General features: G+C 40.9%; 1 protein-coding gene and 1 pseudogene across 1 annotated transcript; both read right to left on the bottom strand.

The window, feature by feature from the left end:
* Positions 1 to 1600: 1600 nt before the first annotated feature.
* LOC127673165 (zinc finger protein 120-like) lies at positions 1601 to 3951 on the bottom strand (the record flags this gene model as incomplete). Its single annotated transcript, XM_052168777.1, has 3 exons — positions 1601 to 2516; positions 3556 to 3616; positions 3831 to 3951. Coding segments are annotated over 3 exons (1098 nt in total), but the record flags the coding sequence as incomplete, so codon positions are not given.
* An 8623-nt stretch (positions 3952 to 12574) lies between these two features.
* Positions 12575 to 56898, bottom strand: LOC127673164 (zinc finger protein 431-like; annotated as a pseudogene).
* Positions 56899 to 69832: the final 12934 nt, after the last annotated feature.

Raw genomic sequence — 69832 nt, 5'->3', positions numbered from 1 at the left:
CCTAAAAAAGACTAAAAGCCAGCTGAGAAATCTCTAAACTCTGCAAGTCCAGGTCTGATGTCAAAGCATTCTTCTGCTCTATAACTCCTTTCTGCATTGTTTACTGAAGCACAATTGTTTCACTTTGAGTGGTTTTATTCACTTAAAGCAGTTTTCCTGAGCAGGTGACACACAGTTCTAAAATCTCAAAATATTGGTGTTCACATGGTAATTTCAATATCACAGATTTTTGTTTCAATGTCTGGGATCCACACATGATCATCTCTGGTCATCTAAAGAGACTGGGTCACTTTTCCAGCTCTGCCCTCTGTATCACTCTAAGCTCTGGTTGACTCCACTCTCCTGCTCCTGCTGTTCTTGCTGCTCATCCCATGGTACTTGCATCTTCAGGATGCTGGGTTCTCCTGCTGCATATATGCTTAACCCATAGCCTCCCTATGATCGCTCAATGATGCCAAGCCTCAGCTGCTCTGCATGAAAACTTCATGCATTCAAAACCAGTACCTCTTGGGTGATTCTTACACATGAACAAGTCCAGCTGCACCACTAGGTCCAACCTTGACTATCTCTGGAACATACCCTCGTTTTCAATCAGAAAACACTACCCAGAAGATGTTACCTCAGTGATGCTTATTTCTTCCCCATCACCTCTAATTCTTGAATTACAGCTATCCAGCATTAATTGCCTCATTAGTCTCTTCTATTCTTGCCTCTAAATCCAGAGCCACATAGACAACGCTGCTGAGTTCTCCCACTTGATATGGCTGAACATCGACACTTCCATTATATTATCACCCAATTTCTATTCTGCAAAAATTTCACTGCCTAAACTTGGCAGTCCTGGAACTTGCTCAGTAGAATAACCTTGAACTCAGAGATCTCCAGGGCTCTGTCTCCTGAACTCTGGGATAAAAATCATGCAATACCATGCCTGGACCTAAGCTTTTCCTTTCAGATATTAAATTGAAAACCCAGAATAGCAATCAAGTTCCCGTCTTATTTTGACACATACTTGTATCATCATATCTACACATGAAAACAATAACCAGGTAATAATAATTCCTAAAATGATATAGTTCACTTTTATACAACTGCAAATCCATATGTTTAGCTGGATAGAACCTTGCCCTAATGTAACCATTCTTTTAACACCACTGAATATCCTTGATCACACGATTTAGCTTCCTTCAGCGTCCTGATGATGCCTTGCATTTTGAACATTACGTTTTATATTTTTCATTTCTTAGTTTTCTATACTTGTTAAAAACTGTAAGGCCAAATTCTATGTGGTGATTTTCATGACTTACTTTGTCAAAGCAATCTCTTTCACATAACCTCAAGGAAACTCTTTAGACCAGGATAAAAGGCAGCAATCTTCTTTGCCAAGTCATCCAAAAGAACCATCTTCAGAGTGGAAATAATCCCAAGCACCAATGTCTATCACATTCCTAATATGATAGCCCCTTAACTCCTACTTTATTCATGATTATATTCAGTTGATTTATTTCCAGCACAGAGAATTTGCAGATTTCTCTATTATGAATATACTTTACCACATTGTTTACATCAATGAGGTTTCTGTCTGATATGTGTTCTTTGATCATAGTGGAAATGAATAGGTTATACCACATTGATTATATTCGTAAGTTTTCTCTTGAGTATGTGTTCTCTTATGGCTTTCGAGATTAGTGTGACATGAAAAGGCTTTACTACATTGTTTACATTCATAAGGTTTCTCTCCAGTATGTGTTCTTTTATGTCTTTGGAGATGACTGCTCTGTGCAAAGGCTTTACCACATTGATTACATTCATAAGGTTTCTCTCCAGTATGCGTTCTTTTATGATATTGGAGATGACTGTGTCTTGCAAATGCTTTACCACATTGGTTACATTCATAAGGTTTCTCTCCAGTATGTGTTCTTTTATGATATTGGAGATGACTGGTTCTTGCAAAGACTTTACCACATTGGTTACATTCATAAGGTTTCTCTCCAGTATGTGATCTTTTATGTCTTTGGAGACCACTGTGCTGTGCAAAGGCTTTACCACATTGATTACATTCATAAGGTTTCTCTCCAGTATGTGTCAGTTTATGTCTTTTGAGAACACTGTGCTGTGCAAAGGCTTTACCACACTGATTACATTCATAAGGTTTCTCTCCAGTATGTGTTCTTTTATGTATTTGGAGATCACTGTGCTGTGCAAAGGCTTTACCACATTGATTACATTCATAAGGTTTCTCTCCAGTATGTGTTCTTTTATGTCTTTGGAGATCACTGTGACTTGCAAAGGCTTTACCACACTGATTACATTCATAAGGTTTCTCTCCAGTATGTGTTCTTTTATGAATTTGTAGATAACTGGCTCTTGCAAAGGCTTTACCACACAGATTACATTCATACGGTTTTTCTATAGTATGTGTTCTTTTATGATATTGGAAATTACTGCACTGTGCAAAGGCTTTACCACATTGATTAAACTCATAGGGTTTGTCTCCACTATGACTTCTTACATGCCTGCAACAAAAATAGCAAATGTGAAATGTTTACTACATTCATTACTCTGATCAATCCTGTAATCAATATGAATTATGTTTACAATTTGGTCTAATGGTAAAGAAGCATCAGATCTTAATGTTTTAGCACTTTGGATGTTCACGGTGTTCTCCCTCATCAAGACACCTGTAATGGTTATTACATGGCTCATATTGATAACAAACTCTTTTTATATGGGATTTTTATATGATCTACTTTAGCTTTCTGAAGAAACTTTTAACAACTCTGATCTTTTTAATACGACTGCATTCATAATTATTATTGTAGTGTGAATTAAAACACATTTGACTGTAAACAAGGACACACAGAATTTCCAAATTTCTAGTACCAAAACAGTTTTTCTACACTATGAGTTTGGGGCTGTGCCCCAAAAAACATAGAAAACCATTTAATTGCAAATGTCTATCATATTCCTAATGTCTATCAAATGCAGAATACTACATATCTTCTCATTGTTTTAGAACAAAAATTTTATGTTGCTTCTTTCAATATCCCTATGCTCACATGGTTTTTATCCATTAGGACACATGATATGCCTAATTAGAAAAAGAATTATAAATGAAAGGTTTACACATTGCATTTACACTGCTTGAATTTTTGTTCCTCATAACATGTACAATATAGATTAATGTTTCTCCACAACAAAATTCTTGATTCTCATAAAATGCCCTATCACAAAATTTAATCATATTACTACAAGAATATGAGTATCACCAATTTTACTATTGACTATTTGGTTACTAGAATGTTTAGGAAATAAATTTATCAATATTCAATGTGCAATATCTAAGTACTATGGGACTATATAAATTGGCAGGTCCATATCATAGCTCTACTGTAGCTACTTATCAAAGGGATACACAAATTAGATATTGGGTCTTATAATCATGGCTACACCTAAAGGACTGCTGTTTCACACTCTTGCTTTTCGTTGGAGATTCCAAAAGATATGAAAAATAACTCAGAAGCAAATTTGTATCGTCTTCCACATGAAAATTACCTTTCATGTCTTGTACTACTTTGAAAATGTTCTTCAAGGTGATGGTCTTCCCAATTATAGCCTAAAATACAATATAAGAAATTAAATGATATTCTATTGGAAATTAGGAAAAATTCAAGGTACTGTGAATTTTCACTGAACCATGAATAATATTACAGTGAAAATTTAGTGAAACTGGATTATTCAGCTCCATCTTCATTATTCACAATTAAAATAGTAAAAGACCATCAGGAAACAATAAACATTTGTTTCCTTTAGAAAAGTATAAGTTTTACCGATAGCTTTGAGGTTCAGGTACGTTTCCAACATCACTTCTTTGTAGAGATTCTTCTGGGAAGGATCCAGCAAATTCCACTCTTCCTCAGTGAAGTTCACATGCACATCATCAAAAGTCACTGCATCCTAAATGTCCCATACATGTGTACAACACAAAGCATGATACTAACATCAATGTAAAGGAAATACATGCTTTTTCAAAAACATATTCATATAATTTTGGCACTTGCTCCAGTTATATTCTGACTCAGAATTTACAATCACTGTGTCATTTTAGATGGAGCTTGAATTATAAAATTCATGTGTTTTGCTATTTAACCATTTTTTATAGGACCCAGCCTCACCAGAGAAATGCCAATTGATAGAGAAGTGCATTGGAAACATCCACAATACTGAGTACACATCTAAAAAATTGTAAGAACAATTACTAACTACAAAAGTGATTGGCAAGGTGGGTGTTTTTGCCCGTGTCTGTAATCATAGAGGTACAGGCAGGTTTTGTCATAAAGCTGGATGCCGGCATAGCCTATGTAATGTGTTCTAGGTGAACAAAAGTTGTATATTAATACCCCAAATCCCTACAAAAATCAACCAAGGAAACAAAAATGATAGAGAACTCACAGTTCTTTACTAAAAGTTCCCACCAAGAACTATACATTCACTTCAGATCCATATTCATCTTGTAGAAACATGACGTGCAACAGTTTAAACCATAATATTAATAAAATTTTACTATAAGGGAATGCATGCTTAAACAGTTGCAAATGAACTGATGAAAATATAGTAATATAAATGATCATAAATAAGCAATGTAGGGCAGGAGAGAGAGCTCAGCAGTGGAAAGCTCTAGCTGGGCTTCCATATTGTGTTCATCAATTTCTTACAGACAAATGGTGACCAACATCTAATCATTACTTCAAGATCAAGAATTCTAAGACCATCTTATGACAACAATAAAGAAGAGGCACATGATATTCATATTCATACACATTGGCAAAATATAATTTTTCAAACATTTCAGAACAATCACAAGTGTGAGGAAATACATTATACACATTGAATCCAAGGACTCTGAAGCTTCAGGTAGTATTGACATAATGAATGTTTATCAACTTGAGAAATAGAATATATCCTATATATTTGGACAAATTTCAAAGTGAAACATGAGGATTAACAGTTGCAAAAAGCATATCCCTATTGTAGAAAAACATGTCAGGTGGCTTATGTGGTTCCTATATTGACTATAAGCACAAGAAGGGTTTCACAGAGAGACTTTGTCTTGAAAAACAAAAACAAAGAAATAAAATTAAAAAAAACCAAAACAACAACAACAACAACAACAAAAACACCAGGCCTGCAAAATAGCTTAGCATTAAAAGAAAATGGGGCTAAAGCATCTTATGTGATTTTGAGACAGAGTCCAAAATTTGACTATATGAGAGCATGAGAAGAAACCTAGAGGAAGAAACCAGTTTCAACTACAGCACAGTAGACACACAAAATAAAATTTGTCCCTTCTAAAAGAAGAAAAAGGGGCACACCTGTAGCACAGAATGAGGGAATGCCCAATGAAAATTCGCCCAACTGGAGACACACCTTATGGGCATTCTCCAATCCTTAACATTATTTTGGATATAATGTTATGCTCCCAGACAGGAGACTTTCATAAGTGATCAATGAGAGGCTTCACCCAGCAGCTGACTGAAATAGATGCAGAAAACCACAGTAAAACATGGGATGGACCTTGTAGATGCTTAAGGAAGAGTTGGGGAAGGATTAAAGGCTCTGAAGATGATAGGAACTCCACAGGTAGTCTAACAGACTCAACCTTTAACCTTGGGGACACTGAGAGACTGAGCCACCAACCAAATAGCAGACACAGGCTGGACTAAGGCCCCTGGCACATAAGTAGCAGAAGTTCAGGGTTAGTCTTCATGATGGTCCTCCAACAACTGGAACAGGCGGTGTCCCTAAAGCTGCTGCCTATCTTTGGTATCTGTTCTTTTAACTGTACTCCAATGTCTGGCCTCATTGGGAGAGGATGCACTTAACCCAGCAGACAATTGAAGCTCCACGTTTTGGGGATATTCAGGGGACCCAATCAACTCCATTCTGACCCTGGATGCTATAGGCTTATGTTTATACTATGATGAAAATGCATTCAGTCTACAGTGATCCTAATAGTCTGCTGGAGCTCCTACACGGTTCAAATGTCTAAAGTGTCTTCTGACACTCAAGGTAATATCTAGAAAGTCGAATCTTTTAAAATCAGAAAGCACGTCCTATCTTTCCAATAGAAAAATGGTACAGAATAACCCCTTCCTCTTCCAGTAGACAGGAGTGTACACTCCTTTATCAACCACATGCCATGCCTGCCAGGAGAAAAGTTAGGCTTTCCATAAGATTCACCACACTATTTATTATCCCACATGCAATTTACACAGCTCTACCTAACACTGTACAAAATCCAGAGACAGCATAACCTCTCTCCTGACTAAGTCTCCTGGTGGATTGTTGAGATCTTAATTTCCTGCCTGAGACTTCTGCCAGCTTTCAACATGAGCAAGTATTCCCTCTTGAACATACCCACCAAACAGGACAGTAAAATGGGAAAAACGCAGTCAACATTCTCTGAAAATACAGACAGCAAACAATACCTTGGGAATAAAATTACCACCTAAACAAGACAAACCCAGAGACAAGTATCTAGACATCACCACAAACCCAGATATTTAGATATCAGCATAGGAATATAATTAGCATAAGCCAGGAAAATATGTCAACAAGAAATCCAAGGTGTCCTGTCACAGCAGGTCCTCAAAAATTAAAACGTGCAAGAGTTCTGATACAAAAGAAGTTGTTTTGTGGAAAGGAGAGGAGTGAGAACCTGGGAAGGGATAGGGGTGCACAAGAGGACCTGTGGACTGGAACAAATATAGGGAGCAGAGAGAGTGGGATGAGAGTAGAGAAAGACTATAGCGGGGGCTTGTGTAGAGAACAGAAACAGGGCACAAGTATAGAGAGCAGCTGAAGCTAGTGCTCCATGTATATAAAGCACACCTGACAACAGCAGCAGCTGATGAAGGTAGGTAATGGCTTAAGCAGGTGCTCAGTCCCTGAGAGCATGCCATTGAAATTGCCTGCACGTTGACAACTACAGAGGTATGGTTCACACACTGAACAAGAAAGTGAGCTAAATAGAATAAATGGACTTATTGGTCAAAAAATAATTTGTGTATAAAATTTTACTGGCACTAAATATCGAGGAACACTGCAATGTATCAAAAGCAAAGACTTCAATTGTCTGTAATAAAAGAATATCACCTCAAAGGTCAAGAAAATAGTTTTAATGAAATCTTACATGAATAATTTCTAAACTAAAGATAAAGATTCCTATTAAGGTACATGAAGCATCCAAAATACCACATAGAGTGAAACAAAAAACGTTCCCTTGCCACAAAATATCCAAAACACTATACATGTAAAGAAATATGAAAACTGCAATAAAAAATGAAACAAAAACAAATCATAGGTTAAAATAGACCTATTAGTTTCATACCTGCCCTCTCAATGTGTAGTGTAAAACACAAAATGTTTTGGGCATATCCTTCAGAATCAAGAAAAGCATCCATGATGCTTCTACAAGCAAACCAATGGTACAAATGATGTGGGGAGATCCGGCCTTGATAGTAATGATATTCAGAGGTCACCATCTCATTTGGTGTCAAGTCAGAAGTATCACTAGAAACCGCACAGGTAGTCACATCTAGCTGATGTTTCCCATCCAACCACTGATAGGAGCCTGCACCTCAGCACCCTCTGATCATCCACCTGTTCCTCCCCATTGTGGGAAGATATACTGTGCTTACCATGTTCAGATTTCAGGGCTTCCCCGAGGTCCCCTCACAGCACAACACAGAACTGCAGAGCTCAGATCAGGAAACAGTGAACTATCCTGGTCTGCAAAGCCACAGGGAACTTGAAGAAAGGTACCCAGAAGATCCCGCCTCTTTCTTTGAACGGCAGGTCTGGCTTGAGTTCTAGATTGGCCAGTAAGCCTTACCACTCCTTACAGTTCAATTGTGCCTCTAGTCCAGGGTGAAATTTTGTACAGATCTTAGGAGTGGATTGCACTCTCTTAGCATTTGTGCCCTGCCTTGCAAGAGGACTTTCACACCAAGCAGCCCTATGGAAGGACCCCACTATTCCACCTCAGGCTATTCAGCTGCCTGCTACTCTCCTTGATAGCAATGACCCTGCACTTGACAGGACCTAAATTCAGACCTTCCTTGAGCTTTCCTCAGAGCACTTGGCTTCCCCTTCCTGTAATCAAGGTTAATAAGTTGCATAGCCCATTCCTCAGGTGCACTGAAGATATCATTCTGACTCACAAGGGGAAGGGTGACCAGGCTATTAACTTTAAGTAGTGACTTTAGGATAGAAGAGTTTTCTTTTCTGGCTTCATGCTGGGCTCAGGGAAGTTGCAGCTCCCTTTCCCTGGAAGATAAGTCCTTGATTTTGAAGTTTCCCTTGGCCTTGGCAGACAGCCATTATTAGAAGAAGAGGACAACTGTCTCTGAGACATTATAATAAATCTTCTTTCTTCATACACAGAAAAATTCACCCTCTCTATGAGATATTTTGATCTAGAGAATCTGTGCTAACACAACTGTGGGTTTTTTCCCCACCTTGCCATTGAGAAAGATGTGCTGACTATAACTAGTGTTCCACAGTGTTTGTCATATGTTTCCTGGTTTTCTCCCAGGTTTTATTAATATGTATCATCTAGTAGAAGGGAATTGTATGAAGCCACATAGCAAGTACATGTTTTGTAAAATCCCTCATTAATGTTAAGAGCCTGGGATCTTAACTGGGCTTCTTCTTCTGATGAGCCAGCTTTATACCTCCAGTGGAAGTCAAGTAACAGGTTATCCCCGTAGATATCAGAAAGAAGAAGGGAAAATGCTGTGCGGAATTCTCAAACAAGCTATGTAGCCAGGTCACGATGAGTGCAGGATCACTGCCCACAAAGGGGAAGAGAAAGCAGCTGAACAACGCCTCACAGCCTCAGTTGCAATGGTGTGTCCTCCTACAGGGCTGGGTGGGAGTGCAGATGGATGACATTCTTGGAGGACAGGCACAAATGCGATGGAAGTGCACACCTGACCCAAGATACATGAGAGGTCTGGCCCAGGACTGGAAGCACAATGTAACTTTGATGAGGGGTAAGACTCACTGGCCAATCAAGGACACCAGGCAGTCCTGCCAGTCAGGCTGAGAGGTGGGTCTTCCTGGTGCCTTGCTGCAAGTTCATTGTGGCTGCACAGGCTTGAATGGTTCTCTGTCCTGCTTTGAGTCCTGCTGTTGGGTAGTGTGAAAGAACTTCAATTAAGTTCTGTTTTTGAGACATGTTGAGCCCAGGCTCTCTGCCCATGTTGATGAAGAGAAGGGAGATGGGAAGCAAGATCTTGTGTGTCGGGCAATCTCTCGGGATGGATGGGAAGCATTAGCCAGATGTAGCCAGATGTTTGCATCTGAGAGGTCCCTTGTGGTGCTCCTCACTTGCTAGATCAGGCTGTGACCTCTCAATAACTTCACTATCAGGGCTGAGTCTACTCAAAACATTTCGACCAGGAATTGATTGAAGAAATGTCATGGGCAGGTTGCCAAACTTGGACAGCCCTAGTTTCTGTTGAATTTTCTACAACTTCTGCCCTTGGCATTTACCACTAAGGTGTAAGATACACCGGCAATTAATTTTGTGAAGCATTTAAAAGGCATCACATGTGTTGCTTGGCACTGTAATATTAAACTGAGAAGTAGAAGAAAATATTTGATGATGTAAAGTACTTACCAAGCTTAGGAAATTGTTGTATTAGCTGATGTAAGTAGCATTTTGCTAATGGAGGATTGCGTTAAAACACCCCACAGATAGTATGCTAAGCAGGCCAGTTAGAGTAGGATGTTAGGATTCTTAAGTTTGTTCACCAGGTTTGTCTAGAAATCTGTCTCCAAACTGTAATAAAGGAGGCAACTGTGGTGAACAACCAGTTACTTTGCTCATGCTCACAGCAATAATAATAATAATAATAATAATAATAATAATAAACAGGTCAGTAGAAGCTGCTCAAAGTATCATTGCAGAGTCATAATCAACATTAAGGCCTGGTGTGCCTGTAAACCCCATTTTTTTATTTGAGAAATGCATAGTTCTGCCACATTGGAAAGACTACATTGGGTGACAGCCATTTGAGAAGAAAAAACATCTATGGACTTGTAGACATGAGCCTAGCATGGCTGTCCTCTGAGAGGCTCTACCAGCAACTAACTGAGACAGATACAGATATTCACACCCATCCACTGGAGTCAGGTCACGGATCCCTATGCAGAGTAAGAGGAAGGAATGAAGGAGCTGTGGGGAAGCCACTCCCTTAAGAAAACCAAGAGGACCAAGTAAACCAAACCCCTGGGGACTCCCAGATACTAAGCCATCACATTGAGAACACACATGGGCTGGTGCACGGTCCCACAAACACATGTGGCTGAGAATTGCATTGTGTGTACTCAGTGTGAGACTACAAACCTAACACTGCAGAGACTTGATGCCCCCGGGAAGGAGAATGGGGGAAGGGAGGAGGTGGTGGGGGGATAAGAGGAGAGGGTGGGGTGAAGTGTGCTGTAAAAGGCAAAGGAGGGGGCATAGGGTAAAGAACTCTGGGAGGGGGGACAGGATAATAATGGGGCAACGTTTCTAATGTAAGTAAACAACAAAAGAGGGAGAGAGAGAGGGATAGGGAGAGGGAGAAGGAGAAGGAGAAGAAGGAGAAGGAGAAGACGGAGAAGGAAAAGAAGGAGAAGAAGAAGAAGAAGGAGAAGAAGAAGAAGAAGAAGGAGGAGGAGGAGGAGGAGGAGGAGGAGGAGGAGGAGGAGGAAGAAGAAGAAGAAGAAGAAGAAGAAGAAGAAGAAGAAGAAGAGGAGGAGGAAGAGGAAGAGGAAGAGGAAGAGGAAGAGGAAGAGGAAGAAGAGGAAGAAGAGGAAGAAGAGGAAGAAGAGGAAGAAGAGGAAGAAGAGGAAGAAGAAGAAGAAGAAGAAGAAGAAGAAGAAGAAGAAGAAGAAGAAGAGGAGGAGGAGGAGGAGGAGGAGGAGGAGGAAGAAGAAGAAGAAGAAGAAGAAGAAGAAGAAGAAGAAGAAGAAGAAGAAGAAGAAGAAGAAGAGGAAGAGGAAGAGGAAGAGGAAGAGGAAGAGGAAGAAGAGGAAGAAGAGGAAGAAGAGGAAGAAGAGGAAGAAGAGGAAGAAGAGGAAGAAGAGGAAGAAGAGGAAGAAGAAGAAGAAGAAGAAGAAGAAGAAGAAGAAGAAGAAGAAGAAGAAGAAGAAGAAGAAGAGGAGGAGGAGGAGGAGGAGGAGGAGGAGGAGGAGGAGGAGGAGGAGGAGGAGGAGGAGGAGAAGGAGGAGGAGGAGGAAAGGAAGGGTGAAGAGAGAGACACTGTTGTGAGGTTAGCCTTATCAAGAAAGTCTTTCCACGAGGCCATCACGTCAGGTGAACGACACAGCTCCCTCCCACATCCAGGATTTTATTTGGCAGAGCCAACAACAGCCTGGGGCCTAGGCCTTGGGATCTTTTCCTTAGGACCAAATATATGGAGAATAAAATGGAGCTCCTTTTCTAAAGCCAGGAACATCCTTGGGAAAGCTGGGAATGATCCAGGGCCGGGGCTGTACGGACATTTTATATCCTCAGAACCCAGCACTTTCTACCCTGTGGGGCTGCGGTTGTCAGTGCTTAGACCTCTGTAGACTGGGTCTGTCATGTTGTTGAGATGAGGTCTGTTCTCCTAGTGCAGCATTGTTTATACGACTCCTCCCAATTTTGTCCTATTGTATGATGTTAACTTCTGGCTTCATAGAAGTCTCCCATTTATTTCCATTTTCCCTCTGTAAATAATATACAAGATACACTTCTTCAGGGCGTTGCCTGGCATAAGGCATGGCTTCTCTAAGTCCTCCGCACCACAACTTTTATGTATTTGACCTTCTACCTTTTCTCTTTTTCATACTCTGAGACCTCTGACCTACGACCCTGTCACTAAAGAATGACCCTTTGTATGCGGGCGCTGGTGTACGTAGATAATACTTTGAGGAATATCTTTGCTATGTAAATCTTCCGTCTTACTAAATGACTAGAGTTTCAGTCTCCTGTCCCTGTTTCATTGTCTAAATTGTAACAAAGGGAGTGAAACTAACAGAGCGTTAGCCGGAGCTGAATTCATGCTGTCATTGCAGATATTTTTAAGTAATCTTTAAATGTGTGTAGAGTGATTTCTCCTTGGGCAGGCATATTAATCCTAAGATAGCAGTAAATTCATCCTTTTAGAATAATGTTTGCCAAATATGTTGTGTTGACTCGGGACACCTTGCTGCCAGTGTGATGCTCCCCACGTAAGTGACCCTGCTTTCCTCTTGATTAAACTTCCTAAATTCTTTAGTTCAAGGGCTGCACCCGGAGGTCCACATGTCCTGTGCAGATGTGGATGCAGCTTTGTGTTACACACATTGGACTTCAGTTTCTTGAGGATTCGATGCTCCTCTTCCTGTCCGTTCTCCGTCTCCGAGTTCGGGTCTTTCTTTTCCTTGTCCGCCTGTCTTCTTAGGAAATTTATTAACGCCTGAGGCATCTCAACACCTCCTGGTCACAAAACGCCACGTAAGCGTCGTCCTCACAAATTCCGTGCAACGCCATGAACTCTCAGAGGCTTCGCTGAGGCTCTGACTGTGACAAAAGATGGCGGGAGTCGCGCCAAACTGACGCCATCGAGGAAGAGTCCGTGACCTTGACATTGTCATCCGTCCGTTTCCAGAACCAGCACAAGATGGACGATGCTGCCGAGGTCGGCGTCCATGTTAGCGTCCTGCAGCGAACTCGCCTTTGCAGCCACAGGAACCGAATGCGCAGTTGCAGCGTGGCTTTTGCCTGCAGAACAGGACACGGGAAGCAGGTCACTGTGCGCACTGTAGAGTGAGACAGGAGAGGCCGCAGCGATGTCACAGGTTAAAGTTCAAGGGGGGCGGCCATTGTGAGGACAAACACACCAGATGTTGGGGATGTCTACACGGCACAGGGGGGGCTTGAGCCGGTGGATACTGAGTTCACAATCCGGAGACTCTGCTGTGCAGAGATGTGGACGCTCACGGATATTGTTCAGACATTTCAGAAATTTGAGACACACAAACTGTGTGCTGTGTCTGTCCACAGTGACTTTTCCCTCTACCAGGGAATGTGTGCGCGATCTCAAGGTTAGTGCACCTGTGTGTATTTTAAAATATATTTATTATTACGTCATGAAAATCCTCCCAACCCAAACCAGCCCAGGCCGGATGGATCCAGTGTAGAATGTGACTAGGCCTTCAAAGAAGACCTGATGGCAATTTTTCTCAGCCCTCTCTATAAAATAGGAAAAGGAGAACACGACCTGAGTTGTTCTATGAAGCCACAATTACTCAGATACCTAAACCACACAAGTACACAACCAAAAACAGAGGACTTTAGACCAATCTCACTGATGAATATTGATGCAAACACACTCAATAAAATGCTTGCCAACTGAATCCAAAAACTCGCCAAAAACCTCACTCACCATGGTCAAGTAGGCTTCATATACAAAAATCCATGTTCAATAAACAAAAATCCATTAATGCAATCCAATATATACACACAAAACCAACAAAAAAAAAATCACAACATCATCTCCTTAGATCCAGGAAAAGTTGTGACAAAACACAACACCCGCTCAGGTTAAAAGTGTTAGAAACATCAGGAATTCAAGGCCCAGATATAAACATATTAATAATGATTTACTGCAAGCCAGCAGCCATTATCAAATTAAATGGACACACAATGGAGGGAATCCCGCTGAATTCGGGAAGAAGACAAGGACGCCCAATCTCCCCTTATCTATTCCATATAGTATTCAAAATGCCAGCTACAACAATAACACAAAAACAGATGACGGGGATACAAATTAGCAAGGGAGAAATAAAGGTATCACTGTTCACAGATGATAAGTTAGTGTAAACAAACAACCCCAACAATTACACTAGAGAACTTCAGTAGCTGGGAAACAACTTCAGCAAAGTAGCTGGATATAAAATTACCTCATGTAAATCAGTAACCTTCCTTTACACAAATAATAAACAAGCTGAGAAAGAAATCAGGGATGCAAACTGCTTATTTTTTTTCGAGGCAGGGTTTCTCTGTGTAGCCCTGGCAGTCCTCGAACTGATTAAGTTCAGTGCATTATTAGCTTCATTATTATTATTATTATTATTATTATTATTATTATTATTATTATGTGCATTATTATTAGTATTTACTATGTCATAATAATTACTGTTATTGTTAAGTATATTATTATTATCATTAACTATATTATTTTTTGGTTTCATAGCAGACTTTTGCAAAGTATACTTACTACTACTATTACTAAAAATGATATACTTAATAATATAGTGACAAAATTTTGCTGGATATACTTAAAAATAATAATACCAGTTAATACTAATAGAAAATAACAATAATAATAACAGCAAGAACAAAAATAATAATAACAATGGTGCAGTTAATAATAATGATCATGAGAGTGATAATAATAATGTAGTTAATAATATACTGTCAGCATTTTGCTGTATATAGTTAATAATAATAGTAATAATAGGTCAGTTAATAATAATAACATGGAGGTGGCCTGTTTCGCAGCCTCCGTTCTGTCCCGTCGAGTTGCTTCTCTTCCCTTCTCTAGGACTTTATATTTGGGCTCCCCTTCACTTAACTCTGTCCTGCTAGGTTCTTCCCTTTTCTTTTAAAATCTGCTCTGGGAATGAGCCCCAGGGTCTCATGTGTGCCAGGAAACCTCTGCACCGGCTCATACCCCAGCTTCCGATCAGCAGCCTGCATTTGCAGTGTGACTGCAACAGGGGCCAGTGGCTGCTGGCCTGAGCCTTGCAGCTTCAGCTCCTGTGGAGGCCACAGGCAGTGAGGAGAGACCACCACCAGCTCCGCGTACTTTGGCTTCTAAACCAACACAACCCAAAAAAGCCAGGCGGAACTGGGCTGGGCTGTGAGGACGGGGAGGGCACACAGGGGTGTCCTTTGGCCACGTGAGCCTCACATCCTGAGAGCTCAGTTTGTACCCCAGAGCCAGAGGAAACATTTTGCTTCTGCTGACCCATCCCTTGGTTAACACTGTGTGTGCTGTGACTTTGGCTTGCCCTTGCGTCCTGTTTCCCCTCGTGCAGTGCGGTATCTGGAAGTGACCTTCTGAGCCTTGCCACTCTCTCAGCTCTCAGAGCCAGGATTTACTACACCGGTTCGTCTTGTGGGTGAAGTGAGTGCAGAGAACAGCCAGGGGACCTTGAAGGTCAGGGAGCCCCTAGATATTTCTGGGCCACCTTGATGTGTTGGGGAGATCTGACCGTCCCTGCGGGATCTCTGACGGCGCCATGATCTCTGGGTAGTATTCTGTTTGGTTTTAGTTTGGTTAACTTAGAGCAACTTTGTGCAGATTTGCAAAAATAAAAAAAGGCACTGCCCAAGCTGGGTGTGGTGACACACACCTTTAAATGCCTTAAATGAAGGCACAGGTAGAGGGATCTCTGTGAGTTCAAGGGGACTGTGGTCTAAATAGCAAGTTCCAGGCCAGACAGGGTATAAAAGGAGACCTTGCCTCAAAAAATAAAACAGAAACTAAAACCATAGAAAGAAACATGGTAATTTCTTACATTAGAAAGAAAAACTGAAATACGCGTATGCACACACACACACACACACACACACCCTTCTCATATTATGGAGTACACACAATATATTCCCCTCTTAATGATGGGAGTATTATTGTTGGTTCGAGGTCAGAGTCCCCGGAGGAGTGGTGCATGGGGAGTGACCTTGGTCAGAGGTTAGCCCAGAGTTCACTTGTAACAGGGTCTGATGATGCACATGTGTGTGAGTGTGTTTGTGCATGCCTCACTGTGCCCATGCGAGTCTGCACAGACAGGAACGTGGTGGTGCTGGTGTTCTGGGACTCCACTGGGAAGCCCAGCTGTGGCCTCTCAGCGTGTACCTGAGCCTCTCTTTAGCGGGCATAGTCCTGGGAACTCTGCCTGCTCCCTGTGCTCTGGTGAGCTGCATGGAGTTGTGTGCCCAAACACTTCCACCAGCCTGAGGGCGGAGGTGCCAGTCTGAGGGCGGAGGTGCCAGCCTGAGGGCGGAGGTGCCAGCCTGAGGGTGGAGGTGCCAGGGACTGATGAGCAGATCTTGTCTCAGCAAGCTGCTAGCCTCCGCTAGGGCCGCAGCCTATGGGAGGCGTGCTCTGAGCGGCAGGGTGTCTGGCTGGGTTTGAGTGGAGTGCGTGTTGTCGGGTGTGTACGCACTCAGAGTGACATGTTTTGTTTTAGAGAAAATGAGGTTGAGGTCTGGGCTTGCAGTTTTCCACTTGTCTTAATCCTGGGAGAATCTCAACAGCTTTACTTAAAAATTGGACGTGGAGATGGCAGGGACCCGAGTGAGGAGGAGCTCTTTGGTCTCTCGGGAAGGCAATTAAGTTTGCAGCCAGCTTGTGGACTTGTGTGGCTGTTGTGTATGTGTGTATGCATGCATGCATGCAGCACGCGGAACTCCTGGTTAACGAGGCAGAGCACTTACGACATAAACCGTGACACGCGTCACTAAATAGACAATAGATTGTCACTGGGTCTCACTGGTTTGCTGCAGAGGATAGTTCGGAGTGGGGGAGGGGGAAGTGCCAGGCTTGGAGGGGCAGAATAATAATACAGGGCAGTCCATCGAGGGAGGACTGTGGTGAAGGGGATGGGGTTTGGGTAGATTCAGGAAAGGGGCTCTGTGTGCTTGCAGGGGTGGGGGTTGGCAAGCTTGGAGATTGTTGGAGACAAGCGCTGTTTGCTTAGAGAAGGAGTCTGCTGGCCAGGAGGGTGGGGTCCTTACTCCCAGGTGCCTCAAGTGCTCCCCAGAGCAGAGCGATGTGGGTTTGGGAAGACAGCACTGGGAAGCAGAGGCAGGGGGATGACAAAGGATGCTTCAGCAGACACAAGCTTAGAGCAGACACCACAACGAAGTCTCTAAGACAGCAATGGCCTCTGCTTCCTCCTCCTCCCTTTGTCTATTGTTGTAGACATAAAACAGATATTCAGAATTACATATATTACAGAAATGGAAAATCTCCCCCACGTCTGCCCTTCAGGGATGATGGTCATCCATCCTTTGGTTTGTGCTCTTTCCAGATGAAAAAGTATTTTTTCATGTTTGTTTATTGGTGGTGTACATACGTGTCAGAGGGTGCATGTATGAGGTTCAGAGGGCAATTTTGTGGGAGTGAATATCTCCTACCATGTGAGTCCTGGGATGAAACTTAGGGTTTTTAGGGTTGGGAGTGAGTCCTGTTGCCCACTGAGCCATCTCCGTGACACTTTCCAGATATTTTTATGGTAAGCTGGCATCCGGCCATTGCCCCGCTCGACTTCTCCTTCCACAGGTCGGCTGCTCATTCACTCCCTCTTCAGCCATCTTTCCACAGCAGCACGACCCCATTCCTCTTGGTGGCTGTGCAGACGAGCTGAATGGCTTTTGTGTCAGTTTTCTAAGCAGCAGAACAGCGGCTCCAAGACTCCGTGGGTTCAGGTCACTGCTGTCCACCTCGTCTCTGTGCTGTGGGTTGGCTCTGTCTTCTGAGCTCGGCTGCCTGTGCCCATCCATGCCAAAGCTTTAACACGGTGGCCATGCACTGGTCACTCTTCAGATCCTGGAGGGTCCTGAGGAGCCTGGCTCGCATGGGGGGGCGGTGGACACTGGCTCTCAGGGGGTCCCCAAAATATGCTTGCTCACTATGAAGGAAGCCAGGAGTCTCTCAGTTGAAATCTGTTAAGTGGCACTGAGATCTGGGCTCTGGATGCTCCCATCACAAAATCCAGCTACTGCTGGGAAAGGGGAGACTCTGCTATCTACTATGGTAAAGACGCTGTTCTAGGGTGGGACAGAGGTTGTGTTTCTTGGTGACACCACTGGCCAGGCCACATTCAGGGGTGTGTGCCCAGGGATGGAACTATATAGGAGCACAGTTCGTCCCTGTATACAGGGGTAGGAGAACGGACCAGGCATCAGACCGCACAGACTGCTGGGCCGCAGCGAAACAGCCCCCTTCTCTGCCTAGGATGCTGGTCCTACTAGGTGGGTCACTTAGTGTCATCGCTAAGAAGGAGATTCTGTTCCTGTGCTGCTTCCAGGCGCTGTCTTGGGTAGATTTGCTGTGTGTGCTCCATGTGTGGGGAGAGGGTGTGCAGATTGTCTAACAGAGTCCTGGGTTTTGTAATAGATAGTGTGTGTTGTCCTCAGGCTCCTAAGACTGCCGCCATACCCCCTGTTTGCCCTTTGAAAGTAGCCAAGAGCTTAGCTTCTAGACACCCGCTGCTGTTGCTTATTGTCTCTTTGAAAACTGTCAGTCTGGGTGACAGGCCTTTAACCAAGCCAGATGGGCACCCCAGGCCCAGGTCTGCTGGGATTTCATCCGTTCCTTTGTCCAACAAATCTGTCCTAGGTTCCAGGCTTTCTCTTGTCGCCCCAGCTGTGGACGAGGAGGACCCGGCCCTTCTGACTCACAGATTTCACTTTCCCAAATTTCTCAGGCAACTCACCATTGGACTCGCATTTTGACTTCCCACAAGGTTTTCCTTTTAATGCGTTTCTCGCGCCGAGCCTCAGGCCTCTGTAGCTCTTCTCTCCCTGTGAAATGTCATCTGTGGCCGGGAGGCAGGAGGAAACAGGGAAGAGTCAGCAGCAGGGCGCTAATGAATCCCGCTCCCAGTTCTGAGGTTGCTCTCTCCTAGCTGAGGTGAAGCTCTGCCGGGCTCTGGACAGCTTATCCATTATCAAACTCACCTCTCCCTGGGGCATGGCTGGCCCCAGGCGGGCCACACCCCCAGAGCTCAGCCCTGTTCTCTTGCCTTCTGGCCTGTGTGAGAATGAGAGAAAAATGGAAGCCACACACACACACACACACACACACACACACACAAACACAAACACAAACACACACTGGTAAGTCCCTTATCTAAAGGTCCCTTCAGCTGGGATTCCAACAAGTATGCACTGAGAGCATGCCATGATGATTGTGTTGTGAACGCTGGATTTGATAATATAATGGCTGCCCCTGAACCACAAGTTACTATTTCATCCTGTGTGGCCCCAACCCCACATCTTTCTAAACAGCCTAACGGCAGGGAGGAACCCTCCTCAACAAATCTTCTCACGGCATCTGCTTTCTGTACACACCCCGATGGAAACACAAGGTGAGCTCTTGATGAATATTTGTCAGCAGAGAGGCCTCAAGAATCACACATCTCATGAGTGTGAAGTCCCACAGAAAGACTCTGTAGTCAGAATGCTTTGAGTGAAAGCCATTCTGGATACACAATGAACACACAATGGGACTTACTCGTTACACTGTGACCAGGTTCCCCTCCTGCAGAAGAAAGGTCCCTGCGGCCACACAGGCTTGACCATTGGCCGACCTTAAACACAGTTCAGTCAGCAACACTGCCTGGTCTGTTCCAAGGTGGGAATAGAATGCATTCCAGAACTCATGGCCCTGGCATGATCAGTAGGATGGCTCTCAGTGAAGTGCTGCTCTGCTGAGGCTGTTCCAAGGCCGTCGCCAACACCTCCAACACCACAGACACACACACACACACACACACACACACATACACACACACACACATGTGTTGAGAAGTCCTAGCAGGGCAGAGAGTGGTGGGAGACCAGTCCAAGCTGCCGTCATGGTGACAGCCATGTCTGAAACACCACCAGTTCCGATGCAACTCCTGCGACATAGGAGACCTTCACACAGTCTAGGAATGGATGGGTTGTTCTGGAACAGGAATAGACAGGCCAGGGATCGGGCCTGCTGAGCTTTTGAAATTAAGAACCGAGCTCTGCATGGAAATCCCTGAGAGAATAATAAACCTCTATGGCCAGGCCTGGTGGCACTTGCCTTTAATCTCAGCATTCTGGAGACAGAGGCAGATAGATCTATGGTCTACATGAGTTCCAGGACAGCCAGAGCCACTTAGACACTGTCTCCAAAAATAAAATAAAGTAAAATAAAATAAAATATAATAAAAATAAAATAAAATAATAAAATAAAATTAAATTAAATTTAAAAAAGGAACCTCTATAACTCTAACAAATATTTTTCAACATTAACTGTGAAACAGGAGCTAAAATGTTGACCTAATATTCCCATTTAATTAACTTTTAAGAAAGCCCTACTGGTAGACAGGAATTATGTTTTTCCATACATTTTGATTTAGGGGATTCGTGTTCCCAGGTAACTGTGGGGTGGAGCTTAGACAGAATTCTAACAAGGAGGAGGTTCCTCGGGGCGTGGCTGTAAGGGATGACCTTGGTTATCTTAACTGGTGTGGGAAGCCCCACCCACTGTGGGCAGCACCATTCCCTGGCTAGGATCCCGGGCAGTGTGTGGAAAGGGGCTGAGCAGCAGCAGGCATTCTTTGCTCTTGGCGTCCTGATTATTTACACACCTGATGTGAGTGAGCAGCTGCTTCACACTTCAGAGTGGCTTTGCCCACCATTAGGGACTTTACTGTGAACCGTGAGCTGGTATAAACCTGTTCTCCTGACAGAGTATTTTATCAAAGCAGCAGCAGTGATTAAGATTGTTGTGAATTGACCTTGATCCATTCAAGGTGGTCACAATGAGAGGTAATGTTGTGTTTTGTTTAAAGAATTTTTTATTAGATATTTTCTTATTTACATTTATTTTTTTGCTTCTTTTTTCATTGAGACAGGGTTTCTCTGTGTAGTCCTGGCTGTCCTGGAACTCACTCTGTAGACCAGGCTGGCCTCAAACTCAGAAATCCACCTGCCTCTGCTTCCCAAGTGCTTTTTTAAATTTTTTTTTATTTTTATATTTATTTATATTTTATATATTTTATATTGTATATACATATGTTTCTATTACATTTTATTTACATTTCAAATGTTGTCCCCTTTCCTCGTTTTCCCTCTGAAAACCCTCTATCCCATCCCCCCTTTCCATGCTCACTAACCCACCCACTCCTGCTTCCCTGACCTGGTATTCCCCTACCCTGGGGCAATGAGCCTTCATGGGTCCAAGGGCCTCTCCTCTCATGGATTTCCGACCAGGCCATCCTCTGCTATCCATGTGGATGGAGCCATGGGTCCCTCCATATGCATACTTCGGTTGGTGGTTTAGTCCCTGGGAGCTCTGGGGGTACTAATGGTTAATATTAATGATTCTCCTATGGGGCTACAAAACCCTTCAGCTCCTTGGGTCCTTTCTCTAGCTCCTCCATTGTTGACCCTGTGCTCAGTTCAATGCCTGGCTGAGAGTGTCCCCCTCTGTGTTTGTCAGGCACTGGCAGAGACTCTCAGGAGACAGCTATATCAGGCTCCTGTCAGCAAACACTTGTTGGCATCCACAATAGTGTCTGGGTTTGTTACATGAGCTGGTTACTGTCCCCAATATGTTTTTATTACCCTAACTCACCCAAACTGTTATTGCAACAACACTGAAGGTATGAGGAGGCCATTTGTCCACAGTCCGGCTATGCTGGCAGGTCTCGAGGTAGCCAGAAGATGGCTCACAAATTTGACCAGAGTGTATAATATTAGGCAGAGAGAAAATAAAATCCCTGCAGCTTTTTTAGACAGGGTCATGGAGACATTTTTGACAGTACACGCCCATGGAACCTGAATCACCAGAAGCAAAGGAAGGAGACATCAAGAAATTTTCAAGTTGGGGGATGAAATTGATAAAATAGAAAAAGAACAATTAGGGAGAATTAATGAAACATGGAGTTGGTCTTTTGATCCTTTTATTAGACAAGATAAACAAACCCCTATTAAAAGATAAAGATTATACAAATTAATGAAATCTACAATAAAATGGGGGATTAAATAACAGGTAATGAAGAAATCCAGAGAGTTGTAAAGACATAGTTTAAAAAGGGTGCATTCCACCAACTAGGAAATTCTAAAACAAATAGCTAACTTCCTCAACAGATTCCACATCCCAAAATTAAACTAGAGAAAAACAACTTAAATTGACATAAAAATGAAGGAAAACAGAATTCATTAAAACTATGTCCCCGATATGAGCCCACGTCTATGAGTTTTAGGATAGCGTCCTATCAGACTTTCAACGAGGATTTAACAAGAATTCAGTGTATTCAACAATATAGAAACAAAATAAATATAGTCAATTTATTTTCTTAACCCCTGATTACTCATATATCCAGTCAAGAAAGAATGTGTGATAAAAAAGAATTACAGACCAATTACCCTAATACCACGGATCACGGATTCAAAAATACTTAAAAGATAAAGCAATATATATATAAAACTCATCAAAAGATTGTCCACCATTAACAACGAGGAAGGCTTCATTCTAGAAACAGTGATGGTTCAACAAAATGGGATTAAAGTGTAAGAAAAACCAAGAATTGATCATCTCATGAGGTAATGTAAAATTCTCTGACAATATTCAACACCACTTCATGATAAAATTCTCGGAGTTCTGGTGCTTACTGGGGCTGGAACATGGCTCCTTCCATTCCATTATCAGCAGCTTTCAATATTTCAAATATATCACTGCCTAATCTTGGCTTTCCTGGAACTTGCTTAGAGATCTATCTTGATCTCAAAGATCTGCATGACTCTGTCTCGTGAGTGGTGGGTTAAAAAGAATGTAACACCATGACATGAACTAAGTCTTTCTGCTTATATTTTAAATTCAGAACCCAGAATCCAAATCTATCTCTTGGCAACTTGACACATAATTGTATCTTCATGTGTCTACATCAAAACAGTATCCAAGTAATAATAATTCCTAACATGATACAATTGACTTTCATACAACTGCAAATCCATATGTTTACTTGAATGTAATCTTGTCCTAATGTAACTAATCCTTTAATGCCATTGAATATCCTTGATCACAAGATTAAACGTCATTCAACTTCCTGATGATGCCTTGTATTTTGAACCTTTCTTTTTTTATTGTTCCTTTCTTAGTTTCTATGTTTGTTAAAAATTTTCATGCCAAACTCTATGCGGTTATTTCCGTGACTTACTTTCTCAATACAATTAATGTAAACATCTTTACCTTAACCTCAAGGAAACTCTTCAGATGAGGGCAGCAAACTTCTTTGCAAAAGCATAAAAAAAAATCTCCAGAGTGGAAATAATCCCAAGCACCCATGTCTATCATATCCTACTTTATGATACCCTCATAACTCCCACTTAATTCATGATCATATTCATTAATTTTCTCTCCAGCACACTGATTTTGGGGATTTATCCCTGGTGCAAACAATTTACCACATTGATGACATTAATAAGTTTTCTGTCCGGTGTGTGTTCTTTTATGATACTGGAGATGACTGGGTCTTGCAAAGGCTTTACCACATTGATTACATTCATAAGGTTTCTCTCCAGTATGTGTTCTTTTATGATATTGGAGATCACTGTGACGAACAAAAGCTTTACCACATTGATTGCATTCATAAGGTTTCTCTCCAGTATGTGTTCTTTTATGATATTGGAGATTACTGTGTTGTGCAAAGGCTTTACCACATTGATTACATTCATAAGGTTTCTCTCCAGTATGTGTTCTTTTATGATATTGGAGATTACTGTGCTGTGCAAAGGCTTTACCACATTGACTACATTCATAAGGTTTCTCTCCATTATGTGTTCTTTTATGTCTTTGGAGATTACTGTGATATGCAAAGGGTTTACCACATTGATTACATTCATAAGGTTTCTCTCCAGTATGTTTTACTTTATGATATTGGAGATGACTGTGCTGTGCAAAGGCTTTACCACATTGATTACATTCATAAGGTTTCTCTCCAGTATGTTTTACTTTATGATATTGGAGATAACTGTGACATGCAAAGGCTTTCCCACATTGACTGCATACATAAAGATTCTCTCCAGTATGTATTCTTTTATGATATTGAAAATTACTGCGCTGTGCAAAGACTTTACCACATTGATCACATTCATAAGGTTTCTCTCCTGTATGTGTCATTTTATGTCTTTGGAGATCACTGGGTCTTGCAAAGGCTTTACCACATTGATTACATTCATGAGGTTTCTCTCCAGTATGTGTTGTTTTATGATATTGGAGATGACTTGATCTTGTAAAGGCTTTACCACATATTTTACACTCATAGGGTTTCACTCCAGTATATCTTCTTACATGCCTGCAACGATAATTAGCACATGTGAAATCTTTACCACATTCAATACTCTGATAAATCATGTAATTAATATGAATTATATTTACAATTTGTTTAATGGTAAAGAAGCATCAGATCTTAAGGTTTTAGCACTTTATATATTCATGTTGTTCTCCCTCATCATGAGTTGTTCAAGACACCTGTTATGGTTATTACATGGCTCATATTTATAATACCCTCTTCTTATATGATGTATTTTAGCTATCTGAATAAAGTTAGAAAAACTCTGATCTGTATAACACTGATTGTATTCATATTTTTCCTCTAGTGTGAATTACAACACATGTGACTGGGAACCAGGACACACAGAAGAATTTCCAAATTCCTAGTACCCATAAAGGTTTTTTTACACTATGAGTTTGGGGATATTCCCTGTAAAGCTGAAAAACGAACTAGTTGCAAATGTCTTTCATATTCCTAATTTCTTCCAAAGGCAGAATACTACATATCTTCTTGTTTTAGAACAAAAATTTTATGCTTCTTCTTTCCATATCCCAATGCTCACATGATTATTATCCATTTTGACACATGATATACCTAATAAAAAGAATGATAAATGAAAGGTTTATGCATTGCATTCACACTCTTTGAATTTCTGTTTCTCATAACATGTGCAATATGGACTAATGTTTCTCTACAACAATATTCTTGATTCTCATAAAATGCCCTCTCACCAAACTGAACCATATTACTACAAGAATATTAGTAACACCAAATTTTCTATGGACTATTTGTTTATTAGAATGTTTTGGATATAAATTTATCACTATTCAATGTGCAATTTCTAAATACTATGAGACTATACAGATTGGCAGATCCACAGCACAGGTCTAATGGAGCTCCTTATCAAATGGATACACAAATCACATATCGGATCTTGAGGTACATGGTTTTGTAAGGATATTATAATCATATCTACACTTAAAGGACTGTTATTTTACACTTTTGCTTTTTGCTGGAGATTCCATAAGATATTAAATTTTCCTCAGAGACAAATTTGGAACAGCTTGCACATGAAAATTACCTTTCATGACTTCTATTATTTTGACACTGTTCTTCAAGATTATGCTCTTCGCAATTATAGCCTAAAACACAGTAATAGAAAATGAATGAAATAGTATTGGAAAATAGGCAAAATTAAAGGTACTGTGAATTTTAACTGCACCGTGATAGTTACATTGAAAATCCAGTGAAACAGAATTATTCAGCTCAATTTTCATACAATTAAAATAATAGAAGATCATCAATAACCAAGAAACATATGTTTCCTTCAGAAAAAAAATAACAGTCTTACCTATAGCTTTGAGGTTCAGGTAGGTTTCCAACATCACATTTTTGTAGAGACTCTTCTGGGAAGGATCCAGCAAATTCCACTCTTCCTCCGTGAATTTCACATGCACATCATCAAAAGTCACTTCATCCTAAATATCCCATACGAATGTACAACACAAAACATGATACTAACATCACCGGAAAACAAATATATGCTTTCTCAAATATATAGTCACATAATTCTCGTGCTTGCTCTGCTTATTTTCTGACTCAGAATTTATAATTTTGTGTCATTTTTAGAAGGAGCTTTAATTATAAGATACACCTCTGTCACTTTTGAACACTTTAAATAGGATACAACTTTGCCAGAGAAATGCAAATTGGGAGGGAAATGCAGAGGAAACAGATCCACAATACTGAGCACACATCTGAAAAATTGTATGAACAATTACTAACTACAAACATGATGGGCAAGCCTCGTGTATTTTCTCATGTCTTTAATTACAGAGGCACAGCCAGGTTATGCCATTTACCTGGACACTGGCATGGCCTTTGTAATGTGTTCTAGGAGACTAAAATGTATATTTTAAGACCCTCAATCCCTACAAAAAACAACCATGGGAAAAAATGATAATGAACTCAAAGTTCTTTAAGAAAGTTCCTACAAAGAATTATAAATTCACAGCACATCTGTATTCACCTGGCAGAAATATGAAATTTAACCTATAACATTTGGTCGAATTTCAATACTAAAGATATGGATGAAAAACCACACAAAAATATGCTTATATTACAAATATAAGACATGTGGTTTTTGTGGTTTCTCTACTACTTTAAGGACAAAAAAAGCTACACAGCAAAATTTGGTTTGGAAAAGAAAAGCAAAAAATAAAATAAATATAAAAATATAAAACAACTAGACTTGTAAAATAGATTATCACTGAATAGCAAATGTATATATTGTATTTTATATGATTTTAGGAAAGATATTATAGTGCATATATGGGAGCATGTGAAGAAAGTTGAAGGGTCAGTTTCAACTACAACACAGTACACACCAAGGACACAATGTTTTCCCTCTAAAAGAAGTGCTGGGTAAATTCTGGAGCAGAGACTGAGGGCATGGCCAATGAAAATTTGCCCCACTTGAGAGTACCATCCTATAGACAAGCACCAATCCATGACATTATTAACGACACTCTGTTATGCTCCCACACTGAAGCCTGGATTAATTGTCTATTGAGAGGATCCACCCACCAGCTGACTGAAAAGCTGCACAGATCCAGAGTCAAACCTTGCATGAACCTTGGGGACTATTATGGAAGATTTGTTGGAAAGACTGTAATCCCTGAGGAGGATAGGAACTCCACAGAAAGACCAAGAGACTCAAGTAACAGGCACCCTTGGGGACACTCAGAGACTAAGCCACAAACCAAATAGCATACACAGGATGGACTAAGGCCCCTGGCACATATATAGCAGATGTGCAGCGAAGAGGCTCAGATGGTCATCTAATAACAACTGTAGCCAGGGCTTTCCCTATAGCTGTGGGGGGGATATCTTTCCAATCTGTTTCTTTAACTGGGCTGCCATGTCTGGCCTCAGTGAGAGAGGATGCACTTAACTCACAATAGAATTGATGCACCAATTTTGGGGATACCTGGGGGCCCCACAACCTCTCAAAGAATAACAGAGGAGACTGGGGGAGGGACTCTGCCATAGCAAGGGACATATAATGGGGATGTTGATAAGGGTGACAATGAATATATAAATTATTGGAAAAGCAAAAAAAGGGAGAAAAAATAAAATTTTCATTCTATAAACACTATCCTGGAAGGTATCTGGAATGGCTCCTGCCAGAAAATCTTCCACAAGCTTCACACAGAAAGCCAGACAGGACAGACAAGCAGCCAAAGACATGAACCTAGCTTTTTGTTTCAATCAACTGCATCCTGACCCTTGACACTATGGGCAAATATTCATCCTGTGATGAAAATGCATTCAGTCTTTCTTCAGGGATCCTAACAGTCTGTTGGAGCTCCTACACTGTTCAAACATCTAAAGTCTCTTCTGACACACAAGGCAAAATCTTGAAGGTCACCTCTTGTAACAGCTTGGGTACTTCCTCTCCTTGTATACATCTCTCCATGGCTGATTTATCAATGCTTTAGTTACCTCAACAAACTATGGTCGCAAAATGAAATTCAAGAATCATCTTCATAATTTGAGTGCAATGAACTCTCATGCAGTCTTCCCTATGGCTCTGACTCTGCCAAAAGATATCTGGATTTGGGCCAAATTGAAACCATACTGGAAGAATCCGGGATCTCAAATTTATCATCTCTCAGTTTTCAGAAGCCACACCATACAAAAGATGCTCTTAAGTTTGGCTTCTAAGGTGATGGACTCTGCCTCACCTGGTCCACTAATAACAGCTAGAAACTGAAAAAAATCAAGATGTCCCTCAACCAAAATTTGGATAAAGACTATGTGGCTCATATACAAAACGGAATTCTATTCAGCTAGTAAAAACAAGAACATTATGAATCTTGCAGTCAAATGGATACAACTAGGTATTATTATCCTAAGTGAAGTATCCCAGACCCAAAAGGACATGGATGTATGTACTCACGGACTAATGAATAATAACCATAAAGTACAGGATATCTGCATGACATTTCTTTGTTCTGAAGAAGCTAAACAAGAAGGAAGCCTAAGGGGCTGAATAGATGGCTCACCTGGTAAGAGCTCTTGTGAAGGTCCTGAGTTCATATCCCAGTACCGACATGGTGGCTCACAACCACCAGTAATGAGATCTGATGCCCTCTTCTGGTGTGTTTGAAAACAAATACAGGGTACTTATATATAAAAAATAAATATATTTTTAAAAAGAAAGAAGGCTAAAATGAGCATGGTTGAATCACACTCTGAAGTGGAAATAAAACGGTCAAAGGGGGCAGATGAAAGAGAGAGAGAAGTGGAAGGGCCAGTAGTTAAGAAAAGGGAAGGGGAGGTAAGGAACAGCTGTGGTGAGAGAAAAGGAAGGGCCATAGGACAAGGAAAATGAATTGAAATCTCCAGCTGACAGGGATCTAAGAGCTTAGGCATCTTTAGGATCTGCTACAGACCGTGAAAGGGAAGGCAACAGGCAGTCTATGGGGGATACAATAGCTGAAATACATAGCAGTGAGATTTGGACACTGAAGAGGGCCACACCCTAAAGACAGGCAGAACTCCCAGTGGAAAGTTAACTACACCAACCAAACCAAAAACATTTCCAACCAAAATTTATCTTGTCTTCAGAAATACAGGCAAAAATATGGAGCAGAGAATGAGGGACTCACCAAACTATACCCTGCTCAAATTGAGACCCATCCCATGGGCAATCACCAATCCCTGATTATAATGAGGATATACTTTGTTGTACTTCCAGAGAATAGCTTAGCATAATTGTTCTCTGAGAGTCTCCATCCAGCACCTGACTGAAACAGATGCAGAGCCCACAGCCTAACATTGCACAGAACACAGGGTATCTTTGGAAGAGTGGGGGAAAGAAATGAGGGCCTCCAAAGAAAAAGAAACCCATAAGAAGTCCCTCAGTGTCAACTAACCTGGGGACCAGGAAACTCTCAGAGACTGAGCCACCAGCCATCCTTCAGATGACTGTAGCTCTGAAAGGTAGAAATGCTATCAAATTCACCTCTCTCCTGATTATGTTTCCTTATGGATTGCTAGGATTTTCTTACCCTGCCCACCTCCTCTCCTACCTTCCAACATCAACCAGCAATCTCTCTTGTACATAACAAACACGTCAGTAAAAGAGCCAGCACTCAGCCAACACTCTAAAAATCTACAAAGAAAACTGTAACACAGGAATAACACTCCCACAAAAACAAGACAAACTGAGAAACTAGTACCTAGACCAATAATCACCAAAAATGCAAATACCTAGGACCAGCATAGAAAGATATGTAAAACCAGTGTCAGTGCTGTAATCTCTTATTTCTATTTTCCATGGTCTCTTCATCATTAAAAATTATAATTAGATGCTTTAATTATTTTAGCTGGAATATTTCTGTTTAGTTTTGGTCTGGAGAATTTGTCCATTGGTGAGAGAGGGGTATTGAAATCACTGAGTATAATTGCATGAGGGCTATTATGTGCTTTTGTTTTGTTTAGAGGAGTGTCTTCTGTAACTGACAGAATGAATATGAATCCATCTGATATTTAGAGAACATTCTACTGAAATATAAGAGAATATAACTCCTCAGGTTCTTGCTCCTCTCCCTTGCCCCATATATCCATTTTTGCATCAGACATCGTCAATTAAGATATTGTAGAGGAAGAGAAGAAGGAGATGGAAGAAGAGGAGGAAGAGGAGGAGAAGCTGAAAAAGAAGAAGAGGAGCAAGAAGAAGAAGAAGAAGAAGAAGAAGAAGAAGAAGAAGAAGAAGAAGAAGAAGATCAATCAACATAAAAGTCTAGAAAATATTTCAAATAAAATCATAACTGAAAATTTTTCCTAAACTAAAGAAGGTATCTGTTAATGTACAAGAAAAATCAAAAATACCAAAGAGATTGGGAAAGAGTCCCTTTGCCACATAATAGACATAACACTAAAATTTAAAAGAAATATATATAAAAAAAAAAAAAAAAACTACAGCAGGAAAATCAAAATCAGGAAAAAGGAAAAATAAACAAAACAAAAACTAGAAATGAATAAAATCAAAACTATTAGATTCATATCCATCTACTTTATTTTCAGGAATAAATTCATTACTTATATAATGTTCTCCCTGCATATTTTCCTGCAGGCCAGAAGAGGGCACAAGATTCCATTACAAATAGTTGTGTGGCATCATGAGGTTGCTAAGAATTGAACTCATGACCTGTGTGGGAACAGAGCTCTTAACCTCTGAGCCATCTCTCCAGGCCTAACCCTACCTTTTTTTTTTTTTTTTTTTTTTTTTTTTTTTTTTTTTTTTTTTTTTTTTTTTTTTTTTGAGAGAGAGAGAGTTTCTCTGTGAACGCCTGGTTGTCCTGGAACTCACACTTGTAGTCGAGCAGGCTGGCCTCTAATTCAGAAATGTGCCTGCCTCTGCCTCCCAAGTGCTGGGATTATAGGCGTGTGCCACCACCACCTGGCTTAAACCTACCTTCTTAATGTATATTATAAAAAACAAGATGGCTTGGACAGAGGTGCTACAGATTCACAGAAACCATCCATACTTCTATAAGAAAGCAACTGGTTCAGATATTTTGGACAGATTTACAATCAGCCATGGTAATGAAGTTATTCAGAGGTCATGAACTAGCATGTTAGAAGCACCATTAGAAACCTCACAGGAGGTCACATCTGGCTGATGCTTCTGATCCAACCCCATAGAGGACTCACCATCCCTGGTCCCACAGCTCAGTTGCATGTTCCTCCCCATTGTGGGCAGTGATCCTGTGCTCACCATGTCTGGATTTCAGAGCTTCCCTGAGGTCCCCTCACAGCACCCAACAGCAGATTTTAGAGTAGGACACAGAGAACCATTCAAGCTGAGCAGCCCCAATTAACACATAGAAAAACACCCGGAAGATCCCGCCTCTTTGTCTGACTGGCAGGTTTGCCTGGATCCCTTGAGTGGCCAGTGAGTCTTAGCGCTGGAGAGAAATAAGAAGTCTATGGGGGTCATCTTAGCTAAGATTCATAGCAGCAGATCTGGAAATTGAAAAGGCCAATTCATACAACCAGGCAGGACCACCAGAGGAGATCTAAGGACAGCAATCAAACAAAAAACATTTCCACATAAAATTTGTCCTGATTACAAGAAATGCAGGCACAAAGATGGAGCAGAGAATGAGGGAATGGCCAAACTATATCCTGCTTAAATTAAGACACATCCCATGGGCAAGCACCAATTCCTGACATTACTGAGGATATACATTGTTATACTTCCAGAGAGTAGCTTAGCATAATTGTCCTCTGATAGTGTCCATCCAGCACCTGAATGGAACAGATGCAGAGACCCACAGCCTAATATTGGACAGAGCATAGGGAAACTTGTGGAAGAGTTGGGCAAGAGGATTGAGGTCCTCTGAAGGAACAGGAAGTCGATAAGACTCAATATTAAATAACCTGGACACTAGGAGACTCTCAGAGATTGAGCCACCAACCATGGTACATACACAGGATGGAACAAGTCCCCACCATATATATAGTATATGAGCTACTCAGTCTTCATGCGTTTCCCCCAATAAATGGAGCAGAAGCTGTACCTTATGGCTTCTCGGCCTTTTGTCTAGTAAGATTTAGTGTAGGAGATGCCCCTTATGCTGTTGATTGTCTGTCCAAGCTATTCCCCTAAATCGGCTTCCTTTTATGACATCAGTATGCCCAACCATGCAGAACTTGAAATGCCATGCTTGGTGGATACCCCTGTGGTCCCGACTGTCCTTGGAGAGGTAAAAGGAGTTAGGGATGAAGGACTGTGTAAGTTGGAATGGAGAGATGGGAGAGAGTGGAATTTAAATCACAAAAACAAATGATAAATAAATAAGTTGGGAAATTTAACAAATACATACAAATAGAACGAAAATATAGAAATCAGCCCATTAATTTTAAATGTTACCCCACTCAATATTGCAGGGTGTAAGCCAAGGAGAAGAAGTTTGGCAAAAATATCACACAAATGACCTATCACTAAAATTTATCCAATGTCTATTTTCCTCTGAAATGCTATGATCTCAACTACCTTTGGCTGCATACTGTCAACACTCCCATCTTCTAAATCCTATGAGAAGAACTGATTAAGCTCCATGGACAGCTTTCTCTGACTTTCACCAACTCAATTTCTGATATTTTCCACATTCATTCAAAAAAAGAACATAGGTTCTGTTCAGTAGCAAAATCAACTATTGATAGCAGTTTTATTCTTGTTTTTGTTCTAACTTGCTACTCTGCTGCTTTGATGGAATCCTCTTAGCAAAAGCATCTCTTGTAATAAACAGTTGCTGTGAATGGTTCTGTCAGATCATAGTTAACCACTTTGGGAGCTTAGAGTAGAAAATGAAAGTACAAACTGAAGGTTAAAGCATGAACAAATATTGTCTCCTGGATTGCTCTCCTGTTTTGTCACTGTCCCTTGCTCAGGTAGCTCTCTCATCCAGGTCAGGCCCACCTGCTTATGAATATTGTCACCCTGAGTGCAAGAGCTTCCCACACCAATCATCCACACTATCTCACACAGACATAAACAAGCCATTCTGATGGGCAGACCCACAACATAGGCCAATCTGATGACTGTAACTCTGAAATATAGAAATGTTGGCAGCTTCACCGCTCTCTTGCCTTCATTTCTGGTGGATTGCTAAGATGAAACCTTCCAGCCAACCACCCTCCTAGCTTTCAACATTAGCCAGGAATCCCTCTTGAACATATGGACCAAACAAGTAAGGAAAGAGAAAACACTTAGTCAACACTCTCTGAAAATCCAGATGGCAAACTCTAACCCATGAATAAAACTCACACCCAAACAAGATAAACCCTGTAAGTAATACCTAGAGCTATTATTACCACAAACCCAGATGGCTAGAAACCAACATAGGAATATAATGAACAACAGCAAGGAAACTATGTCACCAAGAAAGCCAAGTTATGCTTGCATAGCAGGTCCTGAGAAACTAAAACATGCAAGAGACATGATGCAAAAGATGTTGTATGAGGGAAGGGATAGAAGTGAGAACCTGAGGATGGGATAGAGGAACACAAGAGAACCTGAAGACATGCAGACAGACAGGGAGCAGGGAAAGAGCAATAAAGGAAGAGAAAGAGAATAAAGAGAGTGCACGTGCAGGGAACAGAGACAGGGAACAAAAATAGCAGGCTGCCCATGTATATAATGCACAAACTAGAAATAGCAGCAGATGATGGAGGCAGACATTGGCTTAAGAATTTCCTATGTCGCTAAGAACAGGCCATTGACATTTTTGGTACACTGACAATTATTGAGGCAAGGCTCACCCACAGAATAAGAATGGAAGAGAGGAGCCGGGCATGGCAGCGCATGCCTGTAATCCCAGCACTTGATAAAGACAGTGGGATTTCTGAGTTCAAGGACAGCCTGATCTACAGAGTGAGTTCCAGGTCACAGGGCTACACTGTGAAACCCTGACTTGAAAAAAAAAAAAACAAAAAAACAAAATCAACCAACCAACCAACAAACAAACAAACAAAAAAACAACAAAAAATATTGAAGAGAGAATCACAAGCATTAAAAATGAATAGAAAAATGGATTAATTATTCAAAAAATCTGGATTTTACAACTTTCATGGCACTAAACAACCAAGATTTCAACAACATATGAGAAGTCAAAAACACAAATGTTTGGAGAAGAAGGGAGAAGGAGGAAAAGAAGGAAGGAGGATGAGAAGCAAGAGGAAGTAGAAGAAGGAGAAGGAGTGCCAGGCGTTGGTGGCACACACCTTTAATCCCAGCACTTGGGAGGTGGTTGCTAAGTATTGAACTCATGACCTGTGTAGGAACAGCCAGGACTCTTAACCTCTTAGCCATCTCTCCAGCCCTATTCCTGCCTTCTTAATGTATGTTATAAAAGTCAAAACCGTTTGGACACAGTTGCTGCAAAGTCACAGAAAGCACCCATACTTCTACAAGAAAGAAACTGGTCCAGATGCTTTGGACAGATTTACCATCTGCCATGATACTAAAATTATTAAGAGGTCATGGCCTAGTCGGCGGTGGAGGCACATGCTTGTAATCCCAGCACTTGGGAGGTAGAGGCAGGCATATTTCTGAGTTCGAGGCCAGCGTGGTCTACAAAGTGTGCTCAAGGACAGTCAGGGCTACACAGAGAAACCCTGTCTCAAAACAAACAAACAAACAAACAGCAGACCAAAAAAAAAAAAAAAAAAAAAAAAAAAAAAAAAAAAAAAAAAAGAGGTCATGGCCAGAACAAACAAGTAAGAAGCATCACTAAAAATCTCACAGGAAGTCTCATGTGGCTGATGTTTCCCATACAACCCCATAGAGGACCCACCACCCCAGTACCCACTGCTCAGCTGCCTTTTTCTCCCCTTTGTGGGTAGATAGCCTGCGCTCACCATGTCTCGATTTCAGAGGTTCCCTGAAGTCCCCTCACAGCACCCAACAAATGAAATCAAAGCAGGACACAGAGAATCATTCAAAGCTGCACAGCCACAGCAAACACCACAGAAAAGCACCTAGATGATCCCGCCTCTTTGTTTAACTGGCAGGTCTGCCTCGTGGCCTTGATTGGCCAGTGAGTCTAATCCTTCCTAAAGGTTAAAGTGTGCTTCCTGTTCAGAGCCAGACCCTTTCCAGATCTCAGGACTGGTTAACACTTAATTAGCATTTAAGCCCACCCTCCAGGAGGAATCTCACCCCACCCAGCCCTGGGGGAGGACTTAACATTCCGGCTGCCTGCTCCTCCCACCTGTTAGTAATAATCATGATTTTAGACATTTAGACCTTTCCTGAAATTTAGACCTTTCCTGAAATTTCCCCACAGCACTTGCCTGCTTCTTCCAGTAATCAAGGTGAATAGCTTGCATAGCCCAATATTCAAGGTGCAATGGAGCTGTCAATCTGACTCAGGAGGGGAAAGTTAACCAGGCTATTAGCATTAAAGAGGTATTTTAGGAAGCAAGAATTGTTTTGGCCTGGCGTGGTGGCACACACCTTTAATCCTAGCACTTGTTAGGCAGAGGCCGGCGGATTTCTGTGTTCAAGGCCAGCCTGGTCTACAGAGTGAGTTGCAGAAGAGCCAGGGCTATACAGAGAAACCCTGTCTCAAAAAACCGAAAAAAAAAAAAAGTAAGAAAGAAACAAAAAGAAAAAAGAGTATTTTTTAAAGGGTCTGGTGAGATGGCTCAGCTGTTAAGAGCACTATCTGCTCTTCCCAAGGTCCTGAGTTCAAATCCCAGCAAGAACATGGTGGCTCACAACCATCGGTAATGAAATCTGACATCTTCTTCTGGGGTCTCCGAAGACAGCTACAGTGAACTTACACATAATAAATAAATAAATAAATCTTCAGAAAAAAAGGATTTTGTTTCTTGGTTTCATTCTAGCCTCAGGAAAATTGCAGCTCCCTTTCACCAGATGATAGGTATCAAACAACCCTGGGAGAAAAGCCAGAAACCTAAGGGAAACCCTGTTGAGCAATATTGTTTGCCAGCACATCTTCATCAGTGGGTAAGTGGAGAAAAAACACAGTTGGATCAGTATAGTTTCTCTAGATAAACATATCTGCAATCATAAAGGAAATAAATCTAAGTATATAGAAAGGTTATTTAATAGAATGTCCCAATAAAGGCTGCCAGCCAAAGAGAATGAGAAAAATCAAGGAATGGTTGATTTTATGTTGCAGGATATTACAACTGATTTTCTGTATATACCAGAATTTTGAAGAAATAAGGACATACTAATGCCAGTTTCAAAAACAAACAAAAAATAAACAAAGGTACAAATAAACAAAAAACAAAGAAATCAACTATTTTTGTTAAAAAATAGAGGGTCAGAACCAAAAAAAAAAAAAAAAACAAAAACAAAAACATAACAAAACAAACAAAAAAAATCACTGTGTTCAATATCCTTTATATATGTAGGTAGCCAAGAGAATCTACAGCTTAGATCAAAGGTAAAATTAAGAAGTATCCCACTGGGCGGTGGTGTCACACACCTTTAATCCCAGCACTTGGGAGGCAGAGGCAGCCAAATTTCTGAGTTCGAGGCCAGCCTGGACTACAGAGTGAGCTCCAGGACAGCCAGGGCTACACAGAGAAACCCTGTCTCAAAAAAAAAAAAAAAAAAAAAAAAAAAAAAAAAAAAAAAAAAAAAAAAAAAAAAGCAAAAAAGGAAAATGAAATATCCCATCAGTAAGGAGGGTTTGTATAAGAGTTACATGATTAAAGGGTTATAGTGAGGATCAGGGTAAGGTTGTTAGGGTTCGTGTGATTAGGAAATTTAGGGGTTAAGATAGGACTAGAGCTTTATAGTAAGTCCCACGGTGAGGGTCAGGGTTAGGGTTAAGGTGGTCACTGAGTCTATAGTATGCACATCACACAAAGATAAAAAATCGGGGTAAGGGTTTGGCTCACAGTTAGTGCAAAGGGTTTGTTGTGGTTTGTGAAATCAGCTTCTATCTTTTCTCTCCTCTGCCTTCCTTGTCCTCATTTTCATAATCATATCAACATCTGTTTTCCTTCCCCAAGGAAAGTGGAAAGTAATTTATCCAAGAACCTGAGATTTCCTTATCCAAGAATTTTGGATTTCCTGATGGGAAACATCTTTACTACTGTGGGGAGCAGGTCACATAAAATAGAAAACTGTGACAGCTTTGATTGTGCTGTGCTACATTTCACTTGGGGATCCTCTCTCATTAGATGGAAGCAATCATGGAACTTGGTGCTCTTCTTTGATAATGACCTAGCCCCGCCCATCCCACAGCCCTTGACCCCAGCCAGCTCCAACCTGATCATTTAAGTTCCTTGGGAAAGCACCAGCCCAGTCCTCTGTAAACTCTACCAGGTCTTTGTCATTTCACAGCCCTGCCTGTGTCATTAAGGAACAGGATGCAGTTTATTACCCTGTGAATTCCCTACCTGTCTCACCAGCTCACAGCCAGAAGCCAGGGCCGAGCACACAGCCCACTGATCCATGGCGGCCAGGCTTGGCTTCTGTTCCCACGGGAGGGTCGTGCCAGGAGACCACTGTCCCTGCCTGGAGGAGCACAGAGAGTGTTTGCACTCCGCCCTGCTGCAAATTTTCCAGGGAGGAGAAGCCCACGTTTTGCCAGGCCTCTCCAAACTCAGAGACCACGTCTGCGGAGATGACAGGAGGATAGCACGGAGTGACTCCAGAGCTCACAGACACCTTCAGCGTAGAGCACTATCTTCATCTGAAAGAGCATGCAGATGTGGTCCCGTCACCCCATTTCCCGCCTGGTCATTCCGAGCCCGCGCTTGAAGTTTGGCAATCCCAGCAGTCGATAAAACATGGGCTCACCTCCCTCCCCCCTCTGCCACACCACAAACCGATACTCACGTTCAAACTCCCGGCCCACTTTCATTCATAAAAATGAAAGACAAAAAATGACGTTCCAGGAGGCTAGAAAACAGGCAGGGCCAGCGTGACATCAGGGGTGGGGCCAGCTATCTCCAGATGACGGACAGGAACACCAACATATCGCCCACAAGGGGCTGAGATTGACAGAAGCAGGAAGGTGGTGGGGTGAGGTCAGGGTGGGGCCAGCAGTTGCCAGGTGACTGACAGGGGTACCAACAGAGCACCTGCCTAGGGCTGAGGTGGATGGACACGGGCCATGGTCGGGGCTATGGATGACATCAGGGGTTTGTGCCTGCGGTCTCCAGGTGACAGGGATGGTAACACAGCTCCAAACTGGGGCTGAGGTATGGATTCAGTGGTGACACACAGAAACACACACAGGGGCAGTTTGAATCTGAATGTATTTCCCAGCTCTCAAGCAAAGGTTTTTATACATAAAGAAACTGCAGGGGCCAACCCTAAACCCTCACCAACAAATTCAATTTTAACACATTTACTACATGTTTACTATTATACAATTATTATTTTTGAAGAAATTCTTTAGTGTTAACACATTTTCTATATATTTCTTTAATTTGATCAGAAATATTTTCTGTGTAACTCTTAAATTTTACCAGAAAAGGTTTCTACTTACCATTCAATTAATTCAGAAATGTTTAATATATCTAACATTTTACCTGTATTATTTTCCATGAAAATCTTCTATTTTAACACATTTTTGTTTATATTTCTTCAAATTTATCAGAAATATATTGAATCAAAATCTACAAATTTCTTCTTTTCTTTTCTTTCTTTCTTTCTTTCTTTCTTTCTTTCTTTCTTTCTTTCTTTCTTTCTTTCTTTTTTTTTTTTTTTTTTTTTTTTGGTTATTCGGATTTGGTTTTCTCGAGACAGGGTTTCTCTGTATAGGCCTGGCTGCCCTGGAACTCACTCTGTAGACCAGGCTGCCTTCGAACTCAGAAATCCACCTGCCTCTGCCTCCCAAGTGCTGGGATTACAGGCTTGTGTCACCATCACCCACCTTACAGCTTTCTTAATAAAACTGCTAAAAGCTGGAAATTTGTATTCTTATTTAATAGCCCAAGGGAAAATATGGAGGAAGAGTGGACACAGATGAGGATATTCTTTCCTACCTTCGGTTACAGGAGTAAGTGGTGGTTTGTTTTTTAAAAAAAGTCGTTAGGAGACTTTGACATCCTGGTTTTCATGTGTGTAGGGACACAAAACAACCAGCACACAGGGAGTAAAGTTGAGCACTTTGGGAAACCACTCTGCTTAATCAACATGTTTGAGGAGTGATCTACCCAGTACTTCCATTACAAATTAATCTATGCGTCCACCTGCAACTTCCATTTTACCCCTTCTTCCTTCTGTGTAGACTAGACTAGCCCTGAACTCAGATTTACTTTGCTTTATCTCTCCAACATGGGGATTAGAGGCCTGTGCCACGATGTCTACACAGGAGATTCTTTCTATTTTTAGCAATTTCCTTTGGAAATTTCTGCTTCACAAGGGAACTCACCTGCAGAAACCGGACAGGCTAAGTTGGAAGCTCAGGACAGTGCTGGCCCTGACACAGAAAACCCAGCTCCCTGGCCTCGAGAGTGTGTCTTTTAAGTGCTTCCAGCCTTGGAAGAGCTTCAGCTCTTACAAGCCTTACTTCTATTGTTGGTCTTCCTTACAGTTGAATCCCTCAGTAGGTTAAGCCATGTACCAGGCTAAAGAATGATTTCTTACATTTGACTCTGTGAACTTCATTTCTCAGGAAGTGAATGTAGGAAAAAAATAGACACTGCACAGAAATACTGACCAGCATGTTTTCCTTTGAATATTCAATATTTTCTTTCATTCACATCACCTAGAACTTTTAACAGAGGTGGGAAGACTCAGGTAATACATCTTGCATTCACTGAGAGAATGACTCATCCCTGGGCACCAGGCAGTTTTGTCAGCATTTAGGAGCGCACCCAGGGTTCGAATCAAGTCCCACTGCAGCTTGCTGGGCATAATCTGATTTGCTTGTCAAAATGATAGCAACACGAAATCATGGACAAAGTTGGAAATGATTTCACCTCCTGCAAGTCAACGGCCATGGAAACCTTGGCTGTGTGGGAAATTCAGTTAGTAGAGCCCGGGGAATGCAAACATGGGCACTGAACATTGCATTCCTCTCTGGTGGAAGAGCAGAGCCCATGGTGACCCCTGCTGGGAAGAAATGTCAGTGCCTGGAGCTCAGAGGCAGAGCTGTGGAACTAGGAAGCTTTAGAGCTTCGGGATCCTTCCTTGGTCCCTGGTCTAGCTGTGGTCTCTACAAGTATGGACATGCAGACAGGGGAACTAAATATGGACCTGCCTTGCCAGGATTGCAATACTCACATAAAACTCGGGGTGAGTGAGTCAGTCGACCATGGTTGTCCTGTGCTTTCCCTGTCAAATGTTCCCTTGGGCCATGACCCCAAGGCAACAGGGAAACTACAGCTACATGAAAAGACCAGCTGAGACAGAATACCAGTTGCGCACTTGTCTGTGCCATCTGGAAAATCATAGAAGATCAGAAAGGAAAGCAGCTTCAAGGAGATTTATGTTTGCACTGACATTGTTGCATTCCATGATGGGGGGGGGGATGGGTCACAAGTCTTGGCACACTTGTAGGGCTGAATGGGTTATTTACCTAAGGTAGACAGAATGAAGTCTGCTTTCTGAAAAGTCAGGAGGCTTAGTGGGACAGAAAACAAACCAAACCCGTGGCACCTGCAATGCATCTCCTTCCTTGAATCTGGGCACCAGGCATTTTGGTCAGCCTTTAGCAGCACACCTTCTAGACTCTGAGCTCCTGCAGAATTCCACCTCTGTTCACCTGGCAGAGTCCAATCCTGTCAGCACAGTGAATGTTCAGAGAAACAAAAACACATATGAATTTTCAAATCACCTTCGGAAAACAACTCAGGCCTGCTGACAGCCTAGAAGAACTTGGCTTGGAGGACAAGTCATAGCTAACTAGAGAAAGGAGCGCACAGTGTGACCACTGAGGTCCACACCACCTGGAGCGCCAATGCCACAGCAACCCTTGTGGTGAAGAAGTCACTGGTCTGCAGCTCTGTAGGAGAACTGAGGATCTGAAAATGGAGACTTTAGCAATCTTGCCAGGCCTCATTCCTTGGCTCTGGCTCTTGCATTGCCCTCAACAACCACAACCATGCTGCATGACAGTGGTTCCTTGGATGGTCCAAGCTAATTCAAATAATATAAAATAATAAAATATCAACCTTACTATGAGTTAAGTAAGATTGGCTCCTATCTGTTATTTTGTAGATCACTAACTTTTCCCTAGCACTACACTTTTCTTCTTAAATCGTTGGAACTCACTTTGTACACCAGACTACTAACAGAGATCCACCTGCATGATTCACTCCCACAGTGCTTGGATTAAAGGTCTGAGTTGCCACACCCAGCAGAAGACACTCAGCTTTAATCCAGAGACTGAATCTGGAAAACACACCTTTAATTTGGGCCACACCTTCATCTTGAGGCCTATATAAGAACACAGAGGAAGAAAGCTTTCACAGTGCCTGCTTGCTCTCTCCTAGATGGCAAGTATTATTACTTTGCTGGCTTAGATCTTGCTTGACTATTATTCCATCTTCTTCTGAAGACCAGGAGAGAGTTCCAGCCACAGGAACTGAGAACATCTGGATTCTTGGACTTTCCTTCCTATACGGCTGTTGTGGAATAAGGCAGACTGCATCCTGTAAGTCATTCTAATAAATCCCCTTTCAGGAAAGGTAGAGTGATTGATAGATCATTCTATGTGATATTTTACTCTTTAAAGTAGGCTCCCCTAGGAGATTTGCTGGCTCATGAGTACTTTACCCTTTGCCTGCCTCATCAATCGCCTATAATGGTTAAGTCTGGACAATCACATCCAGAGTGATAGGATCTTAATTTAAGAAGCTTCTGCCCCATTTTTCCTGTTTCTTTTGTCTTTTGAGCCTAGGTCAGAGTACTCAATGGTGTTTTTTTAAAGAAGTATTCAGGAAGTCTTAAGAAATCTTATTCTTATGTGTACTGGGCCATAAGATAACCACCACACAGGAAGCAACCCTGAGAACTTTGAGAAACCCCTCTGCTGAGTCAACATGGATGGCAGCTGTTCTGAGAGTGTAGAGATTCAACACACCCCAGAGATACTTAGAAATGACAGCAAACAGAGAGTACCTGAAAAAAATGAAATTGTGTCTGGATCACATTTCTTGTATACTGGCACACGGGCGCTAGGGGTTTCATCCAGGGTTTCCTCCACACCTTGTAAACCCTGGTAATGGGTTTACAAAGGGTCTCACTGCAGCCTCCCTGGCAAAGTCTGGTTCCATTTGAAGAGTAAAGCACATAGAAACAAAATCAACTATGTTGTTTGCAAGCAATATCTGAATTAGCTTCAGCCTGCTGAGAGCACAGCATCACATCTCCTGCACACTCAGAATCAGATACCAAGCATTTTGGTCAGTGTTTTGGTGAATGGGGTCTACATCTTGGGTTTGCACAGAATCCTACTCACCCTACCCAGCAGGGTCTGATCTCATTGGCAAAAGGATAAACAAAATCACCAGTGATGTTTGAAATCATTATGCAATTTCAGCTTGGAGTTGTTGTCAAATGGAATTTAGCTAGACTTCAAGTCTCAAGTTGAAGTAGTTATTGGCTTTCATCTCACAGCCAAGAAAAATTTAACATTCTGGCCAGACTCATTTCCTGGCCAGGCTCCTTCTCTGGTGAGAACAATAGAGACCACAGAGTGTATTGCTCTGTGCAACCATGGCTGTTCTAAAAATCGCTTTTACTTGATTATATCACAAATTATGCAAAATCCAAAACTTAAGGACACAACTTCAAGGGATTTATTGTTTAATTTGTAAAATGTAATCAGGTTCTTTGAAGTAGGAGCACTCCAATCAAAGCAGATCTCTTTGATCTTGAAAGACACAGGCCTTTAATCTGGATATGGAGCAAGGAATTGACATAACTGTGTCACTGTGATTCTTTTTGTTTCTATGAGCCAGGGTTTGTCTGCAATACCACTGGCTGTATAGGAACGCACTTTGTAGACCAGGCTATGCACAGAGATCCAGCTTCCTGATTCACTCCCATAGTGCTTGGATTAAAGGCATGTGTCACCACACCCGGCAGAAGACACTCACCTTTAATCCAAAGATTGTATCTGGTACACAAACCTTTAATTTGGGCCACACTTTCATCTTGAGGTCTATATAAGGACACAGAGAAAGCAAGTTTTCACATTGCCTGCTTGCTCTCTCCTAGCTAGCAAGCCATATTGCTTAGCTGGCATTAGACCTTGCTTGTCTGTGATTCCATCTTCTACCGAGGTCCAGCTGAGACATCCAGCTTCGGTGACTGAGATCTTCTGGATTCTTGGACTTTGCATCCTATCCAGCTTTTGTGGAATAAGACAGACTGCATCCTGGAGGTCAATCTAATATATCCCCTTATCAGGAAAGAGAGAGTGAGTGAGAGATAATTTTATGTGATCTTGTGCTCTCGAAAAAAGGCACCCCAAATAGACTCCCTGGCCCATGAGCACTTTCCCCATTGCCGGTCTAATCAGTTGCCTATAATGTTTAACTCTAGACAATTGTGTTATGTTCAAAGATTTTTTTCTATCCATTCACACTGAGGTGGTGAGAGGCCAGTGATTAGAAGGGAGTGAGGAGGAGGAGGTAGGGAGAGAGACACAGGGCGATGCATACAGGAGCCGTGAGTGGGAGAGGGTAGAGATACAGCATGCCAAGATGCAATCAGAGGTAAACATATCTAAAGGTTAGACTATTGGGATAGAACTTTTACTATAATAGATGTCTTTGTTATTATCTTATTGACATCTTCAACTTTTTAAATATATACTTAAATCTAATTGGCAAATTAATTAATTAAGTGTTGAGAGTCTGTTCTTCCGGGTAATTTGAAACACCTTGTTTGGGGAAACAACAGAACTGGTGTCCCATGGGTAGTGTGACATGTGTGAAACTTGGGTCCCCTGCATATGGCAGAGAGAGAACTCAGCAGAGGTGCTGAGAAAGCTAGTTGGAAGAGATTGCCTCAGAGGCAATAGTGAGAGCACCTCTGAAGGAGACCCTGTGGAGACATGGTGAGTGTCATGTGAGGCAAGAGAGATGCCCAACATGGCCCAGACTGCTCTAGAGAGTCCAAGGCAGTGACCAGATTCTTGATAGCCAGGCTTGACCCTACCAAAGAGCTAGATTGCTGCCTCTGCCAAGGACTTCAATGAGCTGATTGGCTGTTTCTCCTGCAGTTATTGTGGGTGAGGAATATATTGTCTCATTTTTAAATCAAATACCATTACAGCATCCAGAGTGATAGCATTTTATGTTGAGAAGCTTCACTCCTTTTGTGTTTGCATGTTTTGTCCTTTGAGCCTAGGTTATCCTGTATAGTCCTGGCTGTCTTGAAAGTGGGTTTGACTACCAGGCTGGCCTTGAGATCAGAGATCCACCTGCCTCTGCTTCTATCCCCAATCTGCTTCATTCCTATAGGTGCTGAGATTAAAGTTTTACACCACCAGACTGGGCAGAATCTTGCCTCCTTAGGCAATGCAAATAAATGTTAGTATTGTGGATTTAACACCCAATTTACTACAGTGCAATGCTTGGGAGGGTGTAATTAACTAACTGGAAACTTCTTTATATGAGAAGGTCAAGGACTTACTCTCAGCATTCCATGGATAATCTGAAGGTTCTGAGGGAGTACTGTCTTAGATTTGTCAAAAATCAAAAGATTACAGAGAGCATGGACTGCCAAGTGGACGTGACTTTCCAGCCATGAGTACAAGATCTTCCACATCTCAGCATCTTTCTTTCTATAGAGAGACAAACCACAGCTTTGAGGATGGCTGGATTGTTGATTGGGATCTATACCCCTTTTACTATGTATTTGAGAGCTTAGACAACCTGAGACATAGCAGCAGGCTGAATTGTGTCATGAAGGGCCCAGAAGTCTTGCAGACTGAGAGTCAGAGGGAGCCACAAGTGTCCTCAAGAGATGTGGACAATGACAAAGTCAAAGGTATAGAGGAGCTAGACCAACCCTCGACAAGTTTGCTCAGGGAGAAAGGCCTGGAACTTGAGACCTGTGGTGGTGTAGACTGCCCTGACCAGGATCCTGATTCTGACCGTCCCAGGAACCTAGGCTGCTGGGCAAGGCTTCAAAGGGCTTTCAGTTAGAAGAAGAAGTGAAAAAACCTCACCCAGAACTCTGTTTGTAGTCTTGGAACCCTGAAGCCTGCTAAGACTTGTAATTAGGGGGATCTTTTGTCAGCCCCTGCCAAAGCATCCCTTCCTCCTGAGGTTACCAGACACAAGACAAGGTATAGTACAGAATTGAGTTTATTCAGGGCATGGAGAGGGGAGTCAAGAGGGAAGTCGAGGCAGAGAAAGGCCGAGGGAGGGAGAGAGTAGAGGAGCAGAGGCGGCCATGACCATGTGGAGAGAGGGGGGAGGGGAGAGGAAGGGAGGGGAACCCAGGAAGGGGCAAGAGAGAAGCTGAGAGTGAGAGAATAAGAGAGGGAAGGGGCAAGCAGCCCCTTTTATAGTGCACCAGACCTACCCAGCTGTTGCCAGGTAACGGTGGGGCGGGGCATAGCTGACTGTTGCCAGGTAACTGGGGGTGGAGCTTGCACAGAATCCTAACAAGGGGGAGGTACCTCGGGGCGTGGCTGTAAGGGATGGCCTTGGTTATCTTAACTGGTGTGGGAAGACCCACCCACTGTGGGCGGCACCATTCCCTGGCTAGGATCCCGGGCAGTGTGTGGAAAGGGGCTGAGCAGCAGCAGGCGTTCATTGCTCTTGGCGTCCTGATTATTTACACACCTGATGTGAGTGAGCAGCTGCTTCACACTTCAGAGTGGCATTGCCCACCATGAGGGACTTTACTGTGAACCGTGAGCTGGAATAAACCTGTTCTCCTGACAGAGTGTTTTATCAAAGCCACAGCAGTGATTAAGATACTTGTGAATTGACCTTTATCCATTCAAGGTGGTCACAATGAGAGGTAATGTTGTGTTTTGTTTAAAGAATTTTTTATTAGATATTTTCTTATTTAAATTTATTTTTTTGTTTTTGTTTTTTTGAGACAGTGTTTCTCTGTGTAGCCCTGGCTGTCCTGGAACTCACTCTGTAGACGAGGCTGGCCTCAAACTCAGAAATATAGCTGCCTCTGCTTCCCAAGTGCTTTTTTTTTTTTAATTATTTTGATATTTATTTATATTTTATATATTTTATATTATATATTCATATGTTTATATTTATATTTTTATTTACATTTCAAATGTTGTCCCCTTTCCTCGTTTTCCCTCTGAAAACCCTCTATTCCCTCTCCCTTCCCCATGCTCACTAACCCACCCACTCCTGCTTCCCTGACCTGGTATTCCCCTACCCTGGGGCAATGAGCCTTCACGGGTCCAAGGGCCTCTCCTCTCAGGGATGTCCGACCTGGCCATCCTCTGTTACCCATGTAGACATGGATTTTAATGTCTCCTTTCTCCTTCATCTGGTGTCCATTATGTTTCTAGAAAATGATTTCTACATATATGACATGATCCTCAACTTCATTTAATATATGCCGATGTAAGTTGTCATCCTTCCTTTCATAAAGCGTTTTACATTATAAAAACTATTAATATTGATTTGGTAAATGGATGTCAACTGGATTGGAATGGGGGTGCAGTTCCATCCTCCTCTCAATATTGAGACCTCATATTGAACAGAACCATGCAGGCCCTGTGCGTGCTGCCACAGTCTCTGTAATTTCACATGTGCATCTATATTTCTTGTTTAGAAATCCTGTTTTCCACGGTGGTTGTTCTCAGTCCCCTCTGGCATGGATAATACTTCTACCTATACTTCCCCAGTGTCTCCTGAGTCCCACGGCAAGGGATCTTATGGAGACATCCCATTTTTTAATGTGTGTTCCAAGTTCTTTCACATTCTGAAAATTGACTGCCTAGGGTTGTTTATATTTGTTTGTATCTATTACAGAAGAAAAAATCTCTGAGGGTGGCTCATAAAGACCCTGATTTTTAAGTATAGCAGATTGTAGTGAACTGTGATTTTACTACTATGTGACCTTATGATTACATAAATACATGCGATTTTACATAGTCTCAATAATTTATATTTCGATATATATATATATATATATATATATATATATATATATATATATATATATATATATATACATTCAGTAAGAATTAATGAGATAATAGGACATGTGCATTTTAGGAGAGCAGGGACTGGTACAAAGGGTGTCTTGGAGACAAGAAATATAAACAAAAAGAAATTAAATGAAAATGTCAAAAATAAACTACCAAATAATATTTAAAAAATAAAGCAGCAAACAGTAATTTAAGAGAAATGACACTGACATTCATTAACTGATATAAAGAAATAATGTGCAGGGCTGGAGAGATGGCTCAGCGCTTAAGAGCACTGACTGCTCTTCCGAAGGTCCGGAGTTCAAATCCCAGCAACCACATGGTGGCTCACAACCATCGGTAAAGAGATCTGACGCCCTCTTCTGGTGAGTCTGAAGACAGCAACAGTGTACTTACATATAATAAATAAATCTTTAAAAAAAAAAGAAATAATGTGCATGTTTGTATGTGTAAGAGTAAACTGAAATAACCTTTAGTACTCATATTTTGATAAAATTTATTATGAGACCCTTCATCTAGAATGATTTATATCTTCATCAAATTTACTTGTCTTATTGTGGTAAAGGTTTTGTACATGACGTTTCCATTAGAGATTTTACACACTTAAAGAAACACTTTCATTTCATAATGAAATTGTATCTTTTCACATACATTTACAGAGCATAATGTTGCATGCACAACCTGAAGACATTGTCCTTTCATAAATTGTTCCAATCTTTGTATATTATCTGATATTCTTAACATATTCCTAGTACATTGTAAAGCTATTCCAACGTCCAACATTTCTAGGTTGTCATATGCAATACTGTCACTGTGCTTCACAATATGCTAACATTAACTCTTGTTTTTCTATTCAAATAAGTGCCTTTTATTGCATGGGGAATCTATGATATTCCAAATCCAAACAGAGGCGATTTACCAGTTACATGCCTTAGATTCTGTTGCTGTAAAACACACCATGATCAAAAGAAACATGGGAGAAAAGTGTTTATTTTCTTACGTAACTTGGTTGCAGTATATTCAATGTAGCCAAGGCAAGAAATTGGATGCAAGCACTCCATGAATTCATGTGGAATAAATTTGATTACAGGCTTCAGGTCCATGCTGTCTGCAGTCCTCTTTTAATAACTCTGAGAACAACTTTCATAGAGGGGATATTGTCTCCAGTAGGTGCAGTCACATTATATTAATCATTCATTAAGTACAAGGCTTACACACAAAAAAATAGCTCAAAATTATGGTAGCCATACCTCAATTCAGATTTCCAGTTCTCTATATCGTCAGGACTGTGTACTTATAAATGAAACCATGTTCCTCCAAACTGTGTTAATTGGTGTCACAATGGACAGTGCTGTCCTATTTGTTAGTTCAAATTTTATATGACTTAAATTTTTTATATGATTCAGTACTACTTTGGTTACGACAAAGAAAAACTATGCTGAGAATCATCTAACATTGTCATACAATGAAAGTTTCAAGGAAGCAATTTATTTTTGTACTTCAGTATAAAATTTGAATCTTGTCTAACTACAATAACATAACATTTTGGGACAAAGATACACCCTAGCAACCCTGCACTGGAAGCCAAGATGGAGAAGATTTCCACAACCACTATGATCTTCCCCCTGGTGCTATGGTAGACAGGGAGGAAGGTGACCCAGACACTGCAGAACACCAGCATGCTGAAAGTTAGGAACTTGGCTTCATTGAATCTGTGAGGAAGGTTCCTAGCCAGGAAAGCCACAGTGAAGCTCCCCAGAGCCAAGGAACCCAAATATCCCAGGACAACATGGAAGGCAATGACTGAGACTTTGTTGCAAATAATGACAATGTTCCCATGTTCAGATTGCATATCTCTGTCACCAACCAGATGCCACAGAGAACAAGTTGGATCAGGGACAAATGGGAATGACCAAGTTAGGTGCCCCGGATGTCAGCATCCCTCTCATTCTTCTCCCTGGAGTGGTGAGCTTGAAAGCCATGACCACAGTTATTGTTTTGGCCAACACTGTGGAAATGGTCACTGTGAACAATACTCCAAATGTGGTCTGCTGCAGGATGCAGGTGGCCTGGTTGGGATGTCCAATGAAGATCAGTGGGCAGAGAAAACAGAAGACTAGAGAGACGAGCAGGATGTAGCTGAGAATGCAGTTATTGGCCTTCACAATAGAAGTATCCTTGTACTTCACAAAAGTGAAGAGTACTAAAATTGTTATGGCTGATAAGGAGAGAAACATGAAGCCTAGAGCTATCCCCAGTGCATCTTCAAAAGCCAGAAATGACACAGCTCTTTGGAGGCAGTGGGTTTGTTCCAGGTTGGCATACTTATCATCTGGACACCTCACACAATGTTCCATATCTGCTGGAGAAAAGCAATAAACCCTTATAAGATATTATAATTATGTAGCTAATTATTATGTATTTGTATTCTTCAAAGGATATATCAATAAATAATTTGGTATTGAGCATCTATCCTTATTGCTGATTTAAGATTGCTTTCTATTAACCTATGTTTTGTGGTGAAACAAACACCATTATAGAGTATTGAATAGAAAAATAAATAGTCATTAAACAAGAAAGAAAGAAAAATATGACAAATAACAATATGCATAGTCTCAGACTATTTAATTCCTCAAACCATACATTCACTAATCACAGAAAAATGTTGTGTGCAGGTATAATTATTAATGCCAATTGATGAAATGAATTATGCACTTTGCTTGGTTTTGGATGGTACCCTTTTCCTGCATCTCTACATAAGAACCAGAACACAGAATTCTTCATTCAAGAATTGTTTGTCTAAAGGAATATTTTCATTCTTGAAGCTGTATGTCTCATAGGCATATGTATGTTCCTATCATTTTGGTACAATCTCATTCTTCCCAACTACACATTCCTAGTAATATGGCACGAAGATAATAGATATTCATATTCATCCCTCTTTCATTGGGTAGGCAGTGATTGATGGTAAGCACTATTGCATCTCTTCTTGCATTCTTGAAATCTTCACTCTACTTCTGATTGTTTGACAGAAAGCACATTAATCCTTTAATTCATCTAAACTCTTTTTTGGATATTTGACACAGAATCTAAGAGTGAGAGAATAAAAGAGGGGGAGGGGCAAGTAGCCCATTTTATAGTGCGCCAGACCTACCTGACTACTGCTAGGTAACGGTGGGGAGGGGCATACCTGGCTGTTGCCAGGTAACTGTGGGGTGGAGCTTAGACAGAATACTAACAAGGGGGAGGTGCCTCGGGGCGTGGCTGTAAGGGACGGCCTTGGTTATCTTAACTGGTGTGGGAAGCCCCACCCACTGTGGGTGGCACCATTCCCTGGCTAGGGTTCCGGGCAGTGTGTGGAAAGGGGCTGAGCAGCAGCAGGCGTTCATTGCTCTTGGCGTCCTGATTATTTACACACCTGATGTGAGTGAGCAGCTGCTTCACACTTCAGAGTGGCATCCCCACCATGAGGGACTTACTGTGAACCGTGAGCTGGAATAAACCTGTTCTCCTGACAGAGTATTTTATCAAACAACAGCGGTGATTAAGATACTTGTGAATTGACCTTTATCCTTTCAAGGTGGTCACAATGAGAGGTAATGTTGTGTTTTGTTTAAAGAATTTTTTATTAGATATTTTCTTATTTACATTTGGTTTTTTTGCTCTTTTTTTATTTTTCAGACAGGGTTTCTCTGTGTAGCCCTGGCTGTCCTGGAATTCACTCTGTAGATCAGGCTGGCCTCAAACACAGAAATCCACCTGCCTCTGCTTCCCAAGTGCTTTTTTAAATTTTTTTTATTTTTAAATTTATTTATATTTTTATATATTTTATATTATATATTCATATGTTTATATTTATATTTTACTTACATTTCAAATGTTGTCCCCTTTCCCCATTTCCCCCGTGAAAACCCTCTATCCCATTCCACCTTCCCATGCTCACTAACCCACCTACTCCTGCTTCCCTCACCTGGTATTCCCCTACACTGGGGCAATGAGCATTCATGGGTACAAGGGCCTCTCCTCTCATGGATGTCCGACCAGGCCATCCTTTGCTACCCATGTGTCTGGAGCCATGGGTCCCTCCATGTGTACACTTCGGTTGGTGGTTAGGTCCCTGGGAGCTCTGGGGTTACTATTTGGTTAATATTATTGATTCTCCTATGGGGCTACAAACCCTTCATCTCCTTGGGTCCTTTCTCTAGCTCCTCCATTGGGGACCCTGTGCTCAGTTCTATGGCTGGCTGAGGGTGTCCCCCTCTGTGTTTGTCAGGCACTGGCAGAGACTCTCAGGAGACACAGCTATATCAGGCTCCTGTCAGCAAGCACTTGTTGGCTGGCACAATTGTGTGTGGGTTTGGTATATGAGCTGGTTACTGGCCACAATATGCTTGCTTTACCCAAATTCACACACACTGTTATTGCAACAACACTGAAGGTAAGAGGAGGCCTTTTGTCCACAGTCCGGCTATGCTGGCAGGTCTCAAGGTGGCCACAAGATGGCCTGCAAATTTGTTCAGAGTGTATGAAAAAATAAAAGAGAGAAAATAAAAGCCCTACAGATTTTTATAGACAGCGTCATGGAGACAATTTTGACAATACACACCCATGGACCCTGAATCACCAGAAGCAAAGGCAGCAGTGGCTTGAGCTTTTGTCAATCAGCGAACACCATCTATGAAGACAAAGCCCCAGAGAGTTGAGTAGATAGGACAGAGTTGTCTAAGAGATTTAAGGACAGTGGCAAAGAGAGTGTTTAATGGAGGACAGACTGCAGAGGAGACGCAGATGGGAGGACAGAAGCATCAGACTGGAGACCTGGGAAAGATCCTGTTGTCAGCCAAGGCCAAATCAGAAGACCATAAGTGATGCCTAAAGAGGAGATAAGGGGGCCCTGAGAATCAAAAGTACCCCCACCACAAGACCAGGGTTACCCTAAATGCAAAATGGACACCCACCAGCTTTTTTTTGATAAAGTTCGATATTCTGTCTTACTAAATCCTACAGATAGAGTCTCTCCATCAGTTTATAAATGACTTCACAGTGGAAAGAGGAACAAAACAAAAATGTAGGACCTCTTATTTGCCTTGAAAAATTCATACTATTTAAGACTCTGCTAAAAAAAAAAGCCTTATTCTGCCAACTTTAGGTGACCTTTGTAGACTTGGGGAATGCGTACTCAGACCAGGAGTCCTGGCATTAGCCAATTGCCAATGTGTCACCAATCAATCTATCAATCAATCAACTTATAATCAGTCATCAACCTGTAGTTCACAACCAATCAATAAATAACCGAGTCAGTTTTTGGTCCAGCAAAGACCAATGTAATTGAATAATTGTCGTTTGTTTAATTATATGATTGTTGATTAATTATCGATCGATTAACCATTGTTGAGTATTTGTCATTGATTAATTATCAATCAATTGGTTACTGTTTATTGATCATCGATTGATTGACTGATTGGCAGCTAGTAAGTGGCTGGTCATTGACTGGAAGTCTGTTCTCAATCACCAATCAAGTAACTGATCGGCTGCTGGAAAATGAGGCTCACGGGGGATGATTGATTGGTCCCTGTCTGAATACTGATCGCTGGATGCTTGGTTCCTGATTGATATGCGTTCATTTCTGATTATTGATCTCTTATGGATGACCAATCGACCTCCTGGTTAAAGATGACTGAAGAACGAATTATTACCAGCCTTGAATGCCCCCAGGATAACTTCTCAGCTGCCCTGCTGCTGGAACCTGACCTCACTTGCTGGACCTCTGTATGACTGCTCAGATAAATGTAGTGTTAACGGGGTTCACCAATGGCAACTGCCTCATTCAGGATGGACAGGGGTGTGCTGGGGCAGCGGTGGTGTCAAATACCGAGAACACTTGTGGAGGACCACACCTGGCAGGAATGTCAGCCCAGGAAGCTGAACGTGCAGCTCTGAAATGTCATTAGCGCTGAGAAAAGACAAGACACACATGGCTGGTGTGCTATTGTTACCTCTCAAATCCATGGGGCCATTTGTAAGGAGAGGACCGATCTGATGGAGAAAGACTAACTCCATCCCAGAGAGCAACAAGACAGCCCAGGGTGTGGCCCCTAGAAATTGGGTTCCTCATGTCCTTGATTGCACCAGACCCAGGAGTCCCCACACTCTCTGATGAGACAAAATATATGACCTGTGCCAAAAACCTGTTGACGTGTCAGTGTTGTAAGAGATGAGGGAGGACAGCTAACTGACTACCAACTAATGTGTGAGAGAAAATGAGTTTTCACAGAAATAAAGGAAGAAATCAGAGACTTTCTAGAGTTCATGGGAAATGAATATGTAACATGCACAATCTCATGGAACAAAACAAAATGAAAGTGGAGCTGAAAGAAGTTCACAGCACAAAATGCCTACATGAAAAAATTGGAGAACTCTCATGCTGGCAATTTAATAGCATGTTTTAAAAGCTCCAACAAAAAGAAGAGAGGGAGCAAAGAAAACAAGGAGGAGACATCAAGAAATTTTCAAGTTGGGGGATGAAATTAATAAAATAGAAAGAGAACAATTCAGAGAATTAATGAGACATAGAGTTGGTCTTTTGATCCTTTTACTAGACAAGATAAACAAACCCCTATTAAAAGATAAAGAATATACAAATTAATGAATCTAAAATGAAATGGGTGATTAAATAACAGGTAAGGAAGAAATCCAGAGAGTCGTAAAGACATAGTTTAAAAAGGGTGCATTCCACCAGCTTGGAAATGCTAAAAGAAATAGCTAACGTCTAAAAGAAATAGCTAACTTCCTCAATAGACTCCACATCCCAAAATTAATCTAGAGAAAAACAACTTAAACTGACATAAACATGAAGGAAAACAGAATTCATTAAAAATATGTCTCCATTATGAGCCCACGTCTATGAGTTTTAGGGTAGAGTCCTACCAGACTTTCAAAGAGGATTTAACAAGAATTCAGTGTATTCAACAATATACAAACAAAAAAATATTAGTCAATTTATTTTCTGAACCCCTGATTACTCATATATCGAGTCACGAAAGACTGAGCAATTAAAGAGAAATACAGACAAATTATCCCTAAAACCACAGATTGAAAAATACTTAAAAAACAAATAAAATAAAATATAAAACACATCAAAAGATTGTCCACCATTAACAATGAGGAAGGCTTCATTCTAGAAACAGTAATGGTTCAACAAAATGGGATTAAAGTATAAGAAAAACCAAGAATTGATCATCTCATGAGGTAATGTAAAATTCTCTGACAATATTCAACACCACTTCATGATAAAATTCTCGGAGTTCTGGTGCTTACTGGGGTTGGAACATGGCTCCTTCTATTCCATTATCAGCAGCGTTCAATATTGCAAATACATCACTGCCTAATCTTGTCTTTCCTGGAACTTGCTTAGAGATCTACCTTGATCTCAAAGATCTGCATGACTCTGTCTCATGAATGGTGGGTTAAAAAGCATGTAACACCATGCCTGGAACTAAGCTTTTCTGTTTCTATTTTAAACTCAGAACCCAGAATCCAAATCTATCTCTTGGCAATTTGACACATAATTGTATTTTCATGTGTCTACATCAAAACAGTATCCAGGGAATAATAATTCCTAACATGATACAATTCACTTTCATACAACTGCAAATCCATATGTTTAGCTGAATGTAATCTTGTCCTAATGTAACCATTCCTTTAATGCCATTGAATATCCTTGATCAGACGATTAAACTTAATTCAACTTCTTGATGATGCCTTGTATTTTGAATCTTTCTTTTTTTATTGTTCCTTTCTTAGTTTCTATGTTTGTTAAAAATTTTCATGCCAAATTCTACGCGGTGATTTCTGTGACTTACTTTGTCAATACAATTAATGTAAACATGTTTACCTTAACCTCAAGAAAACTCTTCAGACGAGGGCAGCAAACTTCTTTGCAAAAGCATAAAAAAAAAAAAAAAATCTCCAGAGTGGAAATAATCCCAAGCACCCATGTCTATCATATCCTACTTTATGATACCCTCTAACTCCCACTTAATTCATTATCATATTCATTAATTTTCTCTCCATCACACAGATTTTGGGGACTTATCCCTGGTGCAAACAATTTACCACATTGATTACATTAATAAGTTTTCTGTCCAGTGTGTGTTCTTTTATGTCGTTGGAGAGCACTGTGCTGTGCAAAGGCTTTACCACATTGATTACATTCATAAGGTTTCTCTCCAGTATGTGTTCTTTTATGTCTTTGGAGATGACTGAGCTGTGCAAAGGCTTTACCACACTGATTACATTCATAAGGTTTCTCTCTAGTATGTGTTCTTTTATGATATTGGAGATGACTGAGCTGTGCAAAGGCTTTACCACACTGATTACATTCATAAGGTTTCTCTCCAGTATGTGTTCTTTTGTGATTTTGGAAAGTACTGTGATGTGCAAAAGTTTTACCGCATTGATTACATTTATAAGGTTTCTCTCCTGTATGTGATCTTTTATGTGTTTGGAGATTACTGTGAGCTGCAAAGGCTTTACCACATTGATTACATTCATGAGGTTTCTCTCCAGTATGTGTTCTTTTATGATGTTTGAGATGACTTGATATTGTAAAGGCTTTACCACATATATGACACTCATAGAGTTTCATTCCAGTATATCTTCTTATATGCCTTCAACGATAATTAGCACATGTGAAATCTTTACCACATTCATTACTCTGATCAATCATTTAATCAATATGAATTATGTTTACAATTTGTCTAATGGTAAAGAAGCAGCAGATCTTAAGGTTTTAGCAATTTATATGTTCATGGTGTTCTCCCTCACTATGTGTAGTTCAAGACCCCTGTGATAGTTATTACATGGCTCATATTTATAACACCCTCTTTTTATATGATGTATTTTAGCTATCTGAAGAAAGAACAACTCTGATCTTTATAACACTGATTGTATTCATATTTTCTCCCCTTGTGTGAATTACAACACTTTTGACTATCAACCAGGACACACAGAAGAATTTTCAAATTTTTAATACCCATAAAGGTTTTCTAAACTATGAGTTTTGGGATATTCCCTATAAAAATAGAAAACCAACTAATTGCAAGTATCTTTCACATTCCTAATTTCTATCAATGTCAGAATACTATGTATCTTCCTGTTTTAGAACAAAAAAAATTATGTTTCCTCTTTCAATATGCCTATGCTCACACCATTTTTATCCATTGTGACACATGATATACCTAATAAAAAAGAATGATAAATGAAAATTTTACACATTGCATTCACACTGTTTGAATTTTTGCTTCTCATACCATGTGCAATATAGTCTAATGTTTCTCCACAACAATATTCTTGATACTCATAAAATGCTCTCTCACCAAACATAACCATATTACTACAAGAATATGAGTATCACCAAACTTTCTATGGACTAATTGCTTATTAGAATGTTTTGGATATAGATTTATCATTATTCATCATGCAATTTCTAAATACTTTGAGCCTATACAGATTGTCATGTCCACAGCATAGCTCTAATGGAGCTATTTATCAAATGGATACACAAACCAGATATTGGATCTTGAGGTATATGGTTTTGTAAGAATATTATAATCATAGCTACACCTAAAAGACTGTTATTTTATAGTCTTGCTTTTAACTGGAGATTCCATAAGATATTAAAATTTCATTAGAGATAGTTTTGTATAAGCTTGCACATGAAAATTACCTTTCAGATTTTCTACTACTTTGACAATGTTCTTCAAGATGATGGTCTTCCCAATTATAGCCTAAAACACAGTACAAGAAAATGAATGATATAGTATTGGAAAATAGGCAAAATTAAAGATACTGTGAATTTTAACTGTACTGTGAAAGTTACAGTGAAAATTCAGTGAAACTGAATTATTCAGCTCAATTTTTATACAGTTAAAATAATAGAAGATCATCAAAACCAAGGAATATTTTTTCCTTCTGAAAAAAAAATAACAGTCTTACCTATAGTTTTGAGGTTCATGTACGTTTCAAACATCACATTTTTGTAGAGACTCTTCTGGGAAGGATCCAGCAAATTCCACTCCTCCTCAGTGAATTTCACATGCACATCATCAAAAGTCAGTGCATCCTAAATATCCCATACATGTACAACACAAAGCATGATACTAACATCACCAGAAAATAAATATATGCTTTCTCAAATATATATTCACATAGTTCTCATGCTTGCTCTGCTTATTTTCTGACTCAGAATTTATAATTACTGTGTCATTTTAGAAGGAGCTTTAATTATAAGATACAGCTTTGCCAGAGAAATGCAAATTGAGAGGGAGATGCAGAGGAAACAGATCCACAATACCGAGCACACATCTGAAAAATTGTATGAACAATTACTAACTACAAACATGATGGGCAAGCTGGGTGTATTTTCTCATGTCTTTAATCACAGAGGCACAGGCAGGTGTATGCCATTTACCTAGACACTGGCATGGCCTTTGTAATGTGATCTAGGAGACTAAAATGTATATTTTAAGACCCTCAATCCCTACAAAAAACAACCATGGGAAAAAATGATACTGAACTCAAAGTTCTTTATGAAAGTTCCTACAAAGAATGATAAATTCACAGCACATCTGTATTCATCTGGCAGAAATATGAAGTTCTGTCTATAACATTTGGTCAAATTTCAATACTGAAGATATGGATGAAAAACCACGGATTCGGGCAGTGGTGGCACACACCTGTAATCCCAGCACTCTGGGAGTCAGAGGCAGGCAGATTTCTGAGTTTGAGGCCAGCCTGGTCTACAACGTGAGTTCCAGGACAGCCAGGGCTATATAGAGAAACCCTATCTCGAAAAAACAAAATCCAAAAACAAAACAAAACAAAACAAAACAAAACAAAACAACAACAAAAAAAGAAAACCCACACAAAAATATGCTTATATTACAAATACAAGACATGTGTCTATTGTGGTTTCTCTACTACTTTAAGGACAGACAAAGCTATACAGCGAAATTTGTTTTGGAAAAGAAAAGCAAAAAAAAAAATTAATATAAAAATATAAAACAACTAGACTTGTAAAATAGATTATCACTGATTAGCAAATGTATCTATTGTATTTCATATGATTTAAAGAAAGAGATTATAGTGCATATATGGGAGCATGAGAAGAAAGTTGAAGGGTCAGTTTCAACCACAACACAGAACACACCAAGGACACATTATTTTCCCTCTAAAAGAAATGCGGGGTATAATCTGGAGCAGAGACTGAGGGCATGGCCAAGGAAAATTTGCCCCACTTGAAAGTACCATCCTATGGGCAAGCGCCAATCCATGACATTATTAATGACACTCTGTTCTGCTCCCACACTGAAGCCTTGATTAATTGTCCACTGAGTGGATCCACCCCCCAGGTGACTGAAAAAGCTGCAAAGATCCAGAGTCAAACCTTGCATGGACCTTGGGGACTCTTATGGAAGAGTTTGTGGAATGATTGAAATCCCTGAGGAGGATAGGAACTCCACAGGAAGACCAAGAGACTCAAGTAACAAGCACCCCTGGGGACACTCAGAGACTAAGCTACCAACCAAATAGCGTACACAGGACAGACTAAGTCCCCTGGCACATATATAGCAGATGTGCAGTGCAGAGGCTCAGACGGTCGTCTAATAACAACTGTAAGAGTGGATTTCCCTATAGCTGTGTATGAGTGTATGGGGGGTGGATATCTTTTGAATCTGTTTCTTTAACTGGGCTGCAATGCCTGGCCTCAGTGAGAGAGGATGCACTTAACTCACAAGAGAATTGATGCACCAATTTTCAGGATACCTGGGGGCCCCACAACCTCTCAAAGAAAAACAGAGGAGACTGGGGGAGGGACTCTGCCATAGTAAGGGACATATAATGGGGATAGTGATGAGGGTGACAATGAATATATAAATTATTGGAAAAGCAAAAAAAAAGAGAGAAAAAATAAAATTTTCATTCTATAAACACTATCCTGGAAGGTATCTGGAATGGCTCCTACCAGAAGATCTTCCACAAGCTTCACAAAGAAAACCTGACAGGACAGACAAGCAGCCAAAGACATCACTCTATCTAGAAGCTTTTTGTTTCAATCAACTGCATCCTGACCCTTGACACTATGGGCAAATATTCATCCTGTGATGAAAATGCATTCAGTCTTTCTTCAGGGAACCTAACAGTCTGTAGGAACTCCTATACTATTCAAACATCTAAAGTATCTTCTGACACACAAGGCAAAATCTTGAAGGTCACCTCTGTAACAGCTTGGGTACATCCTCTCCCTGTATACATCTCTCCATGGAAGATTTACCAATGCTTTAGTTACCTCAACAAACTGTGGTCGCAAAATGAAATTCAAGAATCATCTTCATAATTTCAGTGCAATATACTCTCATGGAGTCTTCCCTATGGCTATGAGTCTGCCAAAAGATATCTGGATTTGGGCCAAATTGAAACCATACTGGAAGAATCCGGGATCTTGAATTTATCATCTATCAGTTATCAGAAGCCACACCATATGAAAGATCCTCTTAAGTTTGGCTTCTAAGGTGATGGACTCTGCCTCACCTGGTCCACTTATAACAGCTAGAAAGTGAAAAAAATCAAGATGTCCCTCAACCAAAATGTGGATAAAGATTATGTGGTTCATTTACAAAATGGAATTCTATTCAGCTAGTAAAAACAAAAACATTATGAATCTTGCAGGCAAATGGATACAACTAAATACTATCATCCTAAGTGAACTATCCCAGACCCAAAGGGATATGCCTGTATGTACTCACTTCATCCTTCAGATGACTGCAGCTCTGAAAGGTTGAAATGCTATCAACTTCACCTCTCTCCTGATTATTTTCCTTATGGATTGCTATGATTGTCTTACCCGGCCCACCTCCTCTCCTAGCTTCCAACATCAACAAGCAATCTCTCTTGAACATACCAAACAGGTCAGTAAAAGAGCCAGCACTCAGCCAACACTGTAAAAATCTACAAAGAAAACTGTAGCACAGGAATAACACTCCCACAAAAACAAGACAAACTGAGAAACTAGTACCTAGACCAAAAATCACCAAAACTGCAAATACCTAGGACCAGCATAGAAAGATATGTAATACTAGCCAGGAAAATAAGTCACCAACCTCAGGCTCTCACTCCTCTCCTTTTCCACAAACAACCTCTTCTGTATCAGAGCTCTTGTGTGTTTTACTTTCTCAATATATGTTCGAGAAAGAGGAGGAAGAGAAGGAAGAGGAGAGGGAAGAGGAGGAGGGGGAGGAGGAGGAGGAGGAGGAGGAGGAGGAGGAGGAGGAGGAGGAGGAGGAAATCAGCATAAAGAAAATATTTCCAAGAAAACTACAAATGGAAGCGTTCATTGACTAAAGGAAGGTGCCTGTTAATGTACAAGAAGCATCAAAAATACCAAACAGATTGGGAAAGAGACTTTTCCACATCATAATCAAAACACTAAACATATTATTTAAAAAAACAACAAAACATTACAGCAGAAAAAAATTAACAAACCAATCAAAACAAAAACTTGTAATGTTTGAAATTAGAACTATTAGATTCATATCTGTGTTCTTTTTTTGAAAGGAATAAATTCATTACTTATATTATATTCTCCCTGCATGTATTACTGCAGTCCAGTAGAGGGCACCAGGTCCCATTACATAGGGTCATGAAACCATGTGGTTGCTAAGAATTGAACTCATGGCCTGTGTAAGAACAATCAGAAGTCTGAACCTCTGAGCCATCACTGCAGGCCTAATTCTGCCTTTTTAATATATATTGTAAAATACAAAAAGCTTTGGGCACAGGCACTGCATAGTCAAAGAAATTACCCAAGCTTCTATGAAATAGCAACTGGTCCAGATATTTTGAACAGAATTACAATGATCCATGATGCTGATGTTATTGAGAGGTCATGGCCTGAACTATCAAGTAAGAAGCACCACTAGAAACCTCACAGGTGGTCTCATCTAGCTGAAGCTTCTGATCCAACCCCTTAGTGGACTCACCACCCCAGTGCATACAGCTCAGCCACAAGTTCCTCCTCATTGTAAGCAGATATCTTGTGCTCACCATGTCTTGATTTCAGCGCTTCCCTGAAGTCCCCTCACAGCAAACAATAGCAGAGCTCAGAGCAGGACAGAGAGTATCACTCAAGCTGCACAGCCACAGGGAACACACCAAAAGGCACTCGGGAGATCCCGCCTCTTTGTCTGACTGGCAGGTCTGTCTGGCACCCTTGATTGGTCAGTGACTCTTAGCCCTCCTCAGGTTAAAGTGTGCTTCCTATCTAGGGCCACACCTTTTCAACAACTCAGGAGTGGTTTGCACTCCATTAACATTTGAAATACGATTCAATGAGGTCTCTTACCCCATCCAGCCCAGTGGGAGGAAACAACATTCCAGCTCAGGCAGCTGCCTGCTCCTCCCCTCTCTGAGCCAGGACCCTGCACTTACCAGTACCCGTGCCTGAGCTTTCCTCAAAGCACTTGTCTTTTTCCCATAATCATGATAATTAGTTTGCCTATGCCATTACTGAAGGTGCATTGGACATATCAATCAGACCCAGGGATTGATAACCAAATGTATCACCCAGGTTACTAACATTAAATATTGATATTCAGAAACAACAGTTTTAGCCAGGTACATGCCTGTAATCCTTGCACTTGGGTGGCAGGCAGATGAGTCTCTGAGTTCGAGGCTAGCCTGATCTACAGAGTGAGTTCCAGGTCAGCCTCTGCTATACAGAGAAACCCTGTCTCAAAGAAAGAAAGAAAGAAAGAAAGAAAGAAAGAAAGAAAGAAAGAAAGAAAGAAAGAAAGAAAGAAAGAAAGAAAGAAAAACTAACAAAAACAAACTCAGTGTTTTGTTTTTGTCTAAATCCTGGGCTCAGGGAAACTGAAGCTCCCTTCTCAAACAACCTCATAAGAAAAGCTAGAAACATAATGAAAACACTGTTGAGCACTATTACTAGTCAGCACATTTTCGACAGTGGCAAATTAAAAAAAAACAAAATACAGTTGGATTAGTACAGATTTTCTAAATAAGCCTATCTCAAATCATACAGAAAATGAATCTTTCTATGTATATAGAAAGGGTAGTTAACAGAATGTTCTGATAAAGGCTGTCAGCCAAGGGGAGTTAGAAAAATCAAGGACTGGTGGATTTCATGTGGCAGGATATTGTAGATGATCTTCAGTATATACCAGTATATTTAAGAAACAAGTACTTGTGAATACCAGTTTAAAAAAACAAACAAACAAACAAATCACCTTTGTTTTATAAAATAAAAAAGTACAAATACCAAAACAAAAGAACTGCTTTTTCATGACACTTCTATAGGTAGGTTGCAAAAAACACATATAGCCTAGATCAAAGGTGGATCAGAAAATCTCAAAAGATCAAGATCAAGAAAGGGTTTCTCACTTCAAAAGGTATAATTAAGAAATATCCCCCACAGTAAACAGGGCTATAGTTAGGGTTAGGGGAGTAGAGATTATGGTAAGATCAGTATAAGGGATTTTAGGATTAGGATGCTTAGGAAATTAAGGGGTTTAGATAGGATTAGAGATTTAGAGGAAGTCCCAGGGTTAGGGTCATGTTTAAGGTTAAGATGGCCACCATTATTCTTGATGGTCCCACTGAATCAATAGTATCCCTGTTACACAATGAAAAAATGTCAGGGATTGGGTCAGTCTTAGGATTAGGTCAAAATATTTGTTTGCTGTGCTATGTGTACTCAGCTTCTATCTCTTCGGCCATCTGCCTTCCTAGTCCTCTTTTTCACAATATCAAAATCTTTCCTGCCCCAATGAAAGTGTAATGTGAGTTATCCAAGAATCTAAATTTCCCAGATGGGAAATATCTTTACATTATTATGCGTCCCAGTTCACATACAACAGAAGAGTAAATCTGACTCACAACATCACTTTTCCCAAGCTTACAAACACACTACACCTAAAGAAATTCTTAAGATTATTAAAGAATGGCAGTAAAATGTCCTTGTTATTAGTTAGTACTTGCTGATCAATTTATTACCTACTCCTAGGTCAGGACACACCTCATCGCTCCTCAGGCTCAGGGAGAGCTTCTTTAAAAATCATAAGCCTAGCCCGGTGAGGCACGCCTACACTGCCACCACCACACACACATCACTGGGCACTTGTAAACCAGGAGAGTGCAGTGAGTTCCAGCCAACCTGGAAGACACAGGGAGATCTAGGGCAGCCATAGACGATGCTGCAAGATCCTGTATCAAAACTCTCAGGTTAATAAACATCACCCACTACATGTATGCACGCAAAGGACTTCAGTTTGAGAACAAATGTTGTAGGCAACATTTAAAAATTACGACAAGTCACTTCAACACAGCATCCTCTGATCATGGGACATGGACTCCTTTCTGAGAGGGAATATTAAATAACACTGGCCAACCTTACAGCTTTACAGTGATAACTGCAAACACTGTCAAAAAAATATATGGGCCAAAAGTTTGGCCCCTGAGCTAATGGCTTGGCTGCTGATGTTTCCACCCTTCTAAACCCCTCATGTGTCCCTACTGCTTCAACTACACAGTAGGACAGCAAGAACATATTTGGCATTTAGCAGTTTCCATGTGGTTTTAGGATTCAGATAGCTCTCACTGTTAGTCTATGTCCTCCCATATTTATAAAGAGCCTCGAGAGCCAATCAGTAGTGGCACACACCTTTAATCCCAGAACTTGGGGGACAGAGGGAGGTGGATCTCTTGTGATTTTGAGGCCAGTCTGGTCCACAGAACAAGATCTAGGGGCAGCTAGTCCTAATGATGAAACTCTTTCTCAAAAAAAGAAAAAAAAAAAAAAGCAAGCAAACCAAACAATCAAACAAAACACCCTTGACAAACATGCAAAATATCCCACCTGTCTCAAACCTAATCCAAGGCTATCCCCCTTACCAATCCATTGAAGACCCTTCCAGATCATCTTCCCCCATAGTCTCATCTTACCATAACAGGTCAACATCACTTTAATTCCCAGCTAGCTCACTCCCTGATGGGTTAAGTCTGAGCCTCAGGAGTCACAGTTCTGCATTTAATTGCAAGGTAAAGCCCACCTCCAAATATGTTTGTTTTTTAACTAAAAAATTGTATGTTGTGGTTTTAGTTGTCTAATCAAATCCTATTCATAGCACGTCTATTATGGAGGCCTTTAAAGAGAAAAAAAAAAAATCAGAACATGTATATCTTTGTCTTTTCTAGACATCTGGGGACATTCATTCATTATTACTTTATGGTAGTTCTCAAAGTTAAAAAGAAAATCTGGCCCATTTCCTGTAAGAAATTTAATTTTAGAGTCTGTCAACCTTTTAAATGCACTGCTCTTATTTTTAAAATATATGCATGCATACTTGAATAAGGTTCAGCCAAAGTTTCGATATTTCCATTCCCTGCGCACTTGATAACTGATTAGATGCCAGGCTCCCTGATTAACACATCAACTCCAAGATCTCATTTGTTTAACAAATAAACTCTTGTCATCTCTGCCATCCCAGGCATAAGCAGCAGCCATTACAGTTGTCAAAGTGATACCTGTACCTGATATTGGTACTGTGCAGAATCCCTAATGCCTAACACACACACACACACACACACACAAACACATACACACGTGTTATCTAACTCAGCCCATGTTAATGTTAGCACGGTCTCCATCAGCAATGCTGTGGGAGCTGTACGGTTCGGCATCTGTGGTAGCACAACAGGGAAAGCCATTATTAATTGATATCAACTCACATTCCTTTCTACAGGTAGATGAACATTATCTTAACCACCCAGATACTTAATTCCCATCATAAATGCAAAGTAAATTTCCACAAACATGATAATCAGCATGTCACCAAAAAACTGAAATGCCTTTCTCCTGAATTCTTAAGTCTGTTGGTGGTGGCAAAAGCCTTTAGTCCCAGCACTCTGTAGGCAGGGACAGGTGGATCCTCTTGTAAGTTCAAGGCCAGACTTGTCTACAGAGCAAGTTCAAGAACAGCCAGGGCTACATAGAAAAAAATACCTGTCTTGAAAATCCAAAATAAATACAAAAATGTTGATTAAGTGCTGTTATACATTTTTTTTCACTTTTTTGAATTTCAGACTCAACAGATGGGCAATTCTACTTTGGTTTTGTTTTGTTTTTAAAGTAAAGTAACAAAGCTCTTCAAGGATCCGCTAAGTTACACTACCGCCTTCCCAATGGCAAAACTGTGTTTCCAAGTTTCTCCAAAAGCAATTAGGGGAAAGAAAGGAAGAATAAACTCGGGATGTAAAGAATGGTGGACCTCCATGACAAGACAATAGAAAAAAATTGGTAACCAGATCAGGACTAGCTTGTCCCTGCAACACACACACATACACACACACACACACACAAAGCTCTGCAAGACCCAGCTTCATTTCAAAATCTCTTCAGTCCTAAATCTTCAACTGCCCCTGTATCTTCACCTCTCCACCAACCTTTCCTGGCCTCTCATACTGGCAAGGCTCAACTGCTACTCATTTTCATTACCCTTGTCTTAGTCAAGGTTCTATTCCTGCATCTTGACCAAGAAGCAAGTTCGGGAGGAAATGGTTTTTTCAGCTTAAACTTCCACGCTGCTGTTCATCACTAAAGGAAGTCAGGACTGCAACTCAAGCAGGTCAGGAAGCAGGAGCTGATGTAGAGGCCATGGAGGGATGTTTCTTACTGGCTTCCTACCCCTGGCTTGCTCAGCCTGCTCTCTTATATAAACTAAGAATACCAGTCCAGGGATGGTCCCAATCCACAAGAGACCCTCCCTCTTAATCACTAATTGACAAACATGGCCCACAGTTGGATCTCTTGGAGGAAATTCCCCAACCTAAGCTCATTTCTCTGTAATAACTCCAGCCTGTGTCAAGTTGACACACAAATCCAGACAATATATTTGACCCCTTGTCACTTGACACATCAACATATCACTATTAATCCTAAACCCCTACTTTCTTATTCATCCCTAAGATCTAAATAACTTTACAAGTCCCATACTCTTTACATGTTAAAAATTCAATTCCTTTAAAAGGTCCAATATCTATTAAAATTCAAAGTATTTTAAAAATTCAAATTCTCTTAACTGTGGGCTCCACTAAATACTTTCTTCCTTCAAGAGGGAAAAATATCAGGGCACAGACACAATCGAAAGCAAAACTCAAACTTAAATGCTTCAATGTCTGGAATGCAACTCAAGAAGTCCCAGGCTCCTCTGAGGGCTGGGGTCATTTCTCCCACTCTGGCCTTTGTAGCATACAACTTTTCTTCTAGGGTCCAGCTGCCTGTACTCCACTGCTGCTGCTGTTCTTGGTGGTCATCTCATGGCACTGGCATCTCCAAAACACTGCTGTTTTCTGCCATAACTAGGCTTCACATATAGCCTCTCATAGTCACTTTTCATGGTGCCAAGCCTCAGCAACTATGCATGACACCCTTCAGTCCTGGGCCATCAATTGCAACTGAGATTGCACCTTCACCAAAGGGCTTACATGGCCGGCCTCTCACAGTGCTGAGCTTCAGCTGTTCTTCTTGACACCTTCACACCTTCAAAACCAGTACTGTCTGTGTTACACATATGCACATTATCAATTCCAACCATAGCACAAACACCAACCACAGCACAAAGTACTGTTGTGGTTATCTCTGGAACACAGCCTCTGTACTCACAGAAAACACTTCCCAGAAGATTTCAGCTCAGTGGTGCTGGGCTCTTCTTAATCACTGCTAATTTCTTAGTTCCAGCAAAGGAGCCATCAATAGTCCCAGTAATGCAAAAGGTTTTGCTTTAATAGTTCTAATATCTTGTTAATCTCAGTAGATTCTTCAGCCCCAGCTAACCAAAATCACAGAATCTTCACAATCAAAACAGCAACATCCCTGAAAAGAATCTTAAATTTTCCTTCTGAAATTTCATGAGCCCGGCCATCATTTTCTGAACTGCTCTCAACATATTATCATACAAGCTCCTACAGGAAATTCCACAGAGCTCTTAACAACCAATGGTTCTTCTAACCCAAAGTTCCTAAATCTTTGCACAGTCCTCCCCAAAACAATGGCCAGATTTTCACAGGGATACCGCACTATGCTGGTACAAATTTCTCATAGTCAGGGTTTCTATTCCTGCACAAACATCATGGCGAAGAAGCAAGTTGGGGAGGAAATGGTTTATTGAGTGTATACTTCCATACATCTGTTCATTACCAAAGGAGGTCAGGACTGGAACTCAAGCAGGTCAGGATGCAGGAGCTGATGCAGAGGCCATGAAGGGTTGTTTTGTACTGGCTTGCTTCCCCTGGCTTCCTCAGCCTGCTCTCTTATATAACCTAAGACTACCAGCTCAGGGATGGCACCACACAAAATGTGGTGCCATCTCCCCATGATCACTAATTGAGAAAATGCCCCACAGTTGGATCTCATGGTGGCACTTCCCCAACTGAAGCACATTTCTCTGTGATAACTCCAATATGAGTCAAGTTGACATACAAAACCCACCAGTACACTCTTCAACTCACTTGGCTGCCTTGTCTAAATTCAGTAAGAGAGCTATGCCTAACCATGCCGAGAGTTGAAATTTCATAGGTGTTTGATACGCCAGTGGTGATCATGCTTCTTAAGAGATAAAAGAGTTAGGGATGAAAGCCTGTGTAAGGTGGAAAAGAGAGATGGGAGAAAGTGGAATTAAAATCAAATGAATAAGTAATAAATAAATAAATTAGTGGGGAAGTAACAAACAAATACATATAAATAGAATGAAAATTAAGAAATCAGCCCATTATTTTTAAAATTTGCCCCACTCTATATGCAGGGATAAGACAAGGAAAAAGGATTTTTGGCAAAATATCACACAAATGACCTCTCACTAAAATTTACAGTTTCTGTATTCCTCTGATATGCTATGTTCTTAATTTTCTCTGGATGCATACTGTCAAGACTTCCATCTTCTAGGTCCTATGAGAAAAAAATTATTAAATACCATCTACAGATTTCTATGACTTTCACCATCTCAATTTCTGATATATTCCATATTCCTTCAAAAGAGAACATAGATTCTGTCCAGCAGCAAAATCATATATTGATACCACTTGTTGTTGCTGTTCTAACTTCCTATACTACTTCTGTGCTGGAATCCTGTGCACAAAAGGATCTCAGGTAATAAATGGTTGTTGTGAATGCTTCTGTCAGACCACAGTTCACCACTTTGGGAGCTTAGTATAGAAAGTGAAGCTACAAACTGAAGGTCAAAGCATGGACAAACATTGTCTCCTGGCTTGCTGTCCTGCTTGGTCAGTGTCCCATGTGGAGGTAGCTCTCTCATGCATCCCAGACCCACTTGTTTATGAATATTGTCACCCTCAGTGGAAGAGCCTTCCCACATCAATCATCAACACTATCTCACACAGATAGAGCAACCAGCAATTATGACAAAGACACACCTTCAAATGAGGCCTGTTCAGATGACTGTAGCTCTGGAATATTGAAATGTTGGCAGCTTCACCTCTCTCCTGACTACATCTCCTTGTGGATTGCTAACATTATGTCTTCCTGCCAACCTCCTATCCTAGCTTCCAACATTAGCCAGCATTCCCTCTTGAACATACCCAACAAACAGAGCAGTAAAAGGGGCAACACTCAATCAACACTATCTGATAATCTAGACAGCAAACTATAATCCAGGAATAACTTCTCATCCAAACTAGACAAACTGAGAAACCTTACCTAACCTAAAATAACCACACATGCTGATGCCTAGACACTAGCACAGAAAGATAAGGTATTCCAGCCAGGAAAATAATTCAACATCCTCCGAATTTTAATACTCTGCCTCGCTTCATACAACCTCTTTTGCATCATTTAGTTTAGTTTAGTTTCTCAAGAAATATTAGGGAAGGGGGAGGAGAAAGAGAAGGAGAAAGGAGTTGAGGAGGAGGAGAAGGAGGAAGAGAAGAAGAAGAAGAAGAAGAAGAAGAAGAAGAAGAAGAAGAAGAAGAAGAAGAAGAAGAAGAAGAAGAAGAAGAAGATCAATAAACATAAAGGTCTAGAAAATATTTCCACAGAAATCATCAATGAAAACTTTCCTAAACTAAAGAAGATGATTGTTAATGTACAAGAAGCATCGAAAATACCAAACAGATTGGGAAAGTGTCTCTTTGCAACAATCAAAACACTAAAGAAAATTTAAAGAAATAAAAAAAAAACCTACAGGAGAAAAAAATAACAAACTAAACAAAATAAAAATAATTAATGTATGAAATCAGAACTATTAGATTCATATCCATCTTCTTTTTTTAAGGATTGACTTCATTATTTATACAAAGTTGTCATTACATGTATTCTTGCAGGCCAGAAGAGGCCACCAGACCCCATTACATATAGTTATGAGCCACCATGTGGTTGGTAAGAATTGAACTCATGGCCTGTGTAAGAATAGCCAGAGCACTTATCCTTTGCGCCATCTCTCCAGGCCTAACCCTGCCTTCTTAATGTATATTATAGAAGACAAAAAGCTGTGGACCCAGGTGCTGCATAGTCACAGAAACCATCCATGCTGCTATAGGAAAGCAACTAGTCCAGATGTTCTGGACAGAATTACAATCAACCACGAAACTTAAGGTATTTAGATTTCATGGCCTGAATTAGCAGGTAAGAAGCAGCAATCGAAACCTCACAGGAAGTCACATCTTAATGATGCTTCTGACCCAACACCATAGAGGATCCACAACACCAGCACCCACTGCTCAGCTGCATGTTCCTTCCCATTGTGGGCAGATATTGTGTACTCACCATGTCTTGATTACAGAGCTTCCCTGAGGTCCCCTCACAGCACACAACAGCAGAACTCAGAGCAGGACACAGAGAAGCATTCAAGCTGCACAGCCACAGGGAACACCTCAGAAGGAGAAGATGAGGGTGAGAGTGAAGAAATCAATTAGCATAAATGTCTAGAAAACATTTCCAATAAAATCCTAAATGAAAATTT

This window comes from Apodemus sylvaticus, chromosome 22 (assembly GCF_947179515.1).
Source record: "Apodemus sylvaticus chromosome 22, mApoSyl1.1, whole genome shotgun sequence".
NCBI classification, from domain to species: Eukaryota; Metazoa; Chordata; class Mammalia; order Rodentia; family Muridae; genus Apodemus; species Apodemus sylvaticus.
The sequence above is the reverse complement of the archived record's forward strand: the minus strand, read 5'-3'. Positions and strand labels throughout refer to the sequence as shown.